Source organism: Coregonus clupeaformis, chromosome 24, assembly GCF_020615455.1.
Source record: "Coregonus clupeaformis isolate EN_2021a chromosome 24, ASM2061545v1, whole genome shotgun sequence".
NCBI lineage: Eukaryota > Metazoa > Chordata > Actinopteri > Salmoniformes > Salmonidae > Coregonus > Coregonus clupeaformis.
This window is the reverse complement of record NC_059215.1, coordinates 51533695-51600209: the sequence shown is the minus strand read 5'-3', so window position 1 is coordinate 51600209 and position 66515 is coordinate 51533695. Positions and strand designations below refer to the sequence as shown.

Here is a 66515-nt window from a genome sequence, read left to right as displayed (position 1 = left end):
ATTGTATTTACCACATGCGCGGCATCAACAGGTGTAGACTTTACCATGAAATTCTTACTTACAAGCCCTTAACTAACAATGCAGTTTTAAGAAAACAGAGTTAGGAAAATATTTACTAAATAAACGAAAGTTTAAAAAAGTAACACAATAAAATAACATAACAATAACGAGGCTATATCCAGGGGTACAGGTTAGTTGAGGTAACTTGTACATGTAGGTAGGGGTAAAGTGACTATACATAGATAATAAACAGCAGGTAGTAGCAGTGTAAAAACAAATGGGGGGGTGTCAATGTAAATAGTCCGGGTGGCCATTTGATTAATTGTTAAGCAGTCTTATGGCTTGGGGGTAGAAGCTGTTGAGGAGCCTTTTGGACCTAGACTTGGCGCTCCGGTACCACTTGCCATGCGGTAGCAGAGAGAACAGTCTATGACTAGGGTGGCTGGAGTCTTTTACAATTTTGAGGGCCTTCCTCTGACACCGCCTGATATAGAGGTCCTGGATGGCAGGAAGCTTGGCCCCGGTGATGTACTGGGCCGTACGCACTACCCTCTGTAGCACCTTACGGTCAGATGCCGAGCAGTTGCCATACCAGGCGGTGATGCAACCGGTCAGGATGCTCTCGATGGTGCAGCTGTATAACTTTTTGAGTATCTGGGGACCCATGCCAATGGATGCTCTCGATGGTGCAGCTGTAGAACTTTTTGAGTATCTGGGGACCCATGCCAAATCTTTTCAGTCTCCTGAGGGGGAATAGGCATTGTCAAATTCAGTGAAAGGTTTGGATAGGTGTGAACAATCCTGTCAATAAAAGGTGACACTTCTGTTGTATGTTATCCCAATCAATACTGTATTTTGTATTCTGCAGGTACAGTGTGTTCCTTGTGTAGAACTCTGTGCCAATAAAGGAAGGAGAGCTGATCTCTGCTAAAAGCCAGCAGGATGAGTTGAGACAGCAGCTGAAGGACCAGTTAGCCCAGCTACAGGCCATGAACAGGAAGGTAGTGAAGAACTGGTTGCCTCAGCTATATGCCATGTCCAGGAAGGTAGTGAAGGACCGGTTGGCCCAGCTATATGCCATGTCCAGGAAGGTAGTGAAGGACCGGTTGGCCCAGCTACAGGCCATGTCTAGAAAGGTTTGAACATGCTTTGAGTGTGTAGATTTGTAGATTAGGCTATATAGCTATATATGTGAATCAGACCTGGGTCAAATATGTATTTCAAATAATTGAAATACTTCAGGCTTTAGCTTAACCGACAGGCAGTGTTTGCACTTTTTGCACACTTCCGTTGTTTCCATTGTGCCTAGATCGAGCACACCTAAAGTCCTTTCAAATAAACTGTGAATGGGACTTTTCTATGAACTGCCTTTACTTTCAGTTATTTTAGTTCTTTACTTTCAGTTCTCCTGTTTATGTGAAGGAGTGAGGGACTCGTGAGAATGCTGGAGGAAGAGAATGGAAATCATGATCTGATAACTTGGTTTATCTGCTACACTTCCTCTTAAATAGATATCATGGTTAGAAAGCCTTAATACTTTTGTGTTTGAATTCTTATTCGGGTTAATATCTCACCTTAATGAACTGTGCTAGATAAGGTATTGGTCTACATACTTCTAGCAAAGTAAAGTTTCCTTCCAACTAAGATAAATAGTTTAACGTCCAAACGAGAAAGTACCAATGTAATCTTTTCAGCCTTATTAACACATTGTAAATAGATACTGTTACAGTTGGACATTTGGTTCACATTCAAGATCATGTTTGTTAGAAGTGTATGTATCTACCAAATGTGTAAATATATACACTGAGTATACAAAACATTAAGAACACCTGGTCTTTCCGTGACATAGACTGACCAGGTGAATCCAGCTGAAAGCTATGATCCCTTATTGATGTCACTTGTTAAATCCACTTCAATCAGTGTAGATGAAGTGGAGAGACTTGTTAAAGAAGGATTTTAAGCCTTGAGGCAATTTAGACATGGATTGTGTACTTGTACCTATCAGAGGGTGAATGGGCAAGACAAAACATTTAAGTGCCTTTGAACGGGGTATGGTAGTAGGTGCCAGGCACACCGGTTTGTGTCAAGAACTGCAATGCTGCTTGTTTTTTCACACTCAACAGTTTCCTGTGTGTATCAAAAATGGTCCACCACCCAAAGGACATCCAGCCAACTTGACACAACTGTGGGAAGCATTGGAGTCAACATGGGCCAGCATCCCTGTGGAACGCTTCCGACACCTTGTAGAGTCCATGCCTCGACGAATTGAGGCTGTTCTGAGGGTGAAGGGGTTCCTAATGTTTGGTGTACTCTGTGTATTTGCATCATCTAGTAAAAACATATGGATGTAAAGGAAGGAAGATTCACCCACAGCGATTATGTTTTAGGTTTCTCACTGGAGCAATCTCTGACAACTAATTGGCCTAACACATGAGATTGTGTTACAAATTGGGATTAATATGGATTAAATGTTTTTTTGTTTTTTCACTGATCTACACTTTTTGTCACTGATCTACACAAAATACTCTAATGTACCCTGTGATTCTACTACAGGTTGTAGTCCAGCTCCAGGAGTAGCTGGGGTCAAAGGTCAGACGAAGCAGCTCAGCCGGGCGCAGAAGGTGGAGAGAGAAGCCCAGAGGAGCCTGAGGAGAGAGGTCCAGGTCTGCCAGGAGACCATTGACTCTCTGAACCTGCAGAGCAACAACAGCCTAGTGGCCTTGGAGTAGATACAGACCAGGGTATTACTGACCTCTCTCCTCATTCATAGTCATCTGGAGTACAGACCAGGGTATGACTGACCTCTCTCCTCATTCATAGTCATCTGGAGTACAGACCAGGGTATGACTGACCTCTCTCCTCATTCATAGTCATCTGGAGTACAGACCAGGGTATGACTGACCTCTCTCCTCATTCACAGTCATCTGGAGTACAGACCAGGGTATGACTGACCTCTCTCCTCATTCATAGTCATCTGGAGTACAGACCAGGGTATGACTGACCTCTCTCCTCATTCATAGTAATCTGGAGTACAGACCATGGTATGACTGACCTCTCTCCTCATTCACAGTCATCTGGAGTACAGACCAGGGTATGACTGACCTCTCTCCTCCTTCATAGTCATCTGGAGAACAGACCAGGGTATGACTGACCTCTCTCCTCATTCATAGTCATCGTCATTATGCTGTCGCCAAATGCAACGATGTATTGACAAATGATGCAATAATGTTAACTATACGTTTATAGATAGTGTATCAATCAGATACAGATCATCTCCTTCCAGTTTAGTGTAGGCCTTGGTTTCGGCGGTTTTCTCACTGACGTATTAATGTGTGGTTACACTGACAGCACTGACAAACTGCACTGAATGTTAAACAATTTAGAGCTGTTCATAAATGGTTGAACTACATAGAAGCTATCGGCACCTTTAGAAGGCTGTGTGGATAAACCTGGTTCCATCTACATTATTTATATCTATACTTTGTTGTTATTGTTTATTAAGTCATAATTAAACCTGGTTCCATGTCTTCCAACATGAGAGGCTGAGATTGAAGATCATCCAGGCTGTGTTCTCTTCTCCTGGAGCCAAACAACCCCAGACTGAAGTCAGTGATCAGGCTCTTCTCCCCACTATGCAGGTACCTTTGGGGAGTAGTTTGATTTAACTTTAATTGAGCTTCATCCAGGTAAATGTTTACAGGTCAATCCACTACTAGGTAAGAGATATACAATAGTCCCTTATATCCAATGTCTTATGTCTGATAGTGCAACTGTTGACAGATTGATTCAAGATTTGGTGATCTTGAAGTCACACAGCAAACTACGTTTTTACAAGCTAAAAAACAAATGTACAATGTACCAGTCATACAATCAAACTCAATATCTATGTAGCCTATACTCTTTAACTAAAGTGTTAATCTAGGGTTTTGCAGTACAATAGTTTGTCATATATTCTTGGATCATATCATTTGTCTTAGCACTGATGACTTGATGAAGTAATATACCATACACATTTACTTATAAATATGTTTGAAATTCTTTTAACTCATAAAAACTATTCTGTAAACATATTTTTAAAACCTTGCCTTACCTTTTCAAGTTCTCACAGACAGCATTGATATTTCCTGATCTGGGGATGCCTATCAAATGGAATCAGTAATTAGTCAAACACATTGGGCTGCTTTTCCGGACAGAGATTAAGCCCAGTCCTTTTCAATGGAGATTCTCCATTTTAAGTGCTTTTTAGTCCAAGGATAGGCTTAATCTATGTCCGGAAACTGGCCCATTAAATTCACATTTAACAGCCAGAAGAGACCACTTAGTAAAACAATGTGATGAAAGATATTCATAGATTTCCAAACATACCTGTGTCAGTATTTGAGGGTCTATAAAAAAGACAGATGTCCAATATTGTAATAAACCATGATGTTAACAAACAGTAGTAATCTAGACCATACCTGGGTTCAAATACTATTTAGGGTATTTCAATTACTTTCAAAGACATTTGGAAATAAGTATTTTGATATTTTTTATTTGAAAACACAAGTAATTGAATATTGGTCTGTATTTGGAAATACACTTCGAAAATTGTGGCATGTATTTATTAAATATATAGTATTTATACAAACATTTAAATACTCCCATGCAATTGAATCAGGTCTGTTAGGTATTTGAAATAATGTATTTGGAAATAAGTATTAGAAAATACTTTCGAATAGTAGTCTGTTTATAGGAAAGTATTTGAAAATACACTGAACAAAAATATAAACGCAACATGTAAAGTGTTGGTCCCATGAGCTAAAATAAAAGATCCCAGACATTTTCTATATGCACAAAAAGCTTATTTCTTTCAAATTTTGTGCACAAATTTGTTTACATCCCTGTTAGTGAGCATTTCTCCTTTGCCAAGATAATCCATCCACCTGACGAGTGGCATATCAAGAAGCTGATATAAACAGCATGATCATTACACAGGTGCACCTTGTGCTGGGGACAATAAAAGGATACTCTAAATGTGCAGGTTTGTCACAAAACACAATACCACAGATGTCTCAAGTTTTGAGGGAGCGTGCAATTGGCATGCTGACAGCAGGAATGTCTGCAAGATAATTGTATGTTAATTTCTCTACCATAAGCCACCTCCAACGTTGTTTTAGAGAATTTTGTCAAGATATCATCAACACTAAGAGAAAAACATGACATTGTGATTCTCTCTTCCCCAAGAAATCGTGTACATAAGCATTGTACTGATGTCACGACTTCCTCCGAAGCTGCCTCCTCTCCTGGTTCGGGCAGGCTTCGGCGTTCTTCGTCACCGGCCTTCTAGCCACTACCGCTCCTCATCTCATCATTCCATTTGTTTTGTCTTGTCTATTACACACACCTGGTTCATATCCCCTCATTAGTACTTGTATAAGTGTTGCCTCTGCCCCCTTGTCCTTGTGTGTGTGACTGTTTATTGTGAGGAGAGCGTAGCTCTGTTGAGCTCCGTGTATTTTGTATTGCCGGGGTATTTTTCCCGTGTGCCTGTTTGGTTCCAGTGCGCCTGTTTTGCGCACTGGACTGTTTGACGCATTTCTGTATAACTCTGTATTCCGGAATAAATTCTGTATTCTGTGATTTACCCTCCTGCGCCTGACTCCTTCAAATCACCCATCACAACTGAATTCACCAGCACCAGCTGCGTGCCCTGTGTTGATTCTACATTCCTTGATGAGCACAATGGTCTCAGGTAAGAGTGGTCCTTTTATTTCAGCTCATGAAATATCGGACCAACACTTTACATGTTGCGTTTATATTTTTGTTCAGTGTAGATTTAATTTATTCCCGGTACTTGACCTCCTATGTGTTCACACGCGTGCATCAAAACAAGAGAAATGAAATTGAATATGAATTAACTTTCATTTTCAGTCTCATTCTGCGGTTTGATAACTCACTGGAGCGCGATCAGCACAGAGACTGTTTAAAGTGTTCTAGGCTCTCTTACAAAGATACAATGTTTGCTTTCCAGTCTTGGTGATGTTGTAATCTGTACATTTCCCCATGCTTCTGCGCTATAACCTTTAGCCCCCTCATACTCTGCTCTCTGGGGCACACGCTCCAAGCAGCTACTGTACCTGTATTAGAAGGCTAACTTACCAGTGTCATTTTTTGTGTCACGCCTGCTCCCGCTCCCCCTCCCTGGCGCTCGAGGGCGCCAGGCTGCCCATCATTACGCACACCTGTCACCATCGTTACGCGCATCAGCGCTCGCTGGACTCCTTCACTCTTTTGATTGGCCGTTCTATATCTGTCTGTTCCCCAGGTTGATTCCCGTGTCTGCATTAATGTCGTTTTGTTCCCCCTGTCCAGACGCTGTTCTTGTTTTGTTATATATCAGTTTTTTCATTAAATGTTCACGACCTGTACTTCTCGTCTCCCAGCGTCTGTCCTCACATTTTGTCCCCTTTGTACTGAAGCTTCAACTGCCAGACATTTGAATTTGCACCTGTGTGGGCCCACTTTACCTTCGCTGTTGACAGAGCAGAGGGTTTCCCCCCATAGAACCTGGTTTCAACTAAGGTTTCTTTCTTTGCCCCCAGGATATACAGTGAGGGGAAAAAAGTATTTGATCCCCAGCTGATTTTGTACGTTTGCCCACTGACAAAGAAATGATCAGTCTATGATTTTAATGGTAGGTTTATTGGAACAGTGAGAGACAGAATAACAACAGAAAAATCCAGAAAAATGCATGTCAAAAATGTTATAAATTGATTTGCATTTTAATGAGGGAAATAAGTATTTGACCCCCCTCTCAATCAGAAAGATTTCTGGCTCCCAGGTGTCTTTTATACAGGTAACGAGCTGAGATTAGGAGAACACTCTTAAAGGGAGTGCTCCTAATCTCAGTTTGTTACCTGTATAAAAGACACCTGTCCACAGAAGCAATCAATCAATCAGATTCCAAACTCTTCACCATGGTCAAGACCAAAGAGCTCTCCAAGGATGTCAGGGACAAGATTGTAGACCTACACAAGGCTGGAATGGGCTACAAGACCATCGCCAAGCAGCTTGAAGGAATATAATTTAAATCATCTTTTTTTTTCAAGCAAGCATGCTAACTAAGCAGATGGCTTCAATCTTTTTTCTATAGCATTGGATGAGAGTACTGACATCAGAGACACCACTCAACTTTTAATGTTTGTTGAAGGAAAATGTTGTCAAAGTGGTTGTAAAACTTGTCAACTTTATACGGGCAAGGGGGCTTAACCATCGTCAGTTCATTCAGCTGCTCAATGACACAGAGGCAGAGCACCAGGACTTGTTGTAGCATTCAAATGTGCCTGGGAAAAGTATTTCGCCGTGTGTGGGAACTAAGAGGGGAGATGAGTATGTTCCTTGACACGGTTGGTAAAGCTGACGACTTCTCAGAGTTGAAAGACAGACTGGCTGGGCGACTTTGCTTTCGGTGTGGACATATTGGGGCATCTGAACGATCTAAATGTGAAACTGCAGGGAAATTGTGTTTTTGTGCATGAACTGTATTCCAAGGCCAAACTTATGTTGTTCTCCAGACAAATGAGCAGCTGGTCTCTCGCTCATTTTCCAACACTGAACGCGCCCACATCGCAGTGCCGCACTGAGACATACAGTAGCACTTTGATTGACCTGCATGCTGAGTTTTTCCACCACTTTACAGACTTCACCAAGATTGAGTCTGAGCTGGAGCTTGTATCATGCCCCCTGTCTTTCGACAGCGAGAAAGCACCACCAGACACACAATTGGAGCTCATCGACATCCAATGTGACATTGCTTTTACATTTACGTCATTTAGCAGACGCTCTTATCCAGAGCGACTTACGAATTGGCTTTGAAGGAGAAGTACAAAACAGCAACAATAGACCAGTTCTATGGCTCACTGAATGAAACAAAGTTTCCAAACATTAAAAAGCATGCCCAAAGGATGCTTGTTTTATTCGGGTCCACATATGTGTGTGAACAAACGTTCTCAGTCATGAATTACAACAAATCCCATCACAGGTCAAATTTAACAAATTACCACTTGTCAGCTGTTCTGAGAATCTCTACATCAAAGATGACACCAGACTTTGATGCCCTTGCCAAGAGAGGTGACCAGACCCATTGTTCACATTAAGACACGAATAACTGTGACTGGGGTAGGCAAGGATTACACCTTTTCATGGTGATGTTATGCAGTGAGAATTATCCAGCAATGCACTTGGATACAGGTAATAATTCATCAGTCAAATTTGGGCTGAGGTGATTGGATAACTGTAAATATGGCTCACAATGGAGATGAGAATTGTTCCTTAATATGCTTTCAAAAAAAGACCACCCAAATGAAACAGATGCTCTAACCACATGTTTCACTCAAATGTTAGATTATTATTTTTATTTTTGTACACATCTGCTGTTACATTTTGCATGTCTCCAGTCATATAATATATATTTTTAAGTTTGCATATTGTGACTGTCCGTTTGATTGTACTTTAAAAGGGTAGAGATGCAGGATCTGTGTGTGTTTGACGGTGTCTGTGACATTCTAAATTATATCAATTTTGTAAAAATGAAAATCTAAAATAAACAAGGGTAGAATTGTTCTGCAAGCCTAAGTACACCTACAGTACACTAGTAGTTGCGTGTCAATGTGAAAATGAATAAAGGCTTCACATGTTTTGTCACGCATATAGTATGTGGCCCTTCACTTGGTTTCAAAATCTCAACGTGGCCCTTGAGCCAAAAGGTTTGCCCACCCCTGGTCTAGGGAGTAGTCTGATTGAAATGTGATGAAGCTTCATCCAGGTCAATGTTTTCTACCCCACGGATAACAGATTCCCCAAACAGGTTAAACACGTAAATCAACTGGATACTACCCAAGTCCTCCCCCAAACAAAAGTCATTTTCTCACCTCAAAGGTAAAAATAAAGGTTAAATGAATAAAATGCTACATTTACCAGAACGGATGCCCCTGTAATCAGCCATTCCCATAGTAATGCTAGCATTTACCTATAAACTATGCCCATGACAATTTGGAAGCTTTAAAACATAAAATACTGATTTTTGTTAGTTTTAGAAAATCATTGATGACAGTTCAAAGTTCTACCAAAAACTGCAGCAGAAAGTCGAGCAAATCCCTCCTCTTACTTTGTGACGTACAGGGAGCTAAAGCTGAGGCTGGGGGAGTGAAAACAGCAGCTCCAACACCACAGAAGATCTAACGAGAGAAAGCAGCAGCTTCAACACCACAGAAGAAGATCTAATATTGAAAGCAGCAGCTCCAACACTATAGAAGAAGATCTAATGAGAGAAAGCAGCAGCTCCAACACCACAGAAGAAGATCTAATGTCACACACAGTGGAGGAACTCCTGACAGCTGCAACTGGAAGGGATGTTTTTGAAGTGGGCGTCCTCCATGCATTTAAAATAATAAACACAAAACATTTTTGTCAAATTAAAAGCAAAAAATAAGGTACACTTGCTGAATGGATGTTGATTATTTTCACAATATTAACAAATGTACAAGTGTTTTGTGCCCATACAAATTACTGTTCAGAAAAACAAGTAATGTAAAATGTATCGGGTAATTTAAATAGAATTTACAAGCAATCAGCAAACCGGTTTGGTTAGAAGGCACAAGTAAAGACTGTTCATATCACATTTTATTTTTTGTAACACAATTAACTGTAAAAAGTGACATGGTCTTGATCTAGGATGTTGCAAAACAACTTGGCTAAATAACAGGTGAATCAAGATCACAGATCCCAGTAACTTTGGCTGAATACAGTCAACTCCTGATAAATCCACATTGGATTAGTCAAAATTAAAGTGGAAGTGCATTGCAGTTCATTTTATCCATGGCGGTGTGGATATTTTCACGCTCCAGTTCTGGAGTGTGGCATCCATGACACTTCATCTGAGTACAGTGGATGGTGATCATTTATGATATTGCACATTTTCAATGGTACACTTTCAAACTCAGCTCCCAGATTAGTGCAGGCTGTGAGATGCGACTGACATTTTGGGTGGACATGGAGGGCGCATGGCTTGAAGCACTGAACATCATGATGTGAATTGGAATGTGTTTAGGCTATTACTAGCATCAGAACTTCACTGAATTACATAATTATATACTAGACATTAGGAATATTTTTGGAACATAAAATAACATTATATAAACCTGTTCTCAAGATTTGTAAATAACGGTTCTGTTCCAGAAGACTAGAGATCACTTCTGTTCCCAGTTCAGTTACGGTTTCTTGAAATAAATGTTGGTTCTGTTTTGGTTCTGTTCCCTGAACTGGTTCGAACCCCTGATTTAAAACACTATGTCTCTTCTGTTTCCACTCTGGAAAGACAAGATGCAAAACAAGTATAATTTGGTTAGTTATTACTATGATAGTCTGAGAAATACTTAATCCAAATGGACAGGAAGTTTTGGATTGACAGGGGTGCACACACTCAAAATGTTTACATTTAAATAATTTAGCAGATGCTCTTAGAGTTAATCAAATCAAATCAAATTTTATTGGCCACATGCTCCGAATACAACAGGTGCAGACATTACAGTGAAATGCTTACTTACAGCCTTTAACCAACAGTGCATTTATTTTTAATAAAAAAGTAAAAATAAAACATCAACAAAAAAAGTGTTGAGAAAAAAAGAGCAGAAGTAAAATAAAATAACAGTAGGGAGGCTACCGGTGCAGAGTCAATGTGCGGGGGCACCGGCTAGTTGAGGTAGTTGAAGTAATATGTACATGTGGGTAGAGTTAAAGTGACTATGCATAAATAATTAACAGAGTAGCAGCAGCGTAAAAGGATGGGGTGGGGGGGGCAGCGCAAATAGTCCGGGTAGCCATGATTAGCTGTTCAGGAGTCTTATGGCTTGGGGGTAGAAGCTGTTGAGAAGTCTTTTGGACCTAGACTTGGCACTCCGGTACCGCTTGCCGTGCGGTAGCAGAGAGAACAGTCTATGACTAGGGTGGCTGGAGACTTTGACAATTTTGAGGGCTTTCCTCTGACACCGCCTGGTATAGAGGTCCTGGATGGCAGGAAGCTTGGCCCCAGTGATGTACTGAGCTGTACGCGTTACCCTCTGTAGTGCCTTGCGGTCGGAGGCCAAGCAGTTGCCATACCAGGCGGTGATGCAACCAGTCAGGATGCTCTCGATGGTGCAGCTGTAGAATTTTTTTTCTTCCACCTAGTCTGCTCAGCGATTCAAAACAACGACCTTAGTCACCTAGTCGTCTCGTGGATTTGAACAATCAACCTTTCGGTTACTGGCCTAGCGCTCTTAACCGCTAGACTACCTGCCACCACTCTCTCTAACTCACTCATACTCACACAAACACTAAAAAAGAATTCACACACACACTAAACAATAATTTACTGATGCAATTCCTAAAATGAATCTGAGTTTTTTCTTTTTCTCACTACTATTAATAAGAAAACAGCTCCAGCTAATATCATGAGAACTGTCATGGATGCCACAACACCAATTATGCCTCTAGCTGTTGAATGGGATAGTTGTGGTCCACACTCTGAATCCGACCAAGGAAATCCTGGTTTCATTTCCTGAAGTCCCACGGATTCACATCTATAAACAGATAAATACTGGCCATTAATGATTCCTTTATAACTTGGTCATACATCTTTCAGTTTTAGATGTGTGTTAGGTAACTTTGTATTTAGGGTAAAAACTATTTGTGTAAGCCACACTTACCCAGTGTGTGACTGGCAGGCTGTTAATGATCCATCTGAATAAGTATCACCAGTACAGTCAGAACACACAGTATCTGTAGATGTTGTTCCTGCACAAATGGAGGTTTAAACATACGTTTAAATTATTAAAAAACAAGACATCCCAAAACAAACTTGTAAACATTGTACTTAAACTTTCCCCATGTACTCATCTTGACTTAATTGTAATTGTCCAATGATTTCAATCAATCAAACGATCAGCTACTTTTAATTCAGTAGAGTACCTTGGCACACTAGAAATCATGACAAAATCATGTTGAATACTTGCGAGGAGACCAACCTGTGAGGCTGATGTACTGACCAGGTTTACAGCTGCTGTATCTCTGGGCTGCTCTACAACCATCCTTAGTTGGGTCTAGACAGTAGAACCCCTCCAGTGTCCCACAGACAGTGTCTGATGAAGGTCTACATGGCTGCTTTACCTTCAAACCCAAACCTATGGAGAAAACATGGCATGTATTATCTGATGCAGATACAACTGACACATAGTGCATTCGGAAGGTATTCAGTGTAGATTACATTTCTTCCCGGTACTGGACCTCCTATGTGTTCACAATGTATGGGCCTAACAGGCCCGGCCCTGGATATTCTGCCACCCTAGGCGAGACAAACATTTCTAAGATAGCTGCTGGGAAGGTGTAAATAAAACGAGGCTGCATTACACACTGGAGTGGATATTCCTAATGTGAGCCTCGGCCTGCTCTGCTCACACAGCCTAACCAATGGATGTGTAGGCCTACGGTGCTCAAGAGGGGAGTCAAATGGTTCTTCCGAAAATAATGTTTGATTAGGTCAAAGAGGACTAGCCTATGTTCGGTTCAGTTTGAGAAGGAGAGAGTGAAGATGTATTACATAAAAATACAATTTACACACTGCCGCGTTGTGAAATGAAATTGAATCTAAATTAACTTTCATTTTCAGTCTCATTCTGCGGTTTGATAAAAACTCACTGGAGCGCGATCAGCACAGAGACTGTTTAAAGTGTTCTAGGCTCTCTTACAAAGATACAATGTTTGCATTCCAGTCTTGGTGATGTTGTAATCTGTACATTTCCCCATGCTTCTGCGCTATAACCTTTAGCCCCCTCATACTCTGCTCTCTGGGGCACACGCTCCAAGCAGCTACTGTACCTGTATTAGAAGGCTAACTAACCAGGGTCATTTTTAGTCCCTTTTGTACTGAAGCTTCAACTGCCAGACATTTGAATTTGCACCTATGTGGGCCCACTTGACCTTCCCTGTAGACAGAGCAGAGGGTTTCCCCCCACAGAACCTGTTTTCAACTAAGGTTTCTTTCTTTGCCCCCATGATATAAAAAATAAAAATTGTGCCATTTCCTTGGAATTACTTTTAGGGATTCAGGACATTGGGTCCATGGTTAAGCTTCAAAGTCAGCTGAATCTCTGTACACTACAAAATTAATATGCCAGAAACCAACTTTAAGAAAAAATTGAATCTAGATCACATTTACCACAGTGTACAGAATCTGGACATACCTCAGGTATCATTGTAATGATAAGTGTGGCCAGAGCTTGAATCTGGGGAGAGAATAAACCAGTAATGAACAAGGACCGTGTGAGAGTGAGGCTATAGTTTTATAGCACTTTGACCATATCTTAATTGTCATCATAGCATTGATAACGTGAAGTAATAGAGCGTACATCTTTTGTCACACGGCTGAAGTTCTTGACAACTCACCATTACTTACTTACAAAACGAACACATGCAAGACGCTGTTCCTTCTTCTGTTTCATTGTACATTGCTTGGTGTTTCCTCTAAATCTGATGATGCGTAATAGAAGGAAACATATTACTCAATAAAACATTTCAAGTTCAGCCCCAAAGTAGAACAATAACAACAACCGGTCAGCTAACCTTAACACAGTGACTGTTCAAAATGAAAATATGGACTCTTTAAAATGTACATGATAACAACATACCTTTACAGCATGTAGTGTCACTGGAGAAAAAGTCACTGTTGTTGGACTTTTTTTCCTCCTTAGAATTACAAATCCTATTATTATTATTATTGCTATTAGGACTGATGCCGCAACACCAATTATGATTCCAGTTTCTATTTTTGAGGATTGTGGTCCACATTCAGAATTGGACAAATGAGTTCCTGGTCTAAGTTCTTGAAGACCTAAGGATTTACACCTGTAACACATAATATAACAGTCTGAGAAACCAATCTGATAATTCAACTTTCCGTTTTATTGTAGATTTGTACTTTAGTATATTATTGTAGTCTTTATCTTACACTTTTGATTTATGTAAACATATGTGAACTTACTTGGTGTGTGGCTGGCAGGATGTTAATGATCCATTTGAATAGGTATCACCAATGCAGTCAGCACACACAGTATCTGTAGATGTTGTTCCTGCACAAATACATGTTGAAATGTTAATTAAAAATTGCATTTAGTTTAGTTACTAATTTAATTTCATTAACTGTAATGATTATTCACACTGAAGTTAACTTGACTCAAATGAATTATGACAACACAATTAGTATAATGAGTGAGACAGAAGACCAACCTGTGTGGCTGATGTATTGACCAGGTTTACAGCTGCTGTGTCTCTGGGCTGCTCTACAACCATCCTTAGTTGGGTCTAGACAGTAGAACCCCTCCAGTGTCCCACAGACAGTGTCTGATGAAGGTCTACATGGCTGCTTTACCTTCAAACCCAAACCTATTGAGAAAACATTGTGTGTTATATCTGATGCAAAATATGAGACACATTTCATTCATACAACTGACATATCCTCATAGCATAACATAATGTCAGTGTTTGTGTCAGGGTTTCAGTGCAGACACACAGGACCACTCTTACCTGGATCACAGTTGGTACACACTTTGCATTTCATGAGACCATTGGGCTCATCAAGGAATGTAGAATCAACACAGGGCACACAGGAGGTGCTGGTGAATTCAGTACAATGCTTATAAACACGATTTCCTGCAGAAGAGAGAATCACAATGTCATGTTTTTCTGTTGGTGTTGATGATGTATTAATGTCTGGTGATTCATTTGATGTAAAGAGAGGTTCCTTACCTTGTGAACACATGGGACAACATTCATCCCCTATTCTGTACTCGGCTCTACCACATGCAATACAGGATCCAATGCTTTCAAGCACCAATATAATATTTATCTGGAAGTAGAGAAAACAAGAACTAGTTAGGAAAATTCTAACAAATATTCACAATTCATATATAATGTAATTATGTAGGCCCATTTTAAACTGGCTTTTGTAAATGTGGTGGCATACTGTGAATTGAGCATACTGTGAATTGCGCATACTGTCACACTTGTAGGCGATGTCATGGCTACGTTGGCTCGCTAAGCGCATACGTAGAAACACGTAATCGGGTCTAACGGTCGTCTCGGTAGCTTAGTGGTTAAGAGCATTATGCCAGTAACCGAAAGGTCGCTGGTTCTAATCCCCGAGCCAACTAGGTGAAAAATCTGTCGGTGTGCCCTTGAGCAAGGCACTTAACCCTAATTGCTCCTGTAAGTCGCTCTGGATAAGAGCGTCTGCTAAATGACAAAAAATAAAATAAATAAAATATTCTGTACTCTGCTCTACCACATACATTTACATTTTAGTCATTTAGCAGACGCTCTTATCCAGAGCGACTTACAGGAGCAATTAGGGTTAAGTGCCTTGCTTAAGGGCACATCGACAGATTTTTCACCTAGTCGGCTCGGGGATTAGAACCAGCGACCTTTCGGTTACTGGCACAACGCTCTTACCCACTAAGCTACCTGCCGCCCATGCACATGCAATACAGGATCCAATGCTTTCAAGCACCAATATAATATTTATCTGGAAGTAGAGAAAACATACTCTAATCACTCAAATTGAAACTGATGTGTATTCATAAAACTTACAGAACTAGTTAGGAAAATTCTAACAAATATTCACAATTCAAATATAATGTAATTATGTAGGACCATTTTTTAAACTGGCTTTTGTAAATGTGGTGGCGTACTGTGAATTGAGCATACTGTGAATTGAGCGTGCTGTGAATTGAGCATACTGTGAATTGAGCATACTGTGAATTGAGCATACTGTGAATTGAGCATACTGTGAATTGAGCATACTGTGAATTGAGCATGCTGTGAATTGAGCATACTGAGAATTGAGCATACTGTGAATTGAGCATACAGTGAATTGAGCATGCTGTTTGGTGCCAGGAATATACAGTGCCCTCCACAATTATTGGCACCCCTGTTTAAGATGTGGTCGAGGACTTCCAAAAATTCTCCTTTTTTTTTAAAACAACATAGAACCCAAATGCAAAAAAATAGAAAAATCCAACCTTTTATTTAAGTACATTACTTTGGTGTAAAAAAAAAAATCACACATTTAGAATTTTTTTTACTTGAAATCATGTGTCCCACAATTATTGGCACCCCTGATGTTAATACTTTGTACAACCCCCTTTTGCCAACAAGACAGCACTTAATCTCCTCCTATAACATTTCACAAGATTGGAGAACACAGAGAGAGGGATCTTTGACCATTCTTCTTTGCACAATCTTTCTAGATCATCCAGTGTCCTGGGTCCTCTCTTATGCACTCTCCTCTTTAGCTCGCCCCCACAGGTTTTCGATTGGGTTGAGGTCTGGGGACTGAGATGGCCATGGGAGGACCTTAAGTTTGTGACTGCTGAACCATTTTTGTGTAGATTTTGCCACATGTTTTGGATCATTATCCTGCTGAAAGACCCAATGACGACCCATCTTCAGCTTTCTGGCAGAGGCCATCAGGTTTTTATTTAAAATGTCCTGGTAGTTCAAAGCGTTCATAATGCCTTGCACCCTAACAAGGTTCCCAGGGCCTTTGGAAGAGAAACAGGCCCACAGCATCACAGATCCTCCACCATACTTCACGGTGGGCATGAGGTGCTTTTCGGCATACTCATCTTTTGTTTTACGCCAGACCCACTTAGAGTGTTTGTTGCCAAAAAGCTCAATCTTAGTCTCATCTGACCAAAGCACACGATCCCAGTTGAAGTCCCAGTGCCGCTTAGCAAACTCCAGACGTTTACGTTTGTGAGTGTTAGTGAGAAAAGGCTTTTTCCTTGCATGCCTCCCAAACAGCTTGTTGGCATGTAGAGAGAGTCTGATGGTTGTTTTGGAGTCTTTGTGACCCCAAGATGCCACTCTTTGATGCAATTCTGTGACAGTGAGCTTAGGACTTTTTTTTACTTCTCTTACCATCCTCCTCACTGTGCGTTGTGGCAAGATAAACTTGGGACCTCTTCCAGCCTTGTTTGTCACTGTTCCAGTTGTTTTAAACTTCTTAATGATTCCTCTGACTGTAGATACGGGCAAGTTAAGGCGAGTGGCTATTTTCTTGTAGCCATTGCCTGACTTATGAAGGTCGACACAAATCTGCCTTACTTGAATGGTGTGTTCTCTTGTCTTTGCCATGTTGACAAATGGGTAAGAGAATTAGGCCTCTGTGTCACGTCATATTTATACCCCAGGGAAACAGGAAGTCATGAATTACTAATTAAAAGTTCCTAGATACCCTGACCAACTTTAGCAACTACAGAAAAATATATTTGTAAAAAAATCTATTAAAATTTTCAGCGGAATTGTTAGGGGTGCCAATAATTGTGGGACACATGATTTCAAGTTTTTTTTTTTTTATGTGAGATTTTTTTTTTACCACCAAAGTAATGTACTTAAATAAAAGGTTGGATTTTTCTCTTTTTTTGCATTTGGGTTCTATGTTGTTTAAAAAAAAGGAGAATTTTTGGAAGTCATCGACCACATCTTAAACAGGGGTGCCAATAATAGTGGAGGGCACTGTATGTTGCGTGAGTAAGTTTACATTCTGTTTCGCAGCATATAAGGCTAGTAAAAAGATGCCAAGCCACAAAATGTGCAAATCAGAAATGTTTCACTTACAGTCCATATCAAGGTTTCAAACTGTGCCATGGTTCCTCAATCCTCTCCAACTCACTGGAAGACCCACACACTGGATTTGTGAAGTTCTTAGGAGTTTTTAAGTATCGAGATGAACTGACCTGTAGAATTAATGTATTTTAGTATGTATGTACTGTATAGTAAGAATAGCTAAATTATATTCTGCTTAAATATTGCATACACTGCCCAGTTAATAAATACAATATAGTAATGTACATTGGCTGGCCACCCTGAGTTATCAGTCACCACCATCAACGTGAATAAAACTGAACTAAATCATAAAAATATATAATGACCTTTCACTTAGTAAATTATGATATCTTGCTGAATTGAATCACTGAAAAAAACTGTGATAAGCTATTTATCAACTTTGAGAATTATGAAACAGAAATTGGAAAATGATTATTAGAGAATGGTGCCCTCTTGTGGTGACGTAGCCTTGTACATGGAGCAATGTCCGTTCTACCAAAGACAGTACAGTATGAAGACAGACTAAAACTGCTTCACCAATAGAAATCCTCGATCACACTTGTAGGCGATGTCATGGCTACGTTGGCTCGCTAAGCGCATGCGTAGAAACACGTAATCGGGTCTTATGGTCATCTCGGTTTGCACATGCACCGAACTGCGCATGTGCAAACCGTCAACTCAAAAGTCACCCCTTCGATATAAAGTTGTTTTTGACGAAAATGAAAACGTGTCAGTTTGTCACTTTCACGACTACTTAAGACATTGGCTCCAATCTAGGTTGTGCCTTTAGATATCGAGAAAATGTACAACTAAGGAGGAATTTATCAATTCTCTAATTGATTTCTCAAACCCCAAACCCTGGCCTGGGGCCTCATTTATAAACCGTGCATATGTACAAAATAGACCCCAAAACATGCGTGTGCCAGTTTTCCCGCAAAAGTTGGCATTTATAAAAACTGAACTTGACATGAAAATGTGCTCATCTTCATGCAAACTAGACAATGCCTACGCAAAGTTTCTAGTGGTTGAAGTATAGTTTGGAAACAGGCAAGTAGACTAGTATTTTGTACAAATGGGGGATATGATGGACAGGCTTATTCATAACAACAAACAGCTTAATAACGAGATGCAATCATTTGCCATTAGTGAGAAGAGAGGAAATCTACTTTGCATTTAAAGATAGCGTAATTTTCGGACTATAAGCCGCGCCTTTTTTCCCATTTTTCGACCCTGCGGCTTATATAATGGTATATAAATCTATGGATTTTTACAGCTAACGGCCACTAGAAGACCTCCTAAATCTATGGATTTTACAGGTTACAGTCCACCAACTTTAACTCTATGGGCTCTATGACCGGTCCGCGCCCCCCACCTTTAAGCGGCGGGCTCCAGCAGGAAAAGCTGGAGGACGGAAAAGAGTGAGACAGGTAGCGCGCAAAAGTAAAAGTGGAACCGAGAGTGGTACGAGAGACAGAACGAGAGCAAGACAGACAGACATTACGAGAGCGAGACAGTTTGTCTCTTTCCCGACAATCCCCTCTGTGCACGAACCCTTACATATGGTAATTAAACATTAAAACACCTGCGGCTTATAGTCCAGTGCGGCTTATATATGTACACATCATTCAATATCATTCAATTTAGCTGCTGCGGCTTATACTCCGGTGCGCCTTATAGTGCGGAAAATACGGTAATTACTAATAGGCATCTAAATCCCAGAACCACACAGGGGGACCTAGTGAATGACCTGCAGAGAGCTGGGACCAAAGTAACAAAGCCTACCATCAGTAACACACTACGCCGCCAGGGACTCAAATCCTGCAGTGCCAGACGTGTCCCCCTGCTTAAGCCAGTACATGTCCAGGCCCGTCTGAAGTTTGCTAGAGTGCATTTGGATGATCCAGAAGAGGATTGGGAGAATGTCATATGGTCAGATGAAACCAAAATATAACTTTTTGGTAAAAACTCAACTCGTCGTGTTTGGAGGACAAAGAATGCTGAGTTGCATCCAAAGAACACCATACCTACTGTGAAGCATGGGGGTGGAAACATCATGCTTTGGGGCTGTTTTTCTGCAAAGGGACCAGGACGACTGATCCGTGTAAAGGAAAGAATGAATGGGGCCATGTATCGTGAGATTTTGAGTGAAAACCTCCTTCCATCAGCAAGGGCATTGAAGATGAAACGTGGCTGGGTCTTTCAGCATGACAATGATCCCAAACACACCGCCCGGGCAACGAAGGAGTGGCTTCGTAAGAAGCATTTCAAGGTCCTGGAGTGGCCTAGCCAGTCTCCAGATCTCAACCCCATAGAAAATCTTTGGAGGGTGTTGAAAGTCTGTGTTGCCCAGCGACAGCCCCAAAAAATCACTGCTCTAGAGGAGATCTGCATGGAGGAATGGGCCAAAATACCAGCAACAGTGTGTGAAAACCTTGTGAAGACTTACAGAAAACGTTTGACCTGTGTCATTGCCAACAAAGGGTATATAACAAAGTATTGAGAAACTTTTGTTATTGACCAAATACTTATTTTCCACCATAATTTGCAAATAAATTCATTACAAATCCTACAATGTGATTTTCTGGATTTTTCTTTCTCATTTTGTCTGTCATAGTTGACGTGTACCTATGATGAAAATTACAGGCCTCTCTCATCTTTTTAAGTGGGAGAACTTGCACAATTGGTGGCTGACTAAATACTTTTTTTCCCCACTGTACAGGCCCGTCTGAAGTTTGCCAGTGAACATATGAATGATTCAGAGGAGAACTGGGTGAAAGTGTTGTGGTCAGATGAGACCAAAATTTAGCTCTTTGGCATCAACTCAACTCGCCGTGTTTGGAGGAGGAGGAATGCTGCCTATGACCCCAAGAACACCATCCCCACCGTCAAACATGGAGGTGGAAACATTATGCTTTGGGGGTGTTTTTCTGCTAAGGGGACAGGACAACTTCACCACATCAAAGGGATGATGGACGTGGCCATATACCATCAAATCTTGGGTGAGAACCCCCTTCCCTCAGCCAGGGCATTGAAAATGGGTCGTGGATGGGTATTCCAGCATGACAATGACCCAAAACACACGGCCAAGGCAACAAAGGAGTGGCTCAAGAAGAAGCACAATAAGGTCCTGGAGTGGCCTAGCCAGTGTCCAGACCTTAATCCCATAGAAAATCTGTGGAGGGAGCTGAAGGTTCGAGTTGCCAAACGTCAGCCTCGAAACCTTAATGACTTGGAGAAGATCTGCAAAGAGGAGTGGAACAAAATCCCTCCTGAGATGTGTGCAAACCTGGTGGCCAACTACAAGAAACGTCTGACCTCTATGATTGCCAACAAGGGTTTTGCCACCAAGTGCTAAATCATGTTTTGCAGAGGGGTCAAATACTTATTTCCCTAATTAAAATGCAAATCAATTCATAACATTTTTGACATTCGTTTTTCTGGATTTTGTTGTTGTTATTCTGTCTCTCACTGTTCAAATAAACCTACCATTAAAATTATAGACTGATCATGTCTTTGTCAGTGGGCAAACTTACAAAATCAGTAGGGGATCAAATACTTTTTCCCCCTCACTGTATATATATATATATATACACACACTGCTCAAAAAAATAAAGGGAACACTAAAATAACACATCCTAGATCTGAATGAATGAAATAATCTTATTAAATACTTTTATCTTTACATAGTTGAATGTGCTGACAACAAAATCACACAAAAATTATCAATGGAAATCAAATGTATCAACCCATGGAGGTCTGGATTTGGAGTCACCCTCAAAATTAAAGTGGAAAACCACACTACAGGCTGATCCAACTTTGATGTAATGTCCTTAAAAACAAGTCAAAATGAGGCTCAGTAGTGTGTGTGGCCTCCACGTGCCTGTATGACCTCCTACAACGCCTGGGCATGCTCCTGATGAGGTGGCGGATGGTCTCCTGAGGGATCTCCTCCCAGACCTGGACTAAAGCATCCGCCAACTCCTGGACAGTCTGTGGTGCAACGTGGCGTTGGTGGATGGAGCGAGACATGATGGAGCGAGACATGTCCCAGATGTGCTCAATTGGATTCAGGTCTGGGGAACGGGCGGGCCAGTCCATAGCATCAATGCCTTCCTCTTGCAGGAACTGCTGACACACTCCAGCCACATGAGGTCTAGCATTGTCTTGCATTAGGAGGAACCAAGGGCCAACCGCACCAGCATATGGTCTCACAAGAGGTCTGAGGATCTCATCTCGGTACCTAATGGCAGTCAGGCTACCTCTGGCGAGCACATGGAGGGCTGTGCGGCCCCCCAAAGAAATGCCACCCCACACCATGACTGACCCACCGCCAAACCGGTCATGCTGGAGGATGTTGCAGGCAGCAGAACGTTCTCCACGGCGTCTCCAGACTCTGTCACGTCTGTCACGTGCTCAGTGTGAACCTGCTTTCATCTGTGAAGAGCACAGGGCGCCAGTGGCGAATTTGCCAATCTTGGTGTTCTCTGGCAAATGCCAAACGTCCTGCTGTAAGCACAACACACACCTGTGGACGTCAGGCCCTCATACCACCCTCATGGAGTCTGTACTGACCGTTTGAGCAGACACATGCACATTTGTGGCCTGCTGGAGGTCATTTTGCAGGGCTCTGGCAGTGCTCCTCCTGCTCCTCCTTGCACAAAGGCGGAGGTAGCGGTCCTGCTGCTGGGTTGTTGCCCTCCTACGGCCTCCTCCACGTCTCCTGATGTACTGGCCTGTCTCCTGGTAGCGCCTCCATGCTCTGGACACTACACTGACAGACACAGCAAACCTTCTTGCCACAGCTTGCATTGATGTGCCATCCTGGATGTGCTGCACTACCTGAGCCACTTGTGTGGGTTGTAGACTCAGTCTCATGCTACCACTAGAGTGAAAGCACCGCCAGCATTCAAAAGTGACCAAAACATCAGCCAGGAAGCATGGGAACTGAGAAGTGGTCTGTGGTCACCACCTGCAGAACCACTCTTTTATTGGGGGTGTCTTGCTAATTGCCTATAATTTCCACCTGTTGTCTATACCATTTGCACAACAGCATGTGACATTTATTGTCAATCAGTGTTGCTTCCTAAGTGGACAGTTTGATTTCACAGAAGTGTGATTGACTTGGAGTTACATTGTGTTGTTTAAGTGTTCCCTTTATTTTTTTGAGCAGTGTGTATATATAAAACACTGGGATATAACCCAAACAAAAGAGCGAGGCGTAACCTCTACACAATACACAGGACGAGACCCGTAAACAACTAGAGCACAATACACGGTCCCCAAGAGACCAACGGACATGGGACAATAGTCGACAAGGACAATGGGTAACTGAGGGCACATACTAACCAGGGGGTATGGGAACCAGCTGTGTGTAATGATACAAGACAGTCCGGGGTTGGTGGTAATGATCCACGTCAGCGACGCCTAGAAAGCCGGTGACGTAGACCTGGTGAACGGAATGAGCAGCAGTACCGGGGAGATCCGTGACATTTCCACAGCCACCCCGGAATTTTGTTAAATTCCACACTCCTCAAAAGGCTCATCCCCCACGTCCTCTGTCATCTCTGAGAGAGTATTTATTCGGGCAACTGGCCGGATATACAGTGCATTCGGAAAGTATTCACCCTTGAGATGTTTCTACAACTTGATTGGAGTCCACCTGTGGTAAATTCAATTGATTGGACATGATTTGGAAAGGCACTCACCTGTCTATGTAAGGTCCCAAAGTTGACAGTGCATGTCAGAGCAAAAACCAAGCCATGAGGTTGAAGGAATTGTCCATAGAGCTTCGAGACAGGATTATGTCGAGGCACAGATCTGGGGAAGGGTACCAAAAAATTTTCTCCAGCATTGAAGGTTCCCAAGAACACAGTGGTCTCCATCATTCTTAAATGGAAGAAGTGTGCCCGGCCAAACTGAGCAATCGGGGGAGAAGGGCCTTGGTTAGGGAGGTGACCAAGAACCCGATGGTCACTCTGACAGAGCTCCAGAGTTCCTCTGTGGAGATGGGAGAACCTTTCAGAAGGACAACCATCTCTGCAGCACTCCACCAATCAGGCATTTATGGTTGAGTGGCCAGACGGAAGCCACTCTTCAGTAAAAGGCGGAAGCCACTCTTCCCCAAATACAGGTGTGGCAAGCTGGTTTTCGCCAGGCATAATGGGACCCATCTCGTCCAAAAAGTTGACTCAAGTTTGCCAAAAAGCACCTGGATGATCATCAAGACTCTTGGAAGAACGTTCTATGGACAGATGATTCAAAAGTATAACTTTTTGGACGACATGGTTCCAGTAATGCCTGGCGATAACCAAACTGCATTCCACAGTAAGAACATCATACCAAAGGTCAAGCATGGTGGTGGTGGTGTGATGGTTTGGGGATGCTTTGCTGCCTCAGGACCTGGACGACTTGCCTTAATAGAAGGAACCATGAATTCTGCTCTGTATCAGAGAATTCTACAGGAGAATGTCAGGCCATCCGTCTGTGAGCTGAAGCTGAAGCGCAGCTGGGTCATGCAGCAAGACAATGATCCAAAACACACAATCAAGTCTACATGAAAATTGCTAAATAGCAACAAATTGGAAGTTTTGGAATGGCCTAGTCAAAGTCCAGACCTAATCCCAATTGAGATGTTGTGGCAGGACTTGAAACGAGCAGTTCATGCTTGAAAACCCACACGTCAATGAGTTAAAGCAGTTCTGCATGGAAGAGTGGGCCAAAATTCCTCCACAGCGGCATGAGAGACTGATCAACAACTACAGGAAGCATTTGGTTGGAGTCATTGCAGCTAAAGGTGGCACAACCAGTTATTGAGTGTAAGGGGGCAATTACTTTTTCACACAGGGGAATTGGGTGTTGCATAACTTTGTTCATGAAATAAATATGTAATTGTTGTGTTATTTGTTCACTTATGTTCCCTTTATCTAATATTAGGTTTTGGTTGAAGATCTGATAACATTCAGTATCACAAATATGCAAAAGTAGAGAAAATTAGAAAGGGGGCAAATACTTTTTCATAGCACTGTAAATAATAGCAAATGATCGCATCTTTTTATTAACCTGTTTATTGTTATGAATAAGCCTGTCCATCATATCCCCCATTTGCACAAAATACTAGTCTACTTGCTGGTTTTCAAACTATACTTCAACCACTAGAAACTGTGCCTACGGATGGTCTAAAGTTTGCGAGAAGGTGAGTACATTTTCACTTCAAATTCCGTTTTTGAAAATGGCAACTTTTGCATGAAAACTGGCGCAAGCATGTTTTGGAGTCTAGTATGTACATATGCACTGTTTATAAATGAGGCCCCAGGTTTGTTTGCTCTGTTTCACAAGCGTTCTCGGAAATCTTGCAATGTTCCGCGTCTGGATTTAGAAACTCTGTGGTTCTACCCCCACAGCAGCTAACTGGCAGCCTGTGCTCCTAAGAAAGTCCAACCCCAGGATACAAGGGTCCTGCACAGCCGCCACCCACACAGGATGACGCACAGTCCTGCCCCCTACTGTCAGAGTCATTATTCCCTTCCCTTTCATGGGTGCCAGCTCACCTGTGACTGTGCGGAGCTGCACAGTTGTAGGCTCACACTGAGTCCAACCTGGCACAATATCTGGCCTCACCAGGGTTACTGTGGACCCAGTGTCCACCAGGGCGGAGCAGGGCACCCCCTCCACAGTGACAGGGACATGACAAAAGTCCCCAACACAGGTCCGGCCCACCACAACAACAGGCTCCATCCGCTTGCCCTCGTCTGCTTCTGGGGGAAGTGGAGCCTTGCTTCCCCGTCTGTGCCGGTGGGCTCCTCCCTGAAGATGGTGGTTGGGATAGAAAGCCAGGGGTCCGCACTACCCGGTCTATGCGGACCCCGAGCCGTTTCCCCTGAGCTCTGGGGGACATGGGGCAATCTCGGCGCAGATGGCCTGGCTGGCCACAACCCCAGCAGACCCTGGGACCAGGGCGTGTGTTTCGTGCCGCCTGTAGCGACACAGCACGAATGAGTTCTGTCATTTCAGCCACCCATGCAGGCTTTTCCGGCTCGGGCTGCTCTGCCCCCAGCTCGCACAGAGGGTCTGTCTCCCTGCACCCCCACCAAAGCCCCAGCTGAAGCCCCAGCCCACACCAGCTCCCTCTCCAAAGCCATCTCCAAGGCTACCTGCAATGACTCAGGATGAGCCAGCTGGGTCTGTATGCGCAGCTCCGTAGGAGAGAGCGCCTGTATGAACTGGTCCCGTGCTAGCTCGCTCTGCACGGAGGGGGGCATGTGAGCATATGCCCGCCGAGAGAGGCTCTCAATGTCATTAGCTAGCACCCGTAGAGGCTCTCCAGGCTGCCTGCGTCTATTACTCAGTTCGGAGCGCAGTAGCCCGGGCTGTACACACTGTCCATAGCGCCTCCTCAGTGCTCCCACTAAAGCACCATAATCACTTCTGTCCTCGGGGCTAATCAATATCAAACAGGCCAGAGCTTCATCCGTGAGGCATAAAGCCAACTGCAGTGCCCTATCTTCATCCGACCACCCCCTAAAATGAGCTAACAGTTCAAACTGAGCATGAAAAGCTTCCCAATCCGCCTTACCGGAATACTTCGGGGTCTTAACGGATACGGACGCAGCCGGGAACTGGGCGCCACCATGTTTGTTTACATCCTGAGCCCCAGATTCCTCGTCCCGCCGCGTCGACGTCACCCCTTCGGTCCGCCCACCAGAATCCGCGCGAAACACAGTCGACGAAGCACTCATGCCCGCTTCAGCCGCCATCACTCTAACGTCCTCCCTCAAGCGGCCTCTGGGCTCCGATGCCCTGGCGATCTCCTCAGCCAGAACCCCCGACGTCCATGCACACGCACCTCCTTGGCCATAATCGTCCCCTACCTCCACCTTCACTTTCGGATTCCCTCGAAGCATCTTCCAACCCCCCGTTCTCACCTACGGTAGCTAGCCACAGAAGTCAGCTAGCTAGCTGGCTAACTTTTATCAACGTTTTTACTTCTGACACCAATGTAATGACCTGACTAGATCATAAAAGAACAACTGTCCAGACAGAGGATTGAGTTTACGAATGGACGGTTTATTAAACCAACTTTACACAGGCTACTGTTTGGCCGTAGCCCACGCCAAATAAATGAAAGATAACCCACAAGCCAATCGTGACCTTCTCTTGTGAAGCCCAGACGTAAAGAGAGAGAACAAAGGCTAAACCTGGTCTTAACTTCCAATGCTCCATCCCACTGCCCAACCCCCTCCACGCCACTCCGCCAACCGCCAGGATGCCCGGCATCAGAACATTCCAGGCATTCCCGTGATTGGCAGATAGCAGGTTGATTGACATGTCGGACCCCGCGAACACTGGGTACTGGTAGGTACAACACAACCATCTACTAGCCTAACACATAACACACAGCTGTCTGTGCGGGTCGCTACAGTATTTTAACATAAGTACTTTACACTGCTGTTAGTCATTTTTTTAAGTTACAAAAAAGCAAGCTTTAAATAATAATGACAAGGCGATAGCTTTTGATATTTCAAGAAAAGTGTAAATTCGAGTGACTTCAGTAGCGCAATTTCAAATAAAAACCGAGTTACGGGAGAGTCACCTGAGGCAGAACAGACATTGAAAACAAAAGGGAGAGAACAACCGTGCGTGGGTCTGCCTATTCGTTGTAGTAAAATTACACAATCATTCATCAAGATGAAAAGATGTCAGTCTTAAAGTTAGGCTACATCACGGAACATGTAAAGTAGGCTATTTCTACGTAAACACATATTTATCTTACCCCAGTGTAGGGCCCTGGACTAGTGTAGGGCGTCTTCCGGAATTTTCAAAATAAAAGTCCCCCACGTAATAATACAAACGTGTCAATAACCTGTATTTATTCATTACAAATAATTGTCTAAACATAAACAAGGATTAATATTTTTTCATATTTAAGTGACATTTGCAATAAATGTGGGTTTTAAAACATGTTCCAAGGTCAAATAAATCCCCCAATGCAAATCTCTGTGTATGAAATACATAGTGGTTTACAGAGCAAAAACTATTTTAGGTGCCGCAGTAAACAATTGTTGGGAATACTCAGTAGGGTTTGTAGAATGTACATTGAACAAAAATATAAACTCAACATGCAACAATTTCTAAGATTTTACTGAGTTACAGTTCATATATGGAAATCAGTCAATTGAAATCAATTCATTAGGCTCTAATGTATGGATTTCACATGACTGAGAATACAGATATGCATCTGTTGGTCACAGATACCTTTAAAAAAAAGGTAGGGGCGTGGATCAGAAAACCAGTCAGTATCTGGTGTGACCACCATTTGCCTCATGCAGTGCAACACATATCCTTCGCATAGAGTTGATCAGGCTGTTGATTGTGGCCTGTGTAATGTTGTCTCACTCCTCTTCAATGGCTGTGCGAAGTTGCTGGATATTGGCTGGAACTGGAACACGCTGTCATACACGTCGATCCAGAGCTTCCCAAACATGGGTGACATGTCAATGGGTGACATGTCTGGTGAGTGTGCAGGCCATGGAAGAACATGGACATTTTCATCTTCCAGGAATTGTGTACAGATCCTTGCGACATGGGGCCATGCATTATCATGCTGAAACATGAGGTGATGGCGGCGGATGTCACGTGACAATGGGCCTCAGGATCTCGTCATGGTATCTGTGCATTAAAATTGCAATCGATACAATGCAATTGTGTTCGTTGTCCTTAGCTTATGCCTGCCCATAGCATAACCCCCCCTGCCACCATGGGGCACTCTGTTCACAACGTTGACATCAGCAAACCGCTCGCCCACACGAGCCATCTGCCCAGTACAGTTGAAACTGGGATTCATCCGTGAAGAGCACACTTCTCCATTTTGCCAGTGGCTATCGAAGGTGACCATTTGCCCACTGAAGTCGGTTACGAAGCCGAACTGCAGTCAGGTCAAGACACTGGTGAGGATGACGAGCACGGAGATGAGCTTCCCTGAGACGGTTTCTGACAGTTTGTGCAGAAATTCTTCAGTTGTGCAAACCCACAGTCTCATCAGCTGTCCAGGTGGCTGGTCTCAGACGATCCCGCAGGTGAAGAAGCTGGATGAAGAGGTCCTAGGCTGGCGTGGTTACATGTGGTCTGCGGTTGTGAGGACGGTTGGATGTACTGTCAAATTCTCTAAAACGACGTTGGTAGAGAAATGAACATTCAATTCTTTAGCAACAGCTCTGGTGGATATTACTGCAGTCAGCATGCCAATTGCATGCTCCCTCAAAACTTGAGACATCTGTGGCATTGTGTTGTGTGACAAAACTTTACATTTTAGAGTGGCCTTTTATTGTCCCCAGCACAACGTGCACCTGTGTAATGATCATGCAGTTTAATCAGCTTCTTGATATGCCACACCTTGGCAAAGGAAAACAATGCTCACTAACAGGGATGTAAACAAATGTCTGCACAAAATTTGAGAGAAATAAGCTTTTTGTGCGTAAGGAACATTCTGGGGGGGGGGGATTATTTATTAACATACCTCTGTAGGGCTTTGTGTCTCTTGAAAAGTCCTCTCTGGAAAGGTACAATAATTAACATTGAGACAAAAACTTATTTTGAAATTGATAATATACACTGTATGGCATTGTCATGATATTTAAAACATTATTGTATATTTAATTGTAGTCATCTTGTGTGCTCTAGTACTGGTACTCCCTGTATATAGCTCCATTCTTGTGTATTTTATTTTAATCCTTGTGTTACTATTTGTATTTATTTTTTCTTTCTGCATCGTTTGGAAGGGCTCGTAAGGAAGCATTTCACGGTAAAGTCTACACCTGTCGTATTCGGCGCATGTGACAAATAAAATGTAATTTGATTTAGTGCTGGGGATTTCTCACTTGTTCATAAAGGCAATTAAAACAATAAATGAAAATGTACAATTCACCAAAATATTCTCACCAGATATAGGTGTCACGAGAATTTTGTTATCTCAATGGTTGAAATCAACTACTTCTTAAATCTTTGAACTGTGTTTGTGTGTTATAAGGGATGTATTATTTCTGTCACGCCCTGGCTCTGGGGACTCTAGTATGTTGAGCCAGGGTGTGAGTTTTCATGGGTGTTGGTTCTAGTTGTTGTATATCTATGTTGGCCAGGGTGGCTCCCAATCAGAGACGGCTGTAGCTCGTTGTCTCTGATTGGGAGTCATACTTAGGTAGCCGTTAGGCATTCATTCATTGTGGTTTCTTGTTCCGTGTTGGTTTGTGTATGTAACCAGGGACGTCACGTTTTTGTTTTTGTTCGTGTGATCATTATCTAAATAAATATGTTCGCATTCAACGCTGCGCCTTGGTCCTCCTCTCTTAACGACGATCGTGACAATTTCAGACGATTCTGTTAAAAATATATTCTTAAACGGAAGCAAACGAAACGGGGATTAAAAAACCCTGAATTTGTCCAATAGAAGTTCACATTTGCAACTGTTGCACTAATGATTACTCCCTAGATCAGCTAGATGCAGGCAAGAGTGTGCAAGGTGGTATTGAATGTCACTTTTTGATTACTCAAAATTCTCAAAATTGTAAACTTTCATTCATAGGCTAGGTTGAAGCAACTTCATGATGGGTATAGGGAACATTTGTAGTAGCCTAAACCTATCGATGTTACATTGAGCTGGTTGAATGGAATATGAATGATAGTCATCCAATATGCTGTAATAGAAATAAGGCCATGCTCATAAAGAAAAGAATCATCCTCCCTCATCTTAAACGGCCACGACCGCCACTGAGCCTAAACCTATTGATGTTACATTGAACTGGAGTTGAACATTTCACATTTGAGTCATTTAGCAGACGCTCTTATCCAGAGCGACTTACAGTGAGTGCATACATTTTTCATACTGGCCCCCCGTGGGAAACAAACCCACAACCCTGGCGTTGCAAGCGCCATGCTCTACCAACTGAGCTACAGAGGACTGCCATGGAAACCCATTTAACTGGGAATTTACATGGGAATTTAACCACAAAAGTTATTTTATATGCACTACGTGTTTACGCACAGACTTTGATCAGCAACAAGTCAATTTGATAGAAACACAACTCTGATGTGAAAATGCGCCAGGATTTCCCTTAGCCGGTAATTGCGTCTTTTGGACGATAAAAAGTGAAAAGCCAATAAATACAATTGTAGTGAAGATGGAGGCCTTTTTCATTGATGTAAAACAAAAGTTCGAGTAAAAACAGTTTGCCTATAGTGAAAAGCCTCCAAGGGGAATTGAATGTAGGTTTTATATTGTAGTGAAAGATGAGAAGAACGTTGGCAAGACCAAATGCAGGCTACTGTATAACTCCCTATTCAGGTAGGATGCAATTTTGGAACTTATATTTATTCATAATTATTTGTTTTATCATAATTATTATTGTATATCATTTATTATTGTAAGCCTATTTATTAATCAAAACCAGTTTAAATATGCAAAATCTGTTTTGTTTAATTCGGTTAAGACATTATCATTGGCTAAATTAAATTGATGATCTATATATATCAATTTTGAACAGGATTATCTATTTTGGATGCCATTTGAATGGAATTGATGGAGAGAGAAAATTACTATGACGGACTGCTGGCGTCCACTACTCTACAGCAAATAAATAAATACAAATCTTTACAATAAAAAAATAAGGTGACCCCTGAAAGCCAGATGGAGATGTGTAAATTAGACGTGCATTTAGTCCTTGTATTACTGTAGCATATGCTGCAGCAAATATAGGAACCACAATGGAAATAAGACCCCGACTTTATTGTGCAATCCCAGTCACTTGTAAAATGATTTGTGTATATATACAGTATGTATTTTTAAAAACGGACAAATTAAATTAAATCAATCAATCCAAACTGTGCGGCGGCAATTTGATGAATAGAAAGATAAATCTGTTACAAAATACCAAAAAGTTTGACGTTTGGAGATTGTCAAACCAAGCCTTTGATACTGGGTAAACCTACATAACACCGTAGGGAGGGATGTATGTTCTGTTTGTCGAGATTGACATAATCTATTTATTGTGGTATTGAAAACGCAAACCATGATGTTGAAGTGCCCGAAGTCGGTTTGTTTTGTTTCGTGGTTGTGTGGTGCACTGGCACAGAAACCTGTTGGTGGAACATTTGTTGCATATATTTTATATAATTATAAATATGGAATCAAAATCTGATTCCCCCATACCTGATCATTGTCTGCAACCGGCTCTGATCGTGAAGTAATACAACAGGCAGGAAGAGGGAGTTCGGCGAACCCTCAACCTTCTAGCCTGTAGCCCTGCGTGGCATCGACTGTGCCACAAAGCATACTGAATTGACAAAGTCGATATCCACGTTTATAAACACAGGGTCGCTAGTTGTTGTTATTTGTGGGCGTAAACATTATTTTCAGTTAATTCTATGAGAGGGGAGTGTGTTCAATCTATCTTACAGTACAAGGAGAGGGTCATGTGAAAATATTTGTAACGTTGGGGAGGGGGGTGCATTTATATTTTTTATGAAACTTTTAGGTGGACCAATTTTGGCATGATTCCACTATTTTCATGTTTGCATCAGTTTGAATATGGACTTTTATTTTGAAGGCAAACCACCGATTACACAAATGTTGCACATACTAATGCTGTTCACGACACACACACAATTTCAGGATCAAACGGAAGCAAACAGAGCAAAACAAGAGTTTATATTGGACAAATTCAAGTAGTCTCTCCCCGATTTCTATATTTAGCTTCCGTTTAAGAAACGTTGTGCAACAGAATCAGCGTAATGAATATACCCCAGGCTGAACATAAAACAAAACAAATAAAATACGATTTAACCCTCAAACTACCAACATATTTTACATGGATTATACCGTTCTGGGGTCATTTTGACAGCAGAAAGAAATTATTGGAAAAAGCAACAATCAAAGCCGAACATCAACATGTTTCTTATCAAAACATCATTAGACATGTAAATAATTGTATCTAAAATAAAAAAAATAACCAACAGACTGTTATTTTAGGTGCTTGTCTCCCGAGTGGCGCAGTGGTCTAAGGCACTGCATTGCAGTGCTAGCTGTGCCACTAGAGATCCTGGTTCGAATCCAGGCTCTGTCGTAGCTGGCTGCGACTGGGAGACCCATGGGGCGGCGCACAATTGGTTGAGGGTAGTTTGCAATGCCAGGGTTGTGAGTTTGATTCCCACAGGGGGCCAGTATGAAAAAAATAATAATGTATGCACTCACTAACTGTAAGTTGCTATGGATAAGAGCGTCTGCTAAATAACTAAAATGTAAATTAAGCTAGAGCTCATTTGCATAAAAAAACAAATGTACATTTACCCTTGTATAATGTGCATATTTTTTCCAAAATACAATCCACATTAAAAAGCTTGATTCACTTTCCAAACTGAAAGATCTAGTATATAGTAGATGATTTCATATGAAATGAACAACCTATTCATGAAAAATGGGTGAATAGGGAAATATGTATTTTTTCAATAATTTATATATATTTTAAATCAACTTTACAAATGGCATCCTGAAGATGATGTGTGAGACACCTGGTAGACTAATGACACCTGGAGCCAAGACCCACTACTGTTAAAGACTTCCTGGAGCCAAGACCCACTACTGTTAAAGACTTCCTGGAGCCAAGACCCACTACTGTTAAAGACTTCCTGGAGCCAAGACCCACTACTGTTAAAGACTTCCTGGAGCCAAGACCCACTACTGTTAAAGACTTCCTGGAGCCAAGACCCACTACTGTTAAAGACTTCCTGGAGCCAAGACCCACTACTGTTAAAGACTTCCTGGAGCCAAGACCCACTACTGTTAAAGACTTCCTGGAGCCAAGACCCACTACTTTTAAAGACTTCCTGGAGCCAAGACCCACTACTGTTAAAGACTTCCTGGAGCCAAGACCCACTACTGTTAAAGACTTCCTGGAGCCAAGACCCACTACTGTTAAAGACTTCCTGGAGCCAAGACCCACTACTGTTAAATACTTCCTGGAGCCAATACCCACTACTGTTAAAGACTTCCTGGAGCCAAGACCCACTACTGTTAAAGACTTCCTGGAGCCAAGACCCACTACTGTTAAAGACTTCCTGGAGCCAAGACCCACTACTGTTAAAGACTTCCTGGAGCCAAGACCCACTACTGTTAAAGACTTGCTGGAGCCAAGACCCACTACTGTTAAAGACTTCCTGGTGCCAAGACCCACTACTGTTAAAGACTTCCTGGAGCCAAGACCCACTACTGTTAAAGACTTCCTGGAGCCAAGACCCACTACTGTTAAATACTTCCTGGAGCCAAGACCCACTACTGTTAAAGACTTCCTGGAGCCAAGACCCACTACTGTTAAAGACTTCCTGAAGCCAAGACCCACTACTGTTAAAGACTTCCTGGAGCCAAGACCCACTACTGTTAAAGACTTCCTGGAGCCAAGACCCACTACTGTTAAAGACTTCCTGGAGCCCTCCAAACTACCAGGAAAACCAAGCTCTAATACACTACTAGAGCTCATTACATTGTCCACACTCACAGTGGAGTGCTGACTGGGAAAATGGTGCTAAATCAGCATTTTAACAACTTTGTCCAACTGATCTTTTTTTAAATCAATTATGCATGGAAAACAAATTGGATTTGCAAGTCATAAACGTAGACTCTATATACAACTTTTAACCCAATTCACATTGAATTTATGTTGGTTGACAACTCAAAGAAATATAAATCAAAACTGAATGTTGATCTGACATCTCTGCCAAGTAATCAGAGTTAACCAGGTGAACTTACTACAGTCACTTCTTTTGACAGACTGATCTGACACGGTCAATGACAAGGAATCCTCTCAATGGTCAGAGAATGTCCATCTGCCTTTAGTTGAGGACAATCAGAAGTGTCCACCATGTGCCAGAGCATCAGCAGAGCATCCCAAAGTCATCCCTAAATCTGCCCCCTCCCTCCGGTGTAAGGTGACAGGACTACTCATGTTGCTAGCTTATTGAATGTATGATACTTAAAATGTAACCCTTGCAATTGCCATGAATAAAAGCATATGCCCATAGGTAATAACACGTCAAAACAAAACATTGAAATAAACGTTTGTTTAGTGTTGGATAGGTAAAACAAACAGCTTGTGTAAAAAGAAAACTATACGTTTAATGAATAAAGTGAAAGTTAATGAATGTTTATTGCATGCAACTGAAGCCTGCAGGTTAATTGCTCCACTAAAGGAAATGGCAGGTTGAGCCTGCTTGGACCCAGGGGCAGCCAGAGAAGGTCATCAGAACAAGCCTAACTTCACCAGAACCACCATGGCTGAGGACACAGGGGGAAGGTACCATGGTACATGACCCTACTACATGAGAAGGTACATCATTTTATACAGATTGGTGTGGATCAGTCTGAAATCAAAACATCCATGTAGACACTTTATTGATAGCCAAGATCTGATGGTTGTTAGCACTATGGTTGGCTCAGTGGGGTGTGCACCATATTAGAGGTTGGTATTGACTGTAGTTGTAGTATTGTAATCCCTCTTTTTACAGGAGCAGAACATACTGATGTTAGGTGAGCAAATCACTCGCCTGTCAGAGTTTGAAGAGGAGTGTTTGTAGAAAGACCAAGAGATCTCTGTACTTCAGGAGGAGCTGACAGAACTGATCATTTCTGGTAATGAGGATGTGGACAGAGGTCAGGGAGGAAGTAGGAACTTTTCTGCACTGTATATTTCAGAGTTCTGTGATAGTATTCCAGTTCATGTACTGAACAACAAGTTGTGACCTTTGTTCATTTGATAAGGTTTGATGGGTATACAGCCATATACTGATTACCACAGCAGTGCTCTAACTTTAACAGTACCATCTATCCCTCTGCCTTTGAACCATAAAAGTTGACTAACATTTAAACTAAAGTAGATAGTGCGTCTGTCAGAGGAGGTCAGGAATCTGAGGGAGGTGGAGAAGGAGGAGCCAGCAGATAGCCAGGCTAGAAGAGGAGCTCCACAGGCTGAGAGAGGCCAGCCCTGGGTGGGGTCCTGAACATGGAGGGTTCCGAGCCCTGTTGGACAGAGAAGCAACTCACTCTGAGACAGAACACCAAGCCATACAGTATGAGGTTAACCCTTAGTTAACTTGGTCAGAGTTAGGAATTAATATTTGTTAACATTTAAAATATAAAGGCTGCATGTAATGTTATCATCTGGTATAAGACCTAAAACTGATCTAATCATGCATGGTGGCCTTGTCTGAGTCTTGGAACATGGCCTCAAACACAGCTCTTCAGATATACAGAGAATGCTGTGGACAGTGAGGAGGAAGACAACAGAGTATCACTTACTGAACAGATGAGAGAAGTGGAGAGAACCAATGAACAACTGATGAGGGACTTGGACGAGGCCAGGAAGAATCATGTGATCTCTTCTGGTGTGTAGGAGAGGAGATACAATATCAAACACAGCTTTAGAGCCTAAACTGTGGGAGGATGAGCCCCCAATCCCAAATCTCCCCCTTGCCCCTTTCCCCTTAACCCCTATGTACTCTGAGAACTGAAAGGTTTGGATAGGTGTGAACAATCCTGTCAATAAAAGGTGACACTCTTATTGTATGTTATCCAGGGACGGCCTGTTCAATAGGGCGATATGGGCGACGCACTGCCAAACGGGAAAAGGAAGGGATTTTTTTTCTAATCAATTATATCACGGCAACAGTAGTTATCAGTGTTGTAATCTATACGTCTGATCTGCCACAGTGCCACACTGCCACTAAATGTCGAATCAGGCTAAAGTCGTGCTTCAAATGGCTCCACCCCCTTTTGGGGCGATTTCAGTCAGATTGAAAATCGCCCAGAACTTCTGTCATAGACTCCCATGTAAAATCTATTTTTTTCAAATTTCAGAGCCTTCAATACAATCTCAATGGGTGTCTGTGGGCTTGCACTTTACGCTTTGCGTCATACGTTACGTAACCATGGAACGTAACTGAGAAAAGAGTGGATTGTTTGAAAGAAGTTCCTTTTTGTCGGCGAACAAATGAAGATAAATTGGCAATCGAAACAATTAGGACCTCCCAGACCAAATTTAATAATTCAACAGGTTTCTACTAAAGGCGGAAAGTCCTACACCCGAGGATTTTCCAAAAATTGGTACGAACGAAAAAAGACATTGCCACTCACTCAACTGGATGACGAGGGATACAGGCTAGCTGTCCGCCGCCACAACGATGAGGTTAGTGTTGATAATCACAAGTTTACTGGATGTGGATATGGTGTAATAAAGGCAGTTTATTCAGAGGTAAATATATCTGGAATCGCGTTCACGGACCCGTTCGTCAAACTCTTAGGGAGCTATAAATTAAGCCCCATTACTTACCATATCAGCGTTTGCTAGCGAAGAGATTTGTTGTGGCAAATGAACTTGGGCTGGGAATTGCCAGGAACCTCACGATAAGATATATGCATCAGCATTGCGAGTCTCATGATTCTATACGTATTGCGATTCGATACTGTGATTTTATTGCGCACCATATGTCTGTTGCAGAGGGATCAGAAAGCCATGAGAACGAGTTTTGATCAGTCATGGAAATAAAAGTGCTGAAAACAAATTGGCTCCCAATGTGAAAAGATTGAGAACAAGCTATGAAGGAACAATAATGGTGTTTTGGTGCAGGTACAGCCAACTAGCGCTAAAATATTGCGATATTGTCAATACAGTATATCGTAAAGTATCACTATGTAACTCGATTTCTTTCACCCCAATCCCTCAAATTAACGGTAAATAACTGAATTGTTTGCCCCACATTTAGCTAAGATGATTAGCTAGCCAGCTAAAATGTTTTAGTTAGTTAGCAGTCGCATCTACAATAGTTTACTGTCAATAACATGTCTCCAAAAATGACGTGGTGTCTCCAATTGTGTTGACATTTTACAATTGCAATGCGCATCCATGAGTATCCACTTTCTGTAGCTCAGCTGGTAGAGCATGGTGCTTGTAACGCCAAGGTAGTGGGTTCGATCCCGGGACCACCCATACACAAAAATGTATGCACGCATGACTGTAAGTCGCTTTGATAAAAGCGTCTGCTAAATGGCATATTATTATTATTATTATTATTATTATTATTATTATTATTACTGAAGAGAGCCCCGAAACATTGTGTGCAGACATTTTATGCAATAAATGAAGTAGGTTCAATCTAGTAGTTCTGATCTTCTGATTGGTCCTGATGAGTTGGGCGAGGTCCCCTGCAGGCTACTGTCACTGTTGCATTGGCTCTGAGTCGGGTTCTCTGTCTTCAAATGTTCAGCCTAAGAGAGGGGATTTTTGTGTGTGTGTGTGTGTGTGTTTAACAGTGATGATGTGTGTGTGTGTGTGTGTGTTTAACAGTGATGATGTGTGTGTGTGTGTGTGTGTGTGTGTGTGTCCTCAGAGCAAGAACTCGTGAGTTGGAAGAACTGAGAGGCCTATGGCGTGGGTGTTGTCCTTGGCCACCTGCTGACAAGGCTGACAAGATAGGACCCTTTTGTCCATTATTATTGGATAGGAACAGAACTTATAACCAGCTCCTGACCTAAATAGATCTTAGCACAACATTTTACTCAACATATCATATTCCATATTCACTATAACAAATATATTTACTACGACATTAGCAAGAACCGCCACATCCTCAGCCGGCTAATCCAGTGTGTGAAGTTTTGTGGAGTGTTTGAGTTAGCTTGCGAGGCAAAGATGAAACTGAGGGCTCCACCAACCCTGGTAAGCCAACACTTTTGAGATCAGTCAATAAATGCTTCTGGTATTGACTTATATGCTGCCCCTGTCTTCATGTTGTTGCTGGACATATCTTTTTTTAAATGTGTGTAGGTCACCTAAATCATCAGAAAAATTGCCCCTCCTGAGAATTTTTTCAGGAGCCGCCACTGATGTTATCCCAATCAATACTGTATTTGTACTCTGCAGGTACAGTGAGTTCCTTGTGTAGAACTCTGTCCATAAAGGAAGGAGAGATGATCACATCACTGCTAAAGGCCAGCAGGATGAGTTGAGACAGCAGCTGAAGAACCGGTTGGTCCAGTAACAGGTCATGTCCAGGAAGGTAGTGAAGAACCGGTTGGTCCAGTAACAGCTCATGTTCAGGGAGGTACAGTATGTACAGTAGGATCTTGCATTGAGGGGGTAGATTTGTAGATGAGGCTTTATGTGTGAATCAGACATGGGTCAAATATGTATTTCAAATCATTTAAATACTTCAGGTGCTCATGATTTAGCTTAACCGGCAGACAGAGTTAGTACTTTTGGGACTATGCAGTTGTTTCCATTGTGTCTAAATATAGCACACCTAACATTTTTCAAACACAATGTGAATGTGACTTCTTTATAACTTGTTTTTATTTTCAGTTCACCTGTTTACGATACGGTATCAGGAACTCATTATAATGCTGGAGGATGAGAATGAACCCTGAGGCAGGTTGGGACACACCTTTCCTGTTACTTCATCAGATAACTTTGTTTATAATTGTCACGCCCTGGCTCTGGGGACTTTTATATGTTGAGCCAGGGTGTTAGTTTCTATGTGTTAGTTTCTGGGTGTTAGGTTCTATGTTTCGTTTTCTATGTTTATGATCTAGTTTATGTGTTTCTATGTTGGCCGGGGTGGTTCCCAATTAGAGACAGCTGTGTCTTGTTGTCTCTGATTGGGAACCATACTTAGGCAGCCTTTTGTGCACTTGTCATTTGTGGGATCTTGTTCCGTGTAGGTTTGTGTATATTACCGAGGACTTCACGTATCGTTTTGTTGTTTTTGTTCGTGTGGTGAATTTAATAAAAGTATGTACTCATATCACGCTGCGCCTTGGTCCGCTCATTACGACGAACGTGACAATAATCTACACTTCCTCTTAAAGATACAACGTTAGAAAGCCTGACTCACGGTTAGAAAGCCTCAGTACTTGTACTCTCTGTGGGAGACTTCGTCAACCATTTTGAAAAGAAGGTTGACGACATCCGATCCTCATTTATTAAGTCAAATGACACCGCTGGTCCTGCTCACACTGCCCTACCCTATGCTTTGACTTCTTTCTCCCTTCTCTCTCCAGATGAAATCTTGCGACTTGTGACGGCCGGCCGCCCAACAACCTGCCCGCTTGACCCTATCCGCTCCCCTCCTCTCTTCTCCAGACCATTTCCGGAGACCTTCTCCCTTGTAACGCCAAGGTAGTGGGTTCGATCCCTGGGACCACCCATACACAAAAAAAAAAATGTATGCACGCATGACTGTAAGTCGCTTTGGATAAAAGCGTCTGCTAAATGGCATATTATATTATTATTTATATTATATTACCTCACCTCGCTCATCAACTCATCCTTGTCTGCTGGCTATGTCCCTTCCATCTTCAAGAAAGCGAGAGTTGCACCCCTCCTCAAAAAACCTACACTCGATCCCTCTGATGTCAACAACTACATACCAGTATCCCTTCTTTCTTTTCTCTCCAAAACTCTTGAGCGTGCCGTCTATAGCCAACTCTCTTGCTATCTCTCTCAGAATGACCTTCTTGATCCAAACCAGTCAGGTTTCAAGACTGGTCATTCAACTGAGACTGCTCTTCTCTGTGTCACAGAGGCTCTCTGCACTGCTAAAGCAATCTCTCTCTCCTCTGCTCTCATCCTTCTAGACCTATCTGCTGCCTTTGATACTGTGAACCATCAGATCCTCCTCTCCACCCTCTCCGAGTTGGGCATCTCCGGCGCGGCTCACTCTTGCATTGCGTCCTACCTGACAGGTCGCTCCTATCAGGTGGCGTGGCGAGAATCTGTCTCCGCACCACGTGCTCTCACCACTGGTGTCCCCCAGGGCTCAATTCTAGGCCCTCTCCTATTCTCTCTATACACCAAGTCACTTGGCTCTGTCATATCCTCACGTGGTGAGGATCACCACCTCAAGCTGAACCTCGGCAAGACGGAGCTGCTCTTCCTCCCGGGGATGGACTGCCCACTCCATGATCTCGCCATCACGGTTGACAACTCCGTTGTGTCCTCCTTCCAGAGTGCAAAGAACCTTGGCGTGACCCTGGACAACACCCTGTCGTTGTCCGCTAACATCAAAGCGGTGACACAATCCTGTAGGTTCATGCTCTACAACATTCGCAGAGTACGACCCTACCTTACACAGGAAGCGGCACAGGTCCTAATCCAGGCACTTGTCATCTCCCGTCTGGATTACTGCAACTCGCTGTTGGCTGGGCTCCCTGCCTGTGCCATTAAACCCCTACAACTCATCCAGAACTCTGCAGCCCATCTGGTGTTCAACCTTCCCAAGTTCTCTCACGTCATCCCGCTCCTCCGCACACTCCACTGGCTCCCAGTTGAAGCTCGCATCTGCTACAAGACCATGGTGCTTGCCTACGGAGCTGTGAGGGGAATGGCACCTACTTACCTTCAGGCTCTGATCAGTCCCTACACCCAAACGAGGGCATTGCGTTCATCCACCTCTGGCCTGCTGGTCCCCCTACCTCTGCGGAAGCACAGTTCCCGCTCAGCCCAGTCAAAACTGCTCTGGCACCCCAATGGTGGAACAAGCTCCCTCATCACGACGCCAGAACAACGGAGTCACTGACCACCTTCCGGAGACACTTGAAAGCCTACCTCTTTAAGGAATACCTGGAATAGTATAAAAATAATCCTTCTACCCCCTACCCCACCCCCACAATTGTTTATGTTTTATTTAAATATAAATAAATAAATAAAATTTTAAACAAAAAAACAAAACAAAAACTACTAAATAAATAAATAAAAATATTTCAAAAATAAAACAAATGTTAAAGTGGTTGTCCCACTGGCTATCATAAGGTGAATGCACCAATTTGTAAGTCGCTCTGGATAAGAGTGTCTGCTAAATGACATAAATGTAATGTAAATACTTGTGTGCTTGTGTAATGTACACTAGAATAGAATACATCATATCTACCGTGTGTGGTTGGAAAAAGCTGAAAGTGAAAGTTGAAGTTAAAGTTGAAGAAACATCCTCTTTCTAACCACATAACAGAAATGTTCATACATTTACATTTACGTCATTTAGCAGACGCTCTTATCCAGAGCGACTTACAAATTGTGAAACATGGTTACAGCTCTTTCTGCTTGAGTCAGGTTTTTTTTTTTTTTTTTTTTTTTAAACAACAACTTCAGATTGTTTTCTTTGTTTTAATACGATCAACATACAACATAAAGCTGGAGCCTGAGGACAGTGTGTCCAAAATAGTACAAGCACAACATCACTATTAATCATAAAACACATCAAGTTTATTTGAAAATTCTAAAGAAAAAGAACACACAAACACACAATGCCTCAGTGATTAACAGAAGTATATCACAGATCACAGAACTATATCAGGGTGTCATTTCTCAGGCAGAAATGTAGATAAAAAGAATGAAATCCTGTTCCCCAAACAAGTGCAAGAACCACAGAGTCAAGAATAGGTTAAATATACAAATAAAATAAAATCAATTAAAAACAATAGCACATCAACATAAAAACATATAAACATAAATCTGAAAGTGTTGCTCAAACTCCCGGAACAGTCCAGTTATTTTATCTTTGAACCGCTTCATGTCTGCCACATGTTGGGTCGCGCACACATTTTTCAGACAGGGGAAGTGAGCTGCATCACCACCGGCAAGTTGCGTCTCCCACAATGACAGCTTCAACGTGAAAGAACGTATGCTGTCATAATACTGCGTGACAACTTTGTTGCGCCCTTGCAGCTGTTTGTTCAAGTTATTCAGGTGCTCTGTAACATCCACCATAAATGCAAGTTCCGGCATCCATTCTGCGGAATGAAATTCTAACACTGGTTTGCCCTTTTCTTCCATGAACTGTTCAATTTCTTCTCGTAAATCAAAGAAACGCCTCAGCACAGCACCTCAGCTTAACCATCTTACCTCAGTGTGGTATGGCAGGCCATAGATGTGGTCTTTCTCTCTGAGAAGGCTGTCAAACTGACGGTGATTCAGGCTTCTGGATCAGATGAAATTAACAGTTTGGATGACCACCTTCATGACGTTATCCATCTTTAATGACTTGCAACACAAAGCCTCCTGGTGCAAAATACAGTGAAAAGTCAAAAAATCACGTCCTCCATTTGCAGATTGCACTTTCTCTCTGAACTTTGTCACAACGCCTGCTTTTTTCCCGATCATTGAGGGCGCACCATCTGTAGCCAGGCTGACAGCGCGGGACCAGTCCACTCCGACCCTGTCCAGCGCGCCCGACGAGTGCGGTAAATATATCAGCTGCTGTCGTTGTATCTGTCATCGGCACCAACTCCACGAACTCCTCGGGTGACGGTCAATGTGTCATCAACTCCGCGGATGAAAAAATGGCCAGTTGTGCAACATCTGTAATGTCCGTGCTTTCATCAATTGCAACCCAAAACGCAATAAATGACTTTACTTTTTGCTTCAACTGGCTGTCCAAATCCACTGAAAGATCGGAAATCCTGTCTGCAACTGTGTTTCTTGTCAGGCTGATATTTGCAAAAGCCTGCCGCTTTTCAGGGCACACAATCTCCGCTGTCTTCATCATGCATGTTTTTACAAATTCACCCTCACTAAATGGTTTTGAAGCCACTGCGATTTCATTAGCAATGAGGTAGCTATCTTTCACTGCAGCGTCACTGATGTCTCGGCTGTGAGTAAACACAGACTGCTGTTTCTTCAGACCCGCCAACAGTTCATTCACCTTCTCTCATCTCCGCTGTCCTTGAAAGTTGTCATATTTGTCGGCATGAAGACTCACATAGTGGCGACGAAAGTTATATTCTTTCAGCACTGCAACATGCTCTGAACACACCAAACATACAGCTTTCCCATTCAATTCCCTGATTAAATAGGATGACCATTTTTCTTGGAACACTCTGCACTCTGCGTCCACTTTTCTCTTTTTTGACAGAGACATATTGGGGCAATGAGGGTGCCAAAGCACATAATGTTAAAAGTAGAAGCCGTAATAAATATCACGGGCAAAACAAAGTAGCTCATTGGCTGCACGTGCTTGACCTACTTGCTCTGCCCTGGTATAAACAGTTTGCTTGCTTAACACAATTGCTATTGCGCCATCCAGTGGACGCAATTGGAACAAAAGTTTATTTTATTGAAAAATTGCAGCACATTTTTATACTTTACAAAAAAAAAAGATAAAAAAAAAAAAGATAAACCTCTCGCCTCATTCATAGTCATCTGGAGAACAGACCAGGGTATGACTGACCTCTCTCCTCATTCATAGTCATCTGGAGTACAGACCAGGGTATGACTGACCTCTCTCCTCATTCATAGTCATCTGGAGTACAGACCAGGGTATGACTGACCTCTCTCCTCATTCATAGTCATCTGGAGTAATTACAGACCAGGGTATGACTGACCTCTCTCCTTATTCACAGTCATCTGGAGTACAGACCAGGGTATGACTGACCTCTCTCCTCATTCATAGTCATCTGGAGTAATTACAGACCACCAGGGTATGACTGACTTCTCTCCTCATTCATAGTCATCTGGAGAACAGACCAGGGTATGACTGACCTCTCTCCTCATTCATAGTCATCTGGAGTACAGACCATGGTATGACTGACCTCTCTCCTCATTCATAATCATCTGGGGAACAGACCAGGGTATGACTGACCTCTCTCCTCATTCATAGTCATCTGGAGTACAGACCAGGGTATGACTGACCTCTCTCCTTATTCACAGTCATCTGGAGTACAGACCAGGGTATGACTGACCTCTGTCCACATTCATAGTCATCTGGAGTACAGACCAGGGTATGACTGACCTCTCTCCTCCTTCATAGTCATCTGGAGTACAGACCAGGGTATGACTGACCTCTCTCCTCATTCATAGTCATCTGGAGTAATTACAGACCAGGGTATGACTGACCTCTCTCCTTATTCACAGTCATCTGGAGTACAGACCAGGGTATGACTGACCTCTGTCCACATTCATAGTCATCTGGATTACAGACCAGGGTATGACTGACCTCTCTCCTCCTTCATAGTCATCTGGAGTACAGACCAGGGTATGACTGATTCTCGCCTCATTCATAGTCATCTGGAGTACAGACCAGGGTATGACTGAACTCTCTCCTCATTCATAGTCATCTGGAGTACGGACCAGGGTATGACTGACCTCTCTCCTCATTCATAGTCATCTGGAGTACGGACCAGGGTATGACTGACCTCTCTCCTCATTCATAGTTATCTGGAGTACAGACCAGGGTATGACTGACCTCTCTCCTCATTCATAGTCATCTGGAGTACAGACCAAGGTATGACTGACCTCTCTCCTCATTCATAGTCATCTGGAGTAATTACAGACCAGGGTATGACTGACCTCTCTCCTTATTCACAGTCATCTGGAGTACAGACCAGGGTATGACTGACCTCTGTCCACATTCATAGTCATCTGGATTACAGACCAGGGTATGACTGACCTCTCTCCTCCTTCATAGTCATCTGGAGTACAGACCAGGGTATGACTGACTTCTCGCCTCATTCATAGTCATCTGGAGTACGGACCAGGGTATTACTGACCTCTCTCCTCATTCACAGTCATCTGGAGTACAGACCAGGGTATGACTGACCTCTGTCCACATTCATAGTCATCTGGAGTACAGACCAGGGTATGACTGACCTCTCTCCTCCTTCATAGTCATCTGGAGTACAGACCAGGGTATGACTGACCTCTCTCCTCATTCATAGTCATCTGGAGTAATTACAGACCAGGGTATGACTGACCTCTCTCCTTATTCACAGTCATCTGGAGTACAGACCAGGGTATGACTGACCTCTGTCCACATTCATAGTCATCTGGATTACAGACCAGGGTATGACTGACCTCTCTCCTCCTTCATAGTCATCTGGAGTACAGACCAGGGTATGACTGACTTCTCGCCTCATTCATAGTCATCTGGAGTACGGACCAGTGTATGACTGACCTCTCTCCTCATTCATAGTCATCTGGAGTACGGACCAGGGTATGACTGACCTCTCTCCTCATTCATAGTCATCTGGAGTACAGACCAGGGTATGACTGAACTCTCTCCTCATTCATAGTCATCTGGAGTACGGACCAGGGTATGACTGACCTCTCTCCTCATTCATAGTCATCTGGAGTATGGACCAGGGTATGACTGACCTCTCGCCTCATTCATAGTCATCTGGAGTACGGACCAGGGTATGACTGACCTCTCTCCTCATTCATAGTTATCTGGAGTACAGACCAGGGTATGACTGACCTCTCTCCTCATTCATAGTCATCTGGAGTACATACCAAGGTATGACTGACCTGTCTCCTCATTCATAGTCATCTGGAGTAATTACAGACCAGGGTATGACTGACCTCTCTCCTTATTCACAGTCATCTGGAGTACAGACCAGGGTATGACTGACCTCTGTCCACATTCATAGTCATCTGGATTACAGACCAGGGTATGACTGACCTCTCTCCTCCTTCATAGTCATCTGGAGTACAGACCAGGGTATGACTGACTTCTCGCCTCATTCATAGTCATCTGGAGTATGGACCAGGGTATTACTGACCTCTCTCCTCATTCATAGTCATCTGGAGAACAGACCAGGGTATTACTGACCTCTCTCCTCATTCATAGTCATCTGGAGTACAGACCAGGGTATGACTGACCTCTCTCCTCATTCATAGTCATCTGGAGTACAGACCATGGTATGACTGACCTCTCTCCTCATTCATAGTCATCTGGAGTAATTACAGAACACCAGGGTATGACTGACCTCTCTCCTCATTCTTAGTCATCTGGAGTACAGACCAGGGTGTAACTGACCTCTCGCCTCATTCATAGTCATCTGGAGAACAGACCAGGGTATGACTGACCTCTCTCCTCATTCATAGTCATCTGGAGTAAAGACCAGGGTATGACTGACCTCTCTCCTCATTCAATAGTCATCTGGAGTACAGACCAGGGTATGACTGACCTCTCTCCTCATTCATAGTCATCTGGAGTAATTACAGACCAGGGTATGACTGACCTCTCTCCTTATTCACAGTCATCTGGAGTACAGACCAGGGTATGACTGACCTCTCTCCTCATTCATAGTCATCTGGAGTAATTACAGACCACCAGGGTATGACTGACCTCTCTCCTTATTCACAGTCATCTGGAGTACAGACCAGGGTGTAACTGACCTCTCGCCTCATTCATAGTCATCTGGAGAACAGACCAGGGTATGACTGACCTCTCTCCTCATTCATAGTCATCTGGAGTACAGACCAGGGTATGACTGACCTCTCTCCTCATTCATAGTCATCTGGAGTAATTACAGACCAGGGTATGACTGACCTCTCTCCTTATTCACAGTCATCTGGAGTACAGACCAGGGTATGACTGACCTCTGTCCACATTCATAGTCATCTGGATTACAGACCAGGGTATGACTGACCTCTCTACTCCTTCATAGTCATCTGGAGTACAGACTAGGGTATGACTGACCTCTCTCCTCATTCATAGTCATCTGGAGTAATTACAGACCACCAGGGTATGACTGACCTCTCTCCTTATTCACAGTCATCTGGAGTACAGACCAGGGTGTAACTGACCTCTCGCCTCATTCATAGTCATCTGGAGAACAGACCAGGGTATGACTGACCTCTCTCCTCATTCATAGTCTTCTGGAGTACAGACCAGGGTATGACTGACCTCTCTCCTCATTCATAGTCATCTGGAGTACAGACCAGGGTATGACTGACCTCTCTCCTCATTCATAGTCATCTGGAGTAATTACAGACCAGGGTATGACTGACCTCTCTCCTTATTCACAGTCATCTGGAGTACAGACCAGGGTATGACTGACCTCTGTCCACATTCATAGTCATCTGGATTACAGACCAGGGTATGACTGACCTCTCTACTCCTTCATAGTCATCTGGAGTACAGACCAGGGTATGACTGACTTCTCGCCTCATTCATAGTCATCTGGAGTACGGACCAGTGTATGACTGACCTCTCTCCTCATTCATAGTCATCTGGAGTACGGACCAGGGTATGACTGACCTCTCTCCTCATTCATAGTCATCTGGAGTACAGACCAGGGTATGACTGAACTCTCTCCTCATTCATAGTCATCTGGAGTACGGACCAGGGTATGACTGACCTCTCTCCTCATTCATAGTCATCTGGAGTATGGACCAGGGTATGACTGACCTCTCGCCTCATTCATAGTCATCTGGAGTACGGACCAGGGTATGACTGACCTCTCTCCTCATTCATAGTTATCTGGAGTACAGACCAGGGTATGACTGACCTCTCTCCTCATTCATAGTCATCTGGAGTAATTACAGACCAGGGTATGACTGACCTCTCTCCTTATTCACAGTCATCTGGAGTACAGACCAGGGTATGACTGACCTCTGTCCACATTCATAGTCAACTGGATTACAGACCAGGGTATGACTGACCTCTCTCCTCCTTCATAGTCATCTGGAGTACAGACCAGGGTATGACTGACTTCTCGCCTCATTCATAGTCATCTGGAGTACGGACCAGGGTATGACTGACCTCTCTCCTCATTCATAGTCATCTGGAGTACGGACCAGGGTATGACTGACCTCTCTCCTCATTCATAGTCATCTGGAGTACGGACCAGGGTATGACTGACCTCTCTCCTCATTCATAGTCATCTGGAGTATGGACCAGGGTATGACTGACCTCTCTCCTCATTCATAGTTATCTGGAGTACAGACCAGGGTATGACTGACCTCTCTCCTCATTCATAGTCATCCTTATCGTGATGTAGTCACCAGTGATGTAGTCACCAATGATGTAGTCACCAATGATGTAGTCACCAATGATGTAGTCACCAATGATGTAGGCCCCATTGATGTAGTCACCAATTATGTAGTCACCAATGATGTAGTGACCAGTGATGTAGGCACCAATGATGTAGTCACCAATGATGCAATGATGTTACCTATACGTTTATAGATAGTATGCAATGATGTAGTTATGAAAACAGCAGAAAGGCCTGCACACTGTCTGTATCTAATTACCACCTTTAATCACAATGTTTCTAACCTGTTTTTATGTATACTTTATTAGCCCAGCACCTACCTTTTTAAGGATGTGCATCTGACCACAAACATTTCTATAGCAATGATGTAAGGCATTAATAGGAAGGCATACTTAATGAAGGATTTATAAAGCGTTTCTAAGTAGATCAACTATTAATTATCAGTTTGTTTATTAAGTCATAATAAACCTGGTTCCATGTCTTCCAGCATGAAAGCTGAGATTGAAGATCATCAAGGCTGTGAAAGCAGCAGCTCCAACACCACAGAAGAAGATCTAATGAAAGCAAGCAGCAGCTCCAACACAACAGAAGAAGATCTAATGAGAGAAAGCAGCAGCTCCAACACCACAGAAGAAGATCTAATGAAAGCAAGCAGCAGCTCTAACACCACAGAAGAAGATCTAATGAGAGAAAAAAGCAGCTCCAACACCACCGAAGAAGATCTAATGAGAGAAAGCAGCAGCTCCAACACCACAGAAGAAGATCTAATGTCACACACAGTGGAGGAACTCCTGACAGCTGCAACTGGAAGGGATATCCTTGAGTGTGACTGTAACTGTTACACTTGTCCGCCATCTTGTGGAATGACATGTCAATTAATTTAGGCTACTACTGGAATCAATTCACTAGTGGCCTAGGTTTTATGTTTTATTTAGCAAACTTTTTTTTTTTACAAAATAAGGTACACTTGCTGAATGTATGTTGATTATTTTCACAATATTAACAAATGTACAAGTGTTTTGTGCCAATGTAGCTCAGCTGGTAGAGCACGGCGCTTGTAACGCCAAGGTAGTGGGTTCGATACCCGGGACCACCCATACACAAACATGTATGCACGCATGACTGTAAGTCGCTTTGGATAAAAGCGTCTGCTAAATGGCATATTATAATTATTATTATAATTATACAAATTACTGTACAGAAAAACAACAAGTAATGTAAAATGTATCAGATCATTTAAATAGAATTTACATAGAATTTTTATTCAACAAACCAGTTTTGTTATAAGGCACAAGTAAAGACTGTTCATATCACATTTGATTTTTAAATAACAGGTGAATCAAGATCACAGATCCCAGTAACGTTGGCTGAATACAGCCAACTCCTGATAAATCCACATTGGATTAGTCCAAATTCAAGTGGAAGTGCTTGCAATTCATTTTATCCACGGTGCTGTGGATATCTTCACGCTCCAGTTCTCCAGACACTTCGTCTGAGTACAGTGGATGGTGATCATTTATGATATTGCACGTTTTCAATGGTACACTTTCAAACTCAGCTCCCAGATTAGTGCAGGCTGCGAGATGCGACTGACATTTTACGGGTGGGTAGAGAGCGAGAGTGGGGGGTGGACATGGAGGGCGCATGGCTTGAAGCACTGAACATCATGATGTGAATTGGACTGTGTGTAGGCTATTACTAGCATCAGAACTTCACTGAATTACATAATTATATACTAGACATTAGGAATATTTTTGGAACTTAAAATAACATTATATAAACCGGTTTTCAAGATTTGGAAATAACAGTTCTGTTCCAGAAGACTAGACATCACTTTTGTTCCCAGTTCAGTTTCTGTTTCATGAAGAAAATTTACATTAAAATAATTTAGCAGAAGCTCTTAGGGTTAAGTGCCTTGCTGAAGGGCAGATCAACATAATTTTTTTTCTTCCACCTAGTCTGCTTAGGGATTCCAAACAGCAACCTTAGTCATCTAGTCGGCTGAGGGATTCCAAACAGCAACCTTAGTCATCTATTCGGCTGAGGGATTCAAACGGGCGACCTTTCAGTTACTGGCCTAACGCTGTTAACCGCTAGGCTACCTGCCGCCCAGTGGTCCTCTCTCTGACTCACTCACTCACTCACTCTCACACACGCACGCACACACACAAACACTAAAAAAGAATTCATACACACACTTAACAATAATTTACAGATGCAATAGAAACAGATACAATTCCTAAAATGAATCTGAGTTTTTTCTTTTTTTCATTATTATTAAAACTATGTCCAGTGTAGCTCAGTTGGTAGCGCATGGTGTTTGCAATGCCAAGGTTGTTGGTTCAATTCCCATGGGGGACCAGTTTTAATGAAAATGTATGCACTCACTACTGTAAGTCACTCTGGATAAGAGTGTCTGCTAAATGACTAAAATGTAAACAGCTCCAGCTAATATCACTGTCATGGATGCCACAGCACTGCTTCTAGCTGTGGAATGGGATAGTTGTGGTCCACACTCTGAATCCGACCAAGGGGATCCTGGTTTCATTTCCTGAAGTCCCAAGGATTCACATCTATAAACAGATAAATACTGGCCATTAATGATTCCTTTATAACTTGGTCAAACATCTTTCAGTTTTAGATGTGTGTTAGGTAACTTTGTATTTAGGGGGAAAACTATTTGTGTAAGCCACACTTACCCAGTGTGTGACTGGCAGGCTGTTAATGATCCATCTGAATAAGTATCACCAGTACAGTCAGAACACACAGTATCTGTAGATGTTGTTCCTGCATAAATGGAGGTTTAAACATAAATAAAAAACTATACTTCCCAAAACAAACTTGTAAACATTGTACTTAAGACTTTCCCCATGTACTCATCTTGACTTAATTTTAATTGTCCAATGATTTCAATCAATCAATCAAACGATCAGCTACTTTTAATTCAGTAGAGTAACTTGGCACACTAGAAATCATGACAAAATCATGTTGAATACTTGAGAGGAGACCAACCTGTGTGGCTGATGTATTGACCAGGTTTACAGCTGCTGTGTCTCTGGGCTGCTCTACAACCATCCTTAGTTGGGTCTAGACAGTAGAACCCCTCCAGTGTCCCACAGACAGTGTCTGATGAAGGTCTACATGGCTGCTTTACCTTCAAACCCAAACCTATGGAGAAAACATGGCATGTATTATCTGATGCAGATACAACTGACATATCCTCATAGCATAACAGCATAGACTAACATGTCAGTGTTTGTGTCAGGGTTTCACATGGCACACAGCTGGTGCTGGTGAATTCAGTACAATGCTTATGTACATGATTTCCTGCAGAAGAGATACCACATGCGATAAAGGATCCGATGCTTACAAGCACCAATATCATTAGGTCTCTGGAAGTAGAGAGAATTTGTGAAAAAAAATCACAAAAATCAAAACTGATGGTGTGAATTCATAAAACTTACAGAAGTAGTTTACAAAATTCTAACCCAAACATTCACATTTCAAATATAATTACTGTAATTATGTGGGACCATTTTAAACAGGCTTTTGTGAGTGTGGTAGCGCCCCCTAGTGTTTTTTTATTTAGTCTTCCAAGGTGTGACACCTGACCCAAGATAACCTAGGTCAGCGATTCCCTGACTCGGTCCTGGGACCCCAAGGGGTGCAGGTTTTGGTTGTCTCCCTAGCACTACACAGCTGACTCAAATAATCAAAGCTTGATGATGAGTTCATTATTTGAATCAGCTGTGTAGTGCTAGGGCAAAAACCAAAACGTACACCCCTTGGGTTCCCCAGGACCGAGTTTGGGAAACACTGACCTAGGTTATCTGCAAATTCAGTCAATAAATATAAAAATGTACTTCTCTCCACCACATTTTTTCTACAAGGTTTCAGTAAAATGGACAGAACTAGTAGGCTAATAATAACTGATTTATATTTCATAGATGAAATATTTAAATTAATAATTTGTTTTTTGCGAAGTGTGTACCAATTGTGATCCAGGTAAGAGTGGTCCTTTTATTTCAGCTCATGAAATATCGGACCAACACTTTACATGTTGCGTTTATATTTTTGTTCAGTGTAGATTACATTTCTTCCCGGTACTGGACCTCCTATGTGTTCACAATTTATGGGCCTAAACAGGCCCAGCCCTGGATATTCTGCCACCCTAGGTGAGACAAACATTTCTAAGATAGCTGCTGGGAAGGTGTAAATAAAACTAGGCTGCATTACACACTGGAATGGATATTCCTAATGTGAGCCTCGGCCTGCTCTGCTCACACAGCCTAACCAATGGATGTGTAGGCCTACGGTGCTCAAGAGGGGAGTCAAATGGTTCTTCCGAAAATAATGTTTGATTAGGTCAAAAAGGACTAGCCTATGTTCGGTTCAGTTTGAGAAGGAGAGAATGAAGATGTATTACATAAAAACACAATTTACATGCTGCCGCGTTGTGAAATGAAATTGAATCTAAATTAACTTTCATTTTCAGTCTCATTCTGCGGTTTGATAAAAACTAACTGGAGCGCGATCAGCGTGTTCTAAGCTCTCTTACAAAGATACAATGTTTGCTTTCCAGTCTTGGTGATGTTGTAATCTGTAGATTTCCTCATGATTATGCTTTATAACCTTTAACCCCCTCATACTCTGCTCTCTGGGGCATACGCTCCAAGCAGCTACTGTACCTGTATTATAACGCTAACCAGGGTCATTTTTAGTCCCTTTTGTACTGAAGCTTCAACTGCCAGACATTTGAATTTGCACCTATGTGGGCCCACTTGACCTTCCCTGTAGACAGAGCAGAGGGTTTCCCCCCACAGAACCTGTTTTCAACTAAGGTTTCTTTCTTTGCCCCCATGATATAAAAAATAAAAATTGTGCCATTTCCTTGGAATTACTTTTAGGGATTCAGGACATCGGGTCCATGGTTAAGCTTCAAAGTCAGCTGAATCTCTGTACACTACAAAATTAATATGCCAGAAACCAACTTTAAGAAAAAATTGAATCTAGATCACATTTACCACAGTGTACAGAATCTGGACATACCTCAGGTAGCATTGTAATGATAAGTGTGTCCAGAGCTTGAATCTGGGGAGAGAATAAACCAGTAATGAACAAGGACCGTGTGAGATTGCGGCTATAGTTTTATAGCACTTTGACCATATCTTAATTGTCATCATAGCATTGATAACGTGAAGCAATAGAGTGTACATTTATTTAATTTTTTTATTTCACCTTTATTTAACCAGGTAAACCAGTTGAGAACAAGTTCTCATTTACAACTGCGACCTGGCCAAGATAAAGCAAAGCAGTGCGATAAAAACAACAACACAGAGTTACATATGGGGTAAAACAAAACAAAGTCAAAAATACAACAGAGATACATATATATACAGTGTGTGCAAATGTAGCAAGTTATGGAGGTAAGGCAATAAATAGGCTATAGTGCAAAATAATTACAATTAGTATTAACACTGGAATGATAGATGTGCAAGAGATGATGTGCAAATAGAGATACTGGGGTACAAATGAGCAAAATAAATAACAATATAGGGATGAGGTAGTTGGGCGGGCTAATTTCAGATGGGCTGTGTACAGGTGCAGTGATCGGTAAGGTGCTCTGACAACTGATGCTTAAAGTTAGTGGGGGAGATAAGTGTCTCCAGCTTCAGAGATTTTTGCAATTTGTTCCAGTCATTGGCAGCAGAGAACTGGAAGGAATGGCGCCCAAAGGAGGTGTTGGCTTTGGGGATGACCAGTGAGGTATACCTGCTGGAGCGCAGACTACGGGTGGGTGTTGCTATGGTGACCAATGAGCTAAGATAAGGCGGGGATTTGCCTAGCAGTGATTTATAGATGGCCTGGAGCCAGTGGGTTTGGCGACGAATATGTAGTGAGGACCAGCCAACAAGAGCGTACAGGTCACAGTGGTGGGTAGTATATGGGGCTTTGGAGACAAAACGGATGGCACTGTGATAGACTACATCCAATTTGCTGAGTAGAGTGTTGGAGGCTATTTTGTAAATGACATCGCCGAAGTCAAGGATCGGTAGGATAGTCAGTTTTACGAGGGCATGTTTGGCAGCATGAGTGAAGGAGGCTTTGTTGCGAAATAGGAAACCGATTCTAGATTTAACTTTGGATTGGAGATTCTTAATGTGAGTCTGGAAGGAGAGTTTACAGTCTAACCAGACACCTAGATATTTGTAGTTGTCCACATACTCTAGGTCAGACCCGTCGAGAGTAGTGATTCTAGTAGGGTGGGCGGGTGCAAGCAGCGTTCGGTTGAAGAGCATGCATTTAGTTTTACTAGTGTTTAAGAGCAGTTGGCGGCTACTGAAGGAGTGTTGTATGGCATTGAAGCTCATTTGGAGGTTTGTTAACACAGTGTCCAATGAAGGGCCAGATGTATACAAAATGGTGTCGTCTGCGTAGAGGTGGATCTGAGAGTCACCAGCAGCAAGAGCGACGTCATTGATATACACAGAGAAAAGAGTCGGCCCAAGAATTGAACCCTGTGGCACCCCCATAGAGACTGCCATAGGTCCAGACAACAGGCCCTCCGATTTGACACATTAAACTCTATCTGAGAAGTAGTTGGTGAACCAGGCGAGGCAGTCATTTGAGAAACCAAGGCTATTTAGTCTGCCAATAAGAATGCGGTGGTTGACAGAGTCGAAAGCCTTGGCCAGGTCAATGAAAACGGCTGCACAGTACTGTCTATTATCGATCGCGTTATAATATCGTTTTGGACCTTGAGCGTGGCTGAAGTGCACCCATGACCAGCTCGAAACCGGATTGCATAGCGGAGAAGGTACGGTGGGATTCGAAATGGTCGGTGATCTGTTTGTTGACTTGGCTTTCAAAAACTTTTGAAAGGCAGGGCAGGATGGATATGGGTCTGTAACAGTTTGGATCTAGGAGTGTCACCCCCTTTGAAGAGGGGGATGACCGCGGCAGCTTTCCAATCTCTGGGGATCTCAGACGTTACGAAAGAGAGGTTGAACAGGCTAGTAATAGGGGTTGCGACAATTTCGGCGGCTAGTTTTAGAAAAGAAAGGGTCCAGATTGTCTAGCCCAGATGATTTGTAGGGGTCCAGATTTTGCAGCTCTTTCAGAACATCAGCTGTCTGGATTTGTGTGAAGGAGAAGCGGGGGGCATGGGCAAGTTGCAGCGGAGGGTGCAGAGCTGGTGGCCGGGGTAGTGGTAGCCAGGTGGAAAGCATGGCCAGCCGTAGCAAAATGCTTGTTGAAATTCTCGATTATTGTAGATTTATCGGTGGTGATAGTGTTTCCTAGCCTCAGTGCAGTGGGCAGCTGGGAGGAAGTGCTCTTATTTTCCATGGACTTTACAGTGTCCCAAAACTTTTTGGAGTACATCTTTTGTCACACGGCTGAAGTTCTTGACAACTCACCATTACTTACTTCTAAAACTAACACATGCAAGACGCTGTACCTTCTTCTGTTTCATTGTACATTGCTTGGTGTTTCCTCTAAATCTGATGATGCCTAATAGAAGGAAACATATTACTCAATAAAACATGTCAAGTTCAGCCCCAAAGTAGAACAATAACAACAACCGGTCAGCTAACCTTAACACAGTGACTGTTCAAAATGAAAATATGGACTCTTTAAAATGTACATGATATCAACATACCTTTACATCATTTAGTGTCACTGGAGAAAAAGTCACTGTTGTTGGACGTCTTTTCCTCCTTAGAATTACAAATCCTATTATTATTATTATTATTATTATTATTATTAGGACTGATGCCGCAACACCAATTATGATTCCAGTTTCTATTTTTGAGGATTGTGGTCCACATTCAGAATTGGACAAATGAGTTCCTGGTCTAAGTTCTTGAAGACCTAAGGATTTACACCTGTAACACATAATATAACAGTCTGAGAAACCAATCTGATAATTCAACTTTCCTTTTTATTGTAGATTTGTACTTTAGTATATTATTGTAGTCTTTATCTTACACTTTTGATTTATGTAAACATATGTGAACTTACTTGGTGTGTGGCTGGCAGGATGTTAATGATCCATTTGAATAGGTATCACCAATGCAGTCAGCACACACAGTATCTGTAGATGTTGTTCCTTCATAAATACATGTTGAAATGTTAATTAAAAATTGCATTTAGTTTTTCCCCTACTAATTTAATTCCATTAACTGTAATGATTATTCACACTGAAGTTAACTTGACTCAAATGAATTATGACAACACAATTCGTTTTATGAGTGAGACAGAAGACCAACCTGTGTGGCTGATGTATTGACCAGGTTTACAGCTGCTGTGTCTCTGGGCTGCTCTACAACCATCCTTAGTTGGGTCTAGACAGTAGAACCCCTCCAGTGTCCCACAGACAGTGTCTGATGAAGGTGTACATGGCTGCTTTACCGTTAAGCCAAAGCCTGGGTCACAGTTGTTGGTACACAGTTTGCATGCTGTAAGACCATTGGGTTCATCAAGGAAAGTAGAGTCGGTACAGGGGACACAGGATGTACTTGTAAATTCTGTACAGTGTTTATGTACCCATGTTTCCTGTGGGATAGAAGGTCAGTGTCATGGATTGATTGGTATTGCAATGTATTTTTTTCATAATAATCCATATTGTATACAGAACTGGTACTTACCTGGTGAACACATTGGACAGCACTTATCAACTATTCTGTACTCTGCTCTACCACATGCGATAGAGAGCTCAATGTTTAGAAGCGTCAAAATGAGTGCTAGGTTACTCTGTAAATAGAGAAAATTAACACATTACCAATGTTGAAAAAAGGGGGGGGGGGTCACACATTGGCAAAGCAGGGTTGAAGAGAGTTTGGGGTTAGGGTAGAGATGTGAGCAGAGGAGATTTCAGATTGATTGACAGTTTCAAATTGAGAGAAAGCATAGTTAAGATTCCCATGTTTTTATTATTCAGTAAATGATTTTTCATAGAGGAAATATTTACATTGATAATTTGCTTTTGCAAGGCCACGTCCCCTGCTGGAAGATTTGACGATGTTCAAAGACCAAACCATTTTTAAAACAAGAATTTGACACAGACAGTGTATAAACCCAGGATGAATTGAGCACCACGCAGACATTTTGGTAAAGATTTTGAAGCGTGAAATGATGCCAAGCTACTAAGCTTACAAAACCAAAAACGTTTAACTTACCATCCATATCGAGCTTTGAAACCGAGCCATGGTTCTCCAATCCTCAACATCTCAGTGGAAGAAGGTCCACTACCCTGGATTCTTATTTTTGAACTATCACAATGGCAACATCTCTGTTGTCGTCCTTCCTCATGTAGACCTTGAGAGTCACACACTAATACAATTATTGGAAAAGTTTAATACCATACAATATCTAACAAATGTTAAATTTGAACTGATCATTTTTGGTTCAAGGGAATTTTATTGTATATGTCAATGTTATGCCAACATATAGAATGTAATGACAATATAATAATAATATAATAATAATAATAATAATAATAAAGCCATTTAGCAGACGCTTTTATCCAAAGCGACTTAGTCATGTGCGCATACATTTTTATGTATCAGTGGGGAGAAAAAGTATTTAGTCACCACCAATTGTGCAAGTTCTCCCACTTAGAAATATGAGAGAGGCCTGTAATTTTCATCATAGGTACACGTCAACTATGACAGACAAATTGAGAGAGAAAAAAATCCAGAAAATCACATTGTAGGATTTTTAATGAATTTATTTGCAAATTATGGTGGAAAATAAGTATTTGGTCACCTACAAACAAGCAAGATTTCTGGCTCTCACAGACCTGTAACTTCTTCTTTAAGAGGCTCCTCTGTCCTCCACTCGTTACCTGTATTAATGGCAGCTGTTTGAACTTGTTATCAGTATAAAAGACACCTGTCCACAACCTCAAACAGTCACACTCCAAACTCCACTATGGCCAAGACCAAAGAGCTGTCAAAGGACACCAGAAACAAAATTGTAGACCTGCACCAGGCTGGGAAGACTGAATCTGCAATAGGTAAGCAGCTTGGTTTGAAGAAATCAACTGTGGGAGCAATTATTAGGAAATGGAAGACATACAAGACCACTGATAATCTCCCTCGATCTGGGGCTCCACACAAGACCTCACCCCGTGGGGTCAAAATGATCACAAGAACGGTGAGCAAAAATCCCAGAACCACACGGGGGGACCTAGTGAATGACCTGCAGAGAGCTGGGACCAAAGTAACAAAGCCTACCATCAGTAACACACTACGCCGCCAGGGACTCAAATCCTGCAGTGCCAGACGTGTCCCCCTGCTTAAGCCAGTACATGTCCAGGCCCGTCTGAAGTTTGCTAGAGTGCATTTGGATGATCCAGAAGAGGATTGGGAGAATGTCATATGGTCAGATGAAACCAAAATAGAACTTTTTGGTAAAAACTCAACTCGTCGTGTTTGGAGGACAAAGAATGCTGAGTTGCATCCAAAGAACACCATACCTACTGTGAAGCATGGGGGTGGAAACATCATGCTTTGGGGCTGTTTTTCTGCAAAGGGACCAGGACGACTGATCCGTGTAAAGGAAAGAATGAATGGGGCCATGTATCGTGAGATTTTGAGTGAAAACCTCCTTCCATCAGCAAGGGCATTGAAGATGAAACGTGGCTGGGTCTTTCAGCATGACAATGATCCCAAACACACTGCCCGGGCAACAAAGGAGTGTCTTCGTAAGAAGCATTTCAAGGTCCTGGAGTGGCCTAGCCAGTCTCCAGATCTCAACCCCATAGAAAATCTTTGGAGGGAGTTGAAAGTCCGTGTTGCCCAGCGACAGCCCCAAAACATCACTGCTCTAGAGGAGATCTGCATGGAGGAATGGGCCAAAATACCACCAACAGTGTGTGAAAACCTTGTGAAGACTTACAGAAAACGTTTGACCTGTGTCATTGCCAACAAAGGGTATATAACAAAGTATTGAGAAACTTTTGTTATTGACCAAATATTTATTTTCCACCATAATTTGCAAATAAATTCATTAAAAATCCTACAATGTGAGTTTCTGGATTTTATTTTCTCATTTTGTCTGTCATAGTTGACGTGTACCTATGATGAAAATTACAGGCCTCTCTCATCAGTGGGAGAACTTGCACAATTGGTGGCTGACTAAATACTTTTTCCCCCACTGTATATACAGTGGGGAGAACAAGTATTTGATAACCTGCAAAATCAGCAGTGTTTCCTACTTACAAAGCATGTAGAGGTCTGTAATTTTTATCATAGGTACACTTCAACTGTGAGAGACGGAATCTAAAACAAAAATCCAGAAAATCACATTGTATGATTTTTAAGTAAATCATTTGCATTTTATTGCATGACATAAGTATTTGATAAATCAGAAAGCAGAACTTAATATTTGGTACAGAAACCTTTGTTTGCAATTACAGAGATCATCCGTTTCCTGTAGGTCTTGACCAGGTTTGCACACACTGCAGCAGAGATTTTGGCCCACTCCTCCATACAGACCTTCTCCAGATCCTTCAGGTTTGGGGCTGTCGCTGGGCAATACGGACTTTCAGCTTCCTCCAAAGATTTTCTATTGGGTTCAGGTCTGGAGACTGGCTAGGCCACTCCAGGACCTTGAGATGCTTCTTACGGAGCCACTCCTTAGTTGCCCTGGCTGTGTGTTTCGGGTCATTGTCATGCTGGAAGACCCAGCCACGACCCATCTTCAATGCTCTTACTGAGGGAAGGAGGTTGTTGACATGATCTCGCGATACATGGCCCCATCCATCCTCCCCTCAATACGGTGCAGTCGTCTTGTCCCCTTTGCAGAAAAGCATTCCCAAAGAATGATGTTTCCACCTCCATGCTTCATGGTTGGGATGGTGTTCTTGGGGTTGTACTTGTCCTTCTTCTTCCTCCAAACACGGCGAGTGGAGTTTAGACCAAAAAGCTCTATTTTTGTCTCATCAGACCACATGACCTTCTCCCATTCCTCCTCTGGATCATCCAGATGGTCATTGGCAAACTTCAGACGGGCCTGGACATGCGCTGGCTTGAGCAGGAGGACCTTGCGTGCGTTGCAGGATTTTAATCCATGACGGCGTAGTGCGATACTAATGGTTTTCTTTGAGACTGTGGTCCCAGCTCTCTTCAGGTCATTGACCAGGTCCTGCCGTGTAGTTCTGGGCTGATCCCTCACCTTCCTCATGATCATTGATGCCCCACGAGGTGAGATCTTGCATGGAGCCCCAGACCGAGGGTGATTGACCGTCATCTTGAACTTCTTCAATTTTCTAATAATTGCGCCAACAGTTGTTGCCTTCTCACCAAGCTGCTTGCCTATTGTCCTGTAGCCCATCCCAGCCTTGTGCAGGTCTACAATTTTATCCCTGATGTCCTTACACAGCTCTCTGGTCTTGGCCATTGTGGAGAGGTTGGAGTCTGTTTGATTGAGTGTGTGGACAGGTGTCTTTTATACAGGTAACGAGTTCAAACAGGTGCAGTTAATACAGGTAATGATTGGAGAACAGGAGGGCTTCTTAAAGAAAAACTAACAGGTCTGTGAGAGCCGGAACTCTTACTGGTTGGTAGGTGATCAAATACTAATGCAAATGAATTACTTAAAAATCATACAATGGGATTTTCTGGATTTTTGTTTTAGATTCCATCTCTCACAGTTGAACTGTACCTATGATAAAAATTACAGACCTCTACATGCTTTGTAAGTAGGAAAACCTGCAAAATCGGCAGTGTATCAAATACTTGTTCTCCCCACTGTACAGTATGTATTTTTTTTAAACTGACAAATAAAATTAAATCAATCAATCCAAACTGTGCGGCGGCAATTTGATGAATAGAAAGATAAATCTGTTACAAAACACCAAAAAGTTTGACGTTTGGAGATTGTCAAACCAAGCCTTTGATACTGGGTAAACCTACATAACACCATAGGGAGGGATGTCTGTTCTGTTTGTCGAGATTGACATAATCTATTTATTGTGGTGTTGAAAACGCAAACCATGATGTTGAAGTGCCCGAAGTCGGTTTGTTTTGTTTCGTGGTTGTGTGGTGCACTGGCACAGAAACCTGTTGGTGGAACATTTGTTGCATATATTTTATATAATTATAAATATGGAATCAAAATCTGATTCCCCCATACCTGATCATTGTCTGCAACCGGCTCTGATCGTGAAGTAATAAAACAGGCAGGAAGAGGGAGTTCGGCGAACCCTCAACCTTCTAGCCTGTAGTCCAGCGTGGCATCGACTGTGCCACAAAGCATACTGAAGTGACAAAGTCGATATCCACGTTTATAAACACAGGGTCGCTAGTTGTTGTTATATGTGGGCCTAAACATTATTTTCAGTTAATTCTATGAGGGGGGAGTGTGTTCAATCTATCTTACAGTATAAGGAGAGGGTCATGTGAAAATATTTGTAACGTTGGGGAGGGGGGTGCATTTATATTTTGTATGAAACTTTTAGGTGGACCAATTTTGGCATGATTCCACTATTTTCATGTTTGCATCAGTTTGAATAGGGACTTTTATTTTGAAGGCAAACCACCGATTACACAAATGTTGCACATACTAATGCTGTTCACGACACACACATGGGGTTCCAGTGACTTTCCAGAGGGTGTATTAATTACGGAAACCGTTGACCATTTCAGGATCAAACGGAAGCAAACAGAGCAAAACAAGAGTTTCTATTGGACAAATTCAGGTAGTCTCTCCCCGATATCTATATTTAGCTTCCGTTTAAGAAACGTTGTGCAACAGAATCAGCGTAATGAATATACCCCAGGCTGAACATAAAACAAAACAAATAAAATACGATTTAACCCTCAAACTACCAACATATTTTACATGGATTATACCGTTCTGGGGTCATTTTGACAGCAGAAAGAAATTATTGGAAAAAGCAACAATCAAAGTCGAACATCAACATGTTTCTTATCAAAACATCATTAGACATGTAAATAATTGTATCTAAAATAAAAAAAATAACCAACAGACTGTTATTTTAGGTGCTTGTCTCCCGAGTGGGGCAGTGGTCTAAGGCACTGCATCGCAGTGCTAGCTGTGCCACTAGAGATCCTGGTTCGAATGCAGGCTCTGTCGTAGCTGGCTGTGACTGGGAGACCCATGGGGCGGCGCGCAATTGGTCGAGGGTAGGGGAGGGAACGGTCGGCAGGGATGTAGCTCAGTTGGTAGAGCATGGCGTTTGCAATGCCAGGGTTGTGAGTTTGATTCCCACAGGGGGCCAGTATGAAAAAAATAATAATGTATGCACTCACTAACTGTAAGTTGCTCTGGATAAGAGTGTCTGCTAAATAACTAAAATGTAAATTAAGCTAGAGCTCATTTGCATAAAAAAACTAATGTACATTTACCCTTGTATAATGTGCATATTTTTTCCAAAATACAATCCACATTAAAAAGCTTGATTCACTTTCCAAACTGAAATATCTAGTATATGGTAGATGATTTCATATGAAATGAACAACCTATTCATGAAAAATGGTTGAATAGGGAAAGATGTATTTTTTCGATAATTTACATATATTTTAAATCAACTTTACAAATGGCATCCTGAAGATGATGTGTGAGACACCTGGTAGACTAATGACACCTGGAGCCAAGACACACTACTGTTAAAGACTTCCTGGAGCCAAGACCCACTACTGTTAAAGACTTCCTGGAGCCAAGACCCACTACTGTTAAAGACTTCCTGGAGCCAAGACCCACTACTGTTAAAGACTTCCTGGAGCCATCCAAACTACCAGGAAAACCAAGCTCTAATACACCACCAGAGCTCATTACATTGTCCACACTCACAGTGGAGTGCTGACTGGGAAAATGGTGCTAAATCAGCATTTTAACAACTTTGTCCAACTGATCTTTTTAAAAATCAATTATGCATGGAAAACAAATTGGATTTGCAAGTCATAAACGTAGACTCTTTATACAACTTTTAACCCAATTCACATTGAATTTATGTTGGTTGACAACTCAAAGAAATATCAATCAAAACTGAATGTTGATCTGACATCTCTGCCAAGTAATCAGAGTTAACCAGGTGAACTTACTACAGTCACTTCTTTTGACAGACTGATCTGACACGGTCAATGACAAGGAATCCAGTCAATAGTCAGAGAGAGAAGGTCCATCTACCTTTAGTTGAGGACAATCAGAAGTGTCCATCATGTGCCAGAGCATCAGCAGAGCGTCCCAAAGTCATCCCTAAATCTGACCCCTCCTTCAGTTGTAAATTGATTAATGTCACCATTATTTAAATGAATGAATCTGTAATAAAATCCACATTTGACCTTCGGTTGCCTTTAAAAGTATAATTGTCAGCCCCTTTCAGCCGTTGGATTGTTTGTAACCTTTCAGCCAGTGTTGTGCTTCTGCAACCATGCTCAACTAGAAATGTTTTTCTCTGAAGCCTGCAGGTTAATGGCTGCAGAAAGGAACATTAGTCTGCTTGGACCCAGCAGCAGCCAGAGAAGGTCATCAGAACAAGCCTAACTTCACCAGAACCACCATGTCTGAGGACACAGGGGGGAAGGTACCATGGTACATGACCCTACTACATGAGAAGGTACATCATTTTATACAGATTAGTGAGGATCAGTCTGAAATCAAAACATCCATGTAGCCACTTTATTGATAGCCCAGATCTGATGGTTGTTAGCACTATAGTTGGCTCAGTGGGGTGTGCACCATATTTGAGGTTGGTATTGATTGTAGCTGTAACATTGTAATCCCACTTTTTACAGGAGCAGAATATATTGATGTTCGGTGAGGAAATCACTCGCCTGTCAGAGTTTGAAGAGGAGTGTTCGAAGAAAGACCAAGAGATCTCTGTGCTTCAGGAGAAGCTGACAGACCTGACCATTTCTCATAATGAGGATGTGGCCAGAGGTCAGGTAGGAAATAGGGACTCCTCTGCACTGTATATTTCAGACTTCTGTGATAGTATTGTAGCTCATACATGTACTGAACAACAAGTTGTGACCTTTGTCCATTTGATACGGTTTGATGGGTATACAGCCATATACTGACTACCACAGCAGTGCTCTAACTTTAACAGTACCATCTGTCCCTCTGCCTTTGAACCCTCAAGGTTGACTAAAATGTTAACTAAAGGAAAATAAACAAAAACAAAACAAGATCAGGTTACAAGACTGATACCAGAACCAACAGAGCACAACACACATCTAGAATTATACTTTAAAACTAAAATGAAACATAAATGAATGCCAAAATTGCACTAATTTAGCTAATCTCATATACTTTTCTTTTAGGTTCTTTGTATTGAACGATATCCTCATCCAATTCTCTTTCACTTTGCCTAAAATTTGAACTATAATAGAACATCTCTGATTGAAAGATAGCCTGCTGTAAAATGTATACTGAAACTGGCATGAATTAACTTCAAATTAAATAAAGAATAAATTAACAAATTAAAGTCAACAAAATAATTTGTACATACCATTAACAGATTCTTCTCCTCCTCGCCTCCTTATGGTGTTTTGAAAAGTTGTCGGGAAGAGGACGAATGATAGAAGACATGAGTAATGAGGAAAAACTTCTCCCTGTTTCACCCTGTGTTGTTTTGTATTGAAGGTGGAGTTGATAGTGCATCTGTCAGAGGACGTCAGGAATCTGAGGGAGGTGGAGAAGGAGGAGCCAGCAGATAGCCAGGCTAAAAGAGGAGCTCCACAGGCTGAGAGAGGCCAGCCCTGGGTGGGGTCCTGAACATGGAGGGTTCCGAGCCTTGTTGGACAGAGAAGCAACTCACTCTGAGACAGAACACCAAGACATAGAGCATGAGGTTGACCCTTAGTTAACAGTGTCAGAGTTAGGAATGAATCATTTGTTAACATTTGAAATTGATATACAGGCTGCATGTAATGTTATTTTCTAAAATATGACCTAAAACTGATCTAATCTTGCATGGTGGCCTTGTCTGAGTCATGGAACATGGCCACAAACACAGCTCTTCAGATATACAGAGAATGCTGTGGACAGTGAGGAGGAAGACAACAGAGTATCACTTACTGAACAGATGAGAGAATGGCAGAGAACCAATGAACAACTGATGAGTCACTTAGAGGAGGCCAGGAAGAATAATTTGATCTCTTCTGGTGTGTAGGCATGGAGATACAGTATCAAATCAAATTGTATTTACCACATGCGCGGCATCAACAGGTGTAGACTTTACCATGAAATTCTTACTTACAAGCCCTTAACTAACAATGCAGTTTTAAGAAAACAGAAAATATTTACTTTTTTTTACTTTCGTTTATTTAGTAACACAATAAAATAACATAACAATAACGAGGCTATATCCAGGGGTACAGGTTAGTCGAGGTAACTTGTACATGTAGGTAGGGGTAAAGTGACTATACATAGATAATAAACAGCAGGTAGCAGCAGTGTAAAAACAAAGGTGGGGTGGAGGTGTCAATGCAAATAGTCCGGGTGGCTATTTGATTAATTGTTAAGCAGTCTTATGGCTTGGTGGTAGAAGCTGTTGAGGAGCCTTTTGGACCTAGACTTGGCGCTCCGGTACCGCTTGCCATGCGGTAGCAGAGAGAACAGTCTATGGCTTGGGTGACTGGAGTCTTTGACAATTTTTTGGGCCTTCCTCTGACACCGCCTGGTATAGAGGTCCTGGATGGCAGGAAGCTTGGCCCCAGTGTGTACTGGGATGTACTGGGCCGTACGCACTACCCTCTGTAGCACCTTACGGTCAGATGCCGAGCAGTTGCCATACCAGGCGGTGATGCAACCGGTCAGGATGCTCTCGATGGTGCAGCTGTAGAACTTTTTGAGTATCTGGGGACCCATGCCAATGGATGCTCTCGATGGTGCAGCTGTAGAACTTTTTGAGTATCTGGGGACCCATGCCAAATCTTTTCAGTCTCCTGAGGGGGAATAGGCATTGTCAAACTCAGTGAAAGGTTTGGATAGGTGTGAACAATCCTGTCAATAAAAGGTGACACTTCTGTTGTATGTTATCCCAAACAATACTGTATTTTGTATTCTG

The 66515-nt window shown here is 42.3% G+C and overlaps 1 protein-coding gene across 5 annotated transcripts; it reads right to left on the bottom strand.

The window, feature by feature from the left end:
• Positions 1–11118: 11118 nt before the first annotated feature.
• On the bottom strand, positions 11119–65061 carry LOC121537798 (tumor necrosis factor receptor superfamily member 14-like). 5 transcript variants are annotated; one of them, XM_045207335.1, is made up of 8 exons: positions 64956–65061; positions 17689–17807; positions 14818–14917; positions 14596–14721; positions 14299–14454; positions 14054–14141; positions 13701–13917; positions 13522–13542 (listed from the first exon to the last, which is right to left on the bottom strand). In XM_045207335.1, the coding sequence occupies exons 2-8, from the start codon at positions 17716–17718 to the stop codon at positions 13537–13539; spliced, it is 723 nt and encodes a 240-aa protein (XP_045063270.1). In that variant the 5' UTR covers positions 17719–17807; positions 64956–65061; the 3' UTR covers positions 13522–13536. The 5 variants fall into 5 exon arrangements, with proteins under 5 accessions (XP_041729179.2, XP_045063273.1, XP_045063270.1 ...); XM_045207337.1 differs by lacking the exon at positions 64956–65061 and adding an exon at positions 29189–29212; XM_045207336.1 differs by lacking the exon at positions 64956–65061 and adding an exon at positions 27446–27467.
• Between the last annotated feature and the right edge of the window lie 1454 nt (positions 65062–66515).

Bases quoted from the DNA above. Each gene is read 5' to 3' on its own strand.
- LOC121537798 (XM_045207335.1), bottom strand. From the start codon at position 17,718: ATGGCACAGTTTGAAACCTTGATATGGACT. The intron at 14,722-14,817 runs GTAAGGAACCTC...TCTCTTCTGCAG, and splicing joins TTGTCCCATGTGTTCACAAG to GAAATCGTGTTTATAAGCAT. The intron at 13,918-14,053 runs GTAAGTTCACAT...TATGTGTTACAG, and splicing joins TCCTGCCAGCCACACACCAA to GTGTAAATCCTTAGGTCTTC.